At 58.0% G+C, this 69,528-nt stretch overlaps 2 protein-coding genes across 2 annotated transcripts; both read right to left on the bottom strand.

The window, feature by feature from the left end:
- Positions 1–9,237: 9,237 nt before the first annotated feature.
- CYP46A1 (cytochrome P450 family 46 subfamily A member 1) lies at positions 9,238–33,542 on the bottom strand. The gene is made up of 15 exons (XM_081103127.1): positions 33,291–33,542; positions 27,385–27,465; positions 26,755–26,836; positions 23,189–23,262; positions 22,641–22,727; positions 19,894–20,032; positions 19,070–19,180; positions 17,789–17,939; positions 17,612–17,674; positions 16,668–16,740; positions 13,381–13,465; positions 12,612–12,722; positions 10,907–10,995; positions 10,153–10,219; positions 9,238–9,986 (listed from the first exon to the last, which is right to left on the bottom strand). The coding sequence occupies exons 1-15, from the start codon at positions 33,410–33,412 to the stop codon at positions 9,816–9,818; spliced, it is 1,506 nt and encodes a 501-aa protein (XP_080959253.1). The 5' UTR covers positions 33,413–33,542; the 3' UTR covers positions 9,238–9,815.
- Positions 33,543–39,634: 6,092 nt separating this feature from the next.
- Positions 39,635–62,780, bottom strand: HHIPL1 (HHIP like 1; the record flags this gene model as incomplete). Its single annotated transcript, XM_081105481.1, has 9 exons — positions 39,635–40,284; positions 42,055–42,137; positions 44,739–44,820; positions 48,069–48,214; positions 50,557–50,683; positions 51,421–51,749; positions 54,530–54,673; positions 56,122–56,768; positions 62,505–62,780. 9 exons carry the CDS (start codon positions 62,778–62,780, stop codon positions 39,635–39,637), a joined length of 2,484 nt encoding a protein of 827 aa, XP_080961607.1.
- Positions 62,781–69,528: the final 6,748 nt, after the last annotated feature.

Below are 69,528 nucleotides of genomic sequence, written 5' to 3'. Positions count from 1 at the left end.
ACTTTGGGGTTCCCCAGGGCCTTCTGCCATTTTGGCCCCAAAAGTCCCGCCTGCATCCTGGGACCTCGGTGCCAGGCTCTTGGTCAGCCTGGGTCCCTCCCAGCTGACATTTTAAGTGAGAAAATAAAAGACAAAGCCAGAGGAAGACTGTCTCTGGAGCCCTAGAACCCCACCTTCTCCCCCACCCCCACCCCGAAATCGCCCACCTCCCCCTCAGGGCCAGGCCTGCTTCTGGGACCCCTCTTGGGGGTCGAAAAGGGGGAACCCCGCCGCTCTGTCTTGGGTGGGTGTGAGGGGAGGAAGCGGAGAAGGGGGAGCACCTGGGGCCTCCTCGCCTGCAGCGTGGGGAGGAGCCTCCCCTGCGTGCGGCTTCAGGTTTAGAGGGTTCGGGAGAGAACGCTGCTGCCCTGCTCGGGCCTCTGTGGGGGGCCAGGGAGGTGCACCCAGGGGCCCAGCAGCCGGCCCTCGCTCCTTCCCTGAAGCTGCAGCGGGTTCAGGGCGGGCGGTCAGACCTGCCTGGCTGGTGGCCCGCGGGCAGGCGGTGGGCCTCCGAGTCTGTTTCCGCACCCCCAGGGCAGGTGTGAGCAGCGCCCGCGCACCGCGCACCGGCCGTGGGCCAGGCTCAGGCAGGAGGGGCTCCCGCTGCTGCCACAGGCACGTGCGCTCCTACGGGGGCCTGCGGTCAGTCTTGGGGTGTCTCCTGCAGCCCCTGCCCTCCGTAGTGGAGCCGCTGCGGGACCAGACCCAGAAGCGTGTGGTGTCAAATGGGCCTGGGTCGAACGCCGTCTCCACCAGCCGCCACGGGGACTGGGGCGAGCCTGGCCCCAGCCTCAGTTTCTCACCTGGAAATGGGGGGTGACACCTTCGGACGCTGTGGTGAGGATGAGCACAGGGCCCAGATGCCTTGGCGGCATTCCATCTCCCAGGTCTGTCCGTCTGTCCTGACTCCCGCCCACACAGGCCCCTGTCCACCCGGCTGGAGCCAGCTTCCTGCGCGCAGGCCACGCCCTCTTCCTGTCTCTGGCCCAAGTCCCTTCCTGTTTTCTTTATTGTAGGAACGTGTGTAGGGAAAAAACAACTCGATTCCTGTGATCCTCGTCACTGCAGCACCTCTGGGCCCACTGCCTGTGTGAGCCAGTGTCAGTGTGTATGAGTGTCCACATGTGTGCATGGGGCTGGGCACGTGTGTGGGAAAGTGTGTGTGCATGTGAGAATGCATATGTGTGTGTACATGTGTGAGGATGGGTCTGTGTTTGTGCAAGTGAGCACGTGTGTATGACAATGTGTATGAGTGTGCACCCATGTGCATGGGTGTAGGGGTGTGTGTGTGTGCGCTCATCCCGTGTGCATGTGTATATGTGTGTGCAAGAGAGCATGTATGCATGTGGGAGGTGATCCCATGTGAGCAGGAGCAGGTATGTGCCTGTGGGAGCATGTGTGTACATGTGGTGGGTACACATGCCCATGTGACCTCTGGCCCCTGCCGGCTCATCCCGCAGCTTCGACTCTCCAGCTAGCCACTGGTGTCCCTGCTGTGGGCAGAGACCTGGCATCTCCACGCATCAGTGGGCATGGACATGGCAGTCCCCTGAGGCTCACAGGCTGGTGGAGTCGGTGGGGAAAGGTAGGGCAGTGACCGGGGTGAGGGGTGTTGTGCAGGCAGACACCTGGAGGGGAGCCTGGAGCCCAGGCAGGACCAGGGTCAGGTGCAGACAGGGAAGGGCCAGCGAGGGTCAGGGCTCCCTGAACGGACAGCAGTGGGAGATGCGGTGAGAGCGGCAGGCTGCCCAGGGGGCCTCGGCAGTCGGCGGGAGTTGGGGTGCCGGAAGAGCAGAGTGCACTTTACTAAACACCAGGGGACCAGCCCCACTGAGTCACAGTGGTTGGGGGAAGCTGCTGCCCCACTCCCACCGGCACCCCACCCTGAGTTCCCACACTGCGCAGCCGGCAGCACCACTCCGCGGAGAGCGTCCAGGACGGACAGGAGGGTCAGGGGAGGCCTATCAAAGTGGGAAGTGCGTCTGAGTGTGGCGGGGTCAGGGAGGAGGCCCTGCTTCCTGCTCACCCTGCATTTATACACACCCCAGCTGCGTCTCAGGGGTCCCACACCCTCACCCCCAGGAACACCCAATGCAGCTGACAGGCTCTCAGGACTCTCCTAGAGACTCATGCTGGGGACCCATGCAAATAGAGCAGGACAGCTTCAAATGGGGGCCTCGCCCGGCCTCGTGGCCAGGACTCAGAGAAGGACCGTGATGTCTACATTGGATGGACCACACCTCCTGGGGGTGTGGCCTTGGGCCGCCTAACCAGGGGTGGGCAAACTTTTTGACTCGAGGGCCACAATGGGTTCTTTTTTTTTAAAAAAAATTTTTTTAATTAAATCTTTATTGTTCAGATTATTACATTTGTTCCTCTTTTTTCCCCCCATAACTCCCCTCCTCCCAGTTCCCACCCCACCCTCCGCCCTCACTCCCCACCCACTGTCCTCATCCATAGGTGCACGATTTTTGTCCAGTCTCTTCCCGCATCTCCCACACCCCTTTTCCCCCCAAGAATAGTCAGTCCATTCCCTTTCTATGTCCCTGATTCTATTATGATCACCAGATTATTTATTCACTTGATTCTTAGATTCACTTGTTGATAGATGCATGTTTGTTGTTCATAATTTGTATCTTTACCTTTTTCTTCTTCTTCCTCTTCTTAAAGGATACCTTTCAGCATTTCATATAATCCTGGTTTGGTGGTGATGAACTCCTTTAGCTTTTCATTATCTGTGAAGCTCTTTATCTGACCTTCAATTCTGAATGATAGCTTTGCTGGATAAAGTAATCTTGGTTGTAGGTTCTTGGTATTCATCACTTTGAATATTTCTTGCCACTCCCTTCTGGCCTGCAAAGTTTCTGTTGAGAAATCAGCTGACAGTCGTATGGGTACTCCCTTGTAGGTAACTGAGTTTCTTTCTCTTGCTGCTTTTAAGATTCTCTCTTTGTCTTTTGCTCTTGGCATTTTAATTATGATGTGTCTTGGTGTGGTCCTCTTTGGATTCCTTTTGTTTGGGGTTCTCTGCGCTTCCTGGACCTGTAAGTCCATTTCTTTCACCAGGTGGGGGAAGTTTTCTGTCATTATTTCTTCAAATAGGTTTTCAATATCTTGCTCTCTCTCATCTTCTGGTACCCCTATAATTCTGATGTTGGTATGCTTGAAGCTGTCCCAGAGGCTCCTTACACTATCCTCGTATTTTCGGATTCTTTTTTCATTTTGCTTTTCTGGTTGGGTGTTTTTTTGCTTCTTCGCATTTCAAATCTTTGCCTTGATTCTTGCGCTCCTCTGGTCTGCTGTTGGGAGTCTGTATAGTATTCGTTATTTCAGTCCGTGTATGCTTAATTTCTAGTTGGTTCTTTATCATAACATCGAGGGTCTCACTACATTTCTTGAGGATCTCACTACATTTATCGGCAGCTTCTAGACAGTTCTTAAGAGACCTTAAAAGTGTGGTTCTGAACTCAATATCCTCCATTGACAGTTCTGTCCTGTTTCTTTGTCTCCGCATTTTTTATGCTTTCTTGGTGCACCCCCTAGTGGTCTTTGTGCGCAGTCTTGTTGTAGTTAAGCCTTGATTGTTGTCGGCAATACTAGGGGTGATTTGACCTCCAGGCTAACCGGATATGAGAGTCTGCTGTGTCTGGAGTGGGAGAGCTTCTGTGCTGGATCTCTAGGGCGGTGCTAATCTAGCGTTTGCCTGAGGCTATCTGGCAAATGGCTCTGCGCAGGGCTTGGGTGGGGCAGGTCCCCGGGGATCTACAGGGCGGGCTGGAGCGAGCAGTTATTGCTGCTCTCAGTCCTGTCCCTAGGGGCTCTGCCTCACAGAGTCCCAGCAACCGCTGCAAACCTCGGAGAGAAAGCTGCCTTCGAGTTCCGACCGAAGCCAGACAGTCCCTCTTCTCCTATTTGAGTCTGGGTCCCTAGAGACTCGCCCGGATCTGGAGCTCAGAGTCTGAAACTCCCTCCCGATTGAAAACAACAACCGCGCCCTCAGCCGCCAGCCTGCTCCGCGTGCACTCTGCACCTTAGTATTTCACTTCAGCACTGCGCCTCCTCTGAGTCTGGGTATGATATTCTCTTTCCTCCTAGTTGTAGAATTTCCACTCAGCCAGCCTTCCTGTGGTTCTGGATGATGTCCATTCCGTCTTTTAGTTGTTTTTTGAAGTGGTTGTTCAAGGCAGCAATCTCCTGCGTTAACCTATGTCGCCATCTTGGTTTCCTCTCCCACAATGGGTTCTTAAACTGGACCGGAGGGCCAGAACAAAAGCATGGATGGAGTGTTTGTGTGAACTAATATAAATTCAAAGTAAACATCATTACATAAAAGGGTACGGTCTTTTTTTTCAATAGTTTTATTCATTTCAAACGGGCCGGATCCGGCCCGTGGGCCGTAGTTTGCCCATAGCTGCCTCTCTGGACGTGATGCACAGCAAGGGACGGGCACCCATGGTGCACCGATGGGCCTTGTCCTGCTTCCCGGGTCCGTCCACTCCCTCACGTTAAAACTGACACCTCCTCACAGCTCGGGTCAGAGCAGATACCCAGGTACACGCAGTGCAGACACCCGACATGGACCCTGAGACCCCTACACAGCCTCATACCTGAGACAGACGCACAAGGATGGACAGAGACCACAGAAACACGAGATAGAGGACATGAGTGGACACATATACGTGGGGCTCACACACACACGGGCTTACATGTGCAAGCTCACATACACACATGCTCAGAGTGCTCACACACATGCACAAGCTCACAAACACACACACACGGGCTCGCACACATGCTGTGGCACAGCTCCGGGAGCTGGTTTCCCAAACCCAGGCCTGTCCAGCCCAGGCACCTAAGCTGGTGGCCACCTGGGTGGCCTTGGGGAGCCCCCAGTCTCCAGGCTCCCAGCCAGTAGAGAGGCGCAGAGGCCATCCAGCTGCACAGGGTGCTCTGGGTGTGAGGGCATGGGCAGCCCCTGGGTCCTTTGGGGCCAGGGTTCTGGGTTCCTGGTTCCACCCCACCTCTGGGTGGGGGCCAAAGAGCTGCTGTCCTCTGGCGAGTGAGAGGGTGGGGGTGACCCAGGGGACGTGGAGCTGGTGGCAGGCTCCTCCTCAGGCTGCTGGGCTCACAGCAGGGGGCGATCTCCAGGGACAGTGAGGCCCCACCTCTCCGGTCTTGTCCGTAGAAAGGGCTCGGCTCACAGTGACGCAGGCCCCACCCAGGCACTCCGACCTGGTTTCCTGGAGTGAGAAGGCCGTGCTGGAGACGCCGTGCTCCCCGAGGGAATTTAAGCTCCAGGCCAAGGAAGGGCCTGGGCTCCCCGGGTCCCGCCCCTCCCTGATTCAGAGTCGTGGCCCGCCTGCCAGAAATACCCCCAGCGCCTGCCCCTCCCTGGGCTGGGTTATGTTGGGACGGACGTCCAGGCGGAGATGGCGGAGGCTGTCTGGAGCCCAAGGGTGAGCTGTGGGCAGATACGTGGACTTGGGAGTTACCCACCCCAGGGCTGTGGAGACCCTCCGTGGGGTCACACACACTTTGGGTCCTGCTGGGGACACAGGATCCTCGCCCAGAGGAAGGCAGGCCCCCATACGGGGGCGGGGGGGGGGTGTGTGTGGGGGGAGACTCCGCAGGATCCCCTGGCCTGAGCCCCTCTCGCCCTGCCCCGGGACCCCCCAGTGACCATCCTGTCTCTCATAATCATCCAGGACCCCCACACACAGTTTGCGGTGGGCCCCCTGGGCTGGGCCCACCTGACCCTGGACTAGTGTAAAGGACACCACACCCCTTTGGTCAAGACAACCGGGGGGCCATACCCCATCCAGAACCTTCCCAGGTGGGCAACTAACTGTGACCCTCTGTCCACCCACACTGGCTCCACTGAGGGCCAGCAGGGCCCCCAGGTGACTCTGGAGCCTGCTTCCTGTCCCAGTCCCCAGAGCAAAGAGGGGGAACCTCTCACTGACCAGGCTGGGCTCATCTTCTCACCGCAGCCCACATAGGTCAAGGCTCCCGCGGCCTTGCAAACCTCCAGGCCCCTGGGTCCGAGGCCATGGGAGGTGGCTTCCACTCTTTGCAAAGAGCATTTTAAGCTCAGCCGGCTTGGCTCAGTGATTGAGTGTCAACCTATGAACCAGGAGGTCACAGTTCAACTCCCGGTCATGGCACATGCACGGGTTGCAGGCTTGATCCCGTGTGGGGTGTGCAGGAGGCAGCCAATCAATGATTCTCATCATTGATGTTTCCATCCCTCTCTCCTTCTCCCTTCCTCTCTCTGAAATGAATACTGTATATATATATATATATATATATATATATATATATAGAGAGAGAGAGAGAGAGAGAGAGAGAGAGAGCATTTTAAGCGTTAAAGCTGCTCAGCTCTGTGGACCACGGGGCACTCCGGCCTCCCAGGCAGCAGGAAGCAGCCTGCAGCCTCCTGGACTCTGTGCACGCTTCTCCTCCATGGGCTCTTCTTGCCAAAGTGGCCCCTTCCCAGCAGCCCCACCGCCAGACCCAGGCCCATTGCCAGGAGGGGTGAGAGCGAAGGGACGAGGGAATCACCACACCCCCATCTGCATGACAGTGCTCCTTCCACCTCCTCCAGCTGCCTCACCCTCCGGGCTGGCCTCGGTGGCCCTATCTGTGAAGTGGGGACAGTGATGACAACCTCCCTATCCTCTCCCCAGCGGTCAGTGGATACCTCATACCACCTGCGCCTGGACCAGGTGGGGTTTGCACCCTCTCGCCATGACCCAGCCTCCAGGAGACTGAGCTTGCAGAGCCTCGGGCCCTCCCTGGACCCTCCTGCGGGTGGGCAGTACCGCCCATTTGGCCTGCAGTGGACGCACAAACCGGAGCTCTGCAGCGCGGCGCCACCGTGTGGCTGTATTGGGAACTGCATGGCCTGGCCACCCAGGGAATCCTTCCTTGAAGGCGACAGGGGTACAGCTGCCACCGCAGGGCCTGAGCATTAACGCTGACAAGCTCCGTGCTAAGCACGACCCACAGAGAACGCTCTTAATTCTCCCACCCACCCTAGGATGTGGGTCCTATTATTTGGCCTCCCTTACAGATGGGGAAACTGAGGCCCCAGCCCCGTAACCAGACACAGATGGGGTAGGATTGGACCCCCGGAGGCCCAGCTGCAGGGCCTTGGTCTTTATCCCAGCCATCTTGCCTGGCCCCAGTTTGGCACCTGCCCTCTGCACATTGGAGTCTCCGGGGCGGGGGGGGGGGGGGGGGGATTGGGGGGGGAGGTTGCTTAAAAGAGAAGTTTCCAGGCCCCACTGCACAGACTAATCCAGCTGGTCCAGGTGACTATCTATGCAGCCAGGTCTGAGAACCACCTTCTGCTCACAGAAAGCCCGTTTTTTGTAAGAGGGAGTGACTCAGGAGGGTCAGGATGGGTGCCCTGACCCACAGAAAATAACAGCAGACCTGGCGGGGCGGGGGGGGCAGGGGGAGGGGCTGGGCATCGAACACACCTCACCTCCAGCCCTGGGTTTCCAACACTCAGAGGCAAGCCGTGACCCGGCTTGTCGAGCTGGTGGGAGGCCACGGGACGCAAAGGGCCAAGGGTCTGAGTCCTGTATGGCCTGGCTGTGTGCTGTGGCCTTGACTTTCTCATCTGTGAAATGGGCCAGACTCTAAAGGATTTGAAGAAACAGCGATGCAAAGGCTCAGGCTTAGCAATAGACAGATATCTTCTAAGTCAGGGGATGGTAAAGGCAATTTGACGTTTCCAGCGGAGCTGACCCCTGCAGACGTCTCCAGAAACCTCCAGGTCGTGTGCCCGGAATGCTGAGGCTGTGGCCTGTGGACGCTTTAGGTGGACAGTGCTGTCCTGTGGGGTCCAGGCCCAGCCATGGCAGGAGGCAGAGGGCATGGAGTGGGGTGGCTGGGGGCCTGTATGTGGAGGGAGTGTGGTGGGGGGCATGGAGTTTGTGGGTGGGCTGCTGGGGGACTGCTGGGGGAACTGTAGGGGCTGGTGAACGTTAGAGAGTGCCTGCAGCGGGCAGGGGTGGCGGTCACAGCAGGACAGGCTCTGGGCGCAGTGACGGGCTGAGGGCTGAGGAATGAGACAAGAGGAGGCAGCGTTCGGGTGGCCCTGAGAAGGGGCTGCTTCCAGGCAGGGCAGAGGCAAGCAAGGGCCGGGTTTGGCCATGCAGCTGGAGGCGGAGCCCAGGATACCAGTCTCAGAGCCACAGAAGGTTCTGGACTCGCAGGCAGGGAACTGGAAACAGAGAGGGTGGGGAGAAGCTTGATAAGGGCCAGCCGAGGGCCTGCTGGCACTCCAGAGGCCAGGCCCTGTGCCAGAGGCTCAGGTGAAACCACGCCAGTCCGGGTGGGGTCCCTGCTCCACCCAGTACAGGGCACCGTGCTGCACTGGGCATGTCGCTGCCTCCCTGAGCCTGTGCCCGCGTCTGCGACAGGGGAGATCCTCGGAGCTGCTGCTCAAGACTCAACAAGGACGGAGGAGCCAGGGGACAGCAAGGCCGCCCAAATCCACTCCCTGCCTCGTGTGGGGGCACCTTTCTGGGCAGGTACCCAGGCAGGGGGGGAGGGCATTTGGTTGTGTTTGCACAATGATATACTCCCAATTGTTGAAGGAGAGATGGGGCTGAAAGAGAGCCTGCTTCCTTGGCCGGTCAATTTTACTGCCCCTGGCCACCCGGGGGCCCTGGGAGGCGGGCAGCTTCTTCACCCCCCGCCATTGTGAGGGCGGCAGTCCCACCCCCTGGGGCTGGGCCGTGCCAGCCTCCTCTGACCAGGCTGAGAGGGGCAGCGTTGTGGCAGCAGGTGAAGAGGATGTCAGGGGGCTCCACCAATTCCCTGAGAGGACCGGGGGTCCAGCCTCTGAGCCAGTGGCCTGGTTGGGAGTAGACCAGACTGCACAGGCCCCGGCCCCCAGCCCCCACCCCCGGCCCTCTCACATCAAGCTCTCCAAACCCTGCCTCCAATCCCAGCCTCATGCCACACCCAGGGGCATGGCCTTGCATGTAACAAGGGCAGGTGTCTGCTAACACGGGGCCTCCCAGTAACCTGGGCAGTTTTGTCCCGAGGGCACGGTGTCTGGGCCTCTCCAGGGGCAACTTCCAGAGCAGTGCCAGCCCTTAGAGAGACGGGCCTCAACATCACCCCCACTTTACAGATGAGCAAACTGAGGGCAGAGCACCCTGGCCTGGTCTGGCCGGTCATTCATGCAGTCAACACATATTTATTGAGCATCGACTCTGTGCCAGGCCCTCGGTGGGCATGGGGGCCTCAGAGACGAATCACACACAGACCCCACGCTTGAGGCGCTCACAGCCTGGCAGGGTGGTCGGTCACTTCAAAGGGCACTCACGAAACAGTGGTCAGTGTGGTGTTAGAGGTAGCACAGGTGACCAAGGAAGCACAGAGGAGGGGCCCCTGGCCCGGCCGGGGGTGGCAGGGAGGGCTTCCTGGAGGAGGTGACACCTGAGGAGGGTTTTAGGGAGTAAGCAAGAGTTAGGGTGTCTGGCAGAGGGAGTGGCCTGTGCAGAGGTGGGAGGGGGGCGATGGCACATTTGGGAGGCAGCTGGGAGTTAGGCAGGGGCTGGTCCAGGAAGGGCAGTGGATTAGCAGCGGACAGGGAGCTCTGAGGGGCGTGAAGCAGGAGGTGGTTGGGAGAAGGCCCTCTGGGAGCCGGCGTGGAGGCCCCCCGAGGAAGAGGACAGGGAGCAGGCTGGGTGGCAGTGGGTTGCAGAGGAGGGTGGGTGCGGCCCCTGCCCAAGGAGTCCGATTCTGCCCCAGGTGCCTCAGCAGGGCGGGGGCGGGGGCGCGGGCTGCCAGCCCCGGGGCTGCAGGGTGCAGAGCACGGGGTCCAGGGGCTTGAGCGTGGCCTGTTCCTGCACCCCGAACCGCTGCCCGGGCACCAGCCGGAACTCCAGCCTCTGCAGCAGCTTGGCCATCACCACCTTCACCTCCATCTGCGCATGTGGGGGTGGGGGAGGGTGGGAGTCAGTGAGCACAAAGGCCATGGACACTGGGCCCCCGGCCCCCGGCCAGGGCAGCCCGGGCGGGCAGGGCTCCGACTGCGTCCTGGCCCAGATCAAGACCTCACCCCTGCAGTCCCGCCGCAGCCCTGGCTCCTACCTGAGCAAACTGCTGCCCGATGCAGGAGCGCGGGCCCAGCGAGAAGGGGAAGTAGGTGAACCGCGGCCTGTGGGGAGAGAGGCGTCAGGAGACGGTGCCTGCGACGGGCGGACTGGGGTTCGCACACTCTGAACACAGCAGCTGCCTCTGCTGCGCTCGCTCGGTATTTTCTCACACATCCTCCTCTGAGCCTTCTGGAGGAGCCGTCATTATCCCCACTTCACAGATGGAGGAACTGAGGCTCAGAGAGGCAGAGCAGCCCGCCCGAGGCCCCATGTCACTTATCATTGGGCCGGTTACACGTCCAGCTCTGGGGCAGCCTGGATCTGGACTCAGGGGGCTCTGTCCCTGGAGCCTGGCCCCAGCATTGCTTCAGCCCTTTTGCCTATTCACTCCCCCAGAGGGAGCCAGTGGTGTTCCCATTTCTCAGATAGGAACATCAAGGCCAAGGGAGGTGCAGTCACTTGCCCAAGGGCTTCCCAGTGTAAGGACTGGTTATAAGTATGGGCTTTAGAACCAGTCTGAGCTGGGCTCAAATCCCAGCTCTGCCACTTAGGGGCTGTGCACCCTCGGGCTAAGCTCTCTGAGCTGTGATTTCCCCCCTGTAAAAGGGGGCACGGTGGGGTGACAGCTCCCTCACGTGGATCTGGAAGGCTACATGGGCTTGGTGGGCACGGGCAGCTCAGACCAGAGGCCCCAGGACCGTCCTTGTCCCACCAGGCCTCCCTCATGGACGGCTCACAGGGAGACTTACTTGGGTGCTTTGGGGCCGAAGCGATCCGGGTTGAAGGTCAGCGGGTCCTCAAAGTACGTGTCCATCCGGCCCATGACGTAGGTGCTGAACTGCCGGGCAGAGGCTACGCTTGTCTCTGGCTCCAAGAATCAGAACCCTCGCACCTCCCCCACCTGCTGCGGCCACCCAGTGGGGTGATTTGGAGCAGAGTAGTCTCCCAAGCCCCCACTCCTGCTCTACTCCACCCATCCATCCCTCCACACACACACCATCTCCCCACCCACCCATCTGGGCCATTGTGGGACCCCACTGGCCCCTGGGGAGTCTCTAAGAGGAAGAAAGGGGGTGGCCAACATGCCCCGACCACCACCTGGTGTGCTGTTGTCCCACGCCTGGCCCACCCGTGGGAGCGTGACTCTGACCCTATTTTCACATGAGGAAACTGAGTCTCAGAGGTTCGTGATTTGCCTGAAGTCACCTGACCAGTAAACGGCCAAACTGAGACTCAAACTCAGGTCTGCTGCGAGGCCATCTCTCTCCCCATCCTGACAGCCATGCTGTTCAACACCAGGCTTGCCTGGGGGCGGGAGCTGCAGGCGCCCCAGCCTTCCACCTGCCCTCGCAGAGCCTCCTGATCACCCTGATGCTCCGTGCCCTGCCCCCAGGGGCCAGGCACGCCCCCACAACGGCCCGGGTGCCAGCCTCTGCCTCCTGACCCTGCACAGTGTCTCCCTCAGCCGCTCTGCCCTGGCTCTGTCTCGAGGATGGAGACGGGCCTGGGACTGAGCTCTGAAAAGTGAGGGGGCGCGTCAGGCAGGAAGGGGTCTCAGGTCAGCAAAGGGCGCTGACTCTGTGCCAGGGGTTTGGGCCGAACAAGTGATGTGCGTTATCCTGTCGACTCTTGTCAGTAAACTGTGGCCACCAACCCCATCTTACAAGGTGGCACTGAGGCCCGGGGATCCAGGCTCAGAGCCCAACCCTCCCGGCACCTTGCTCTCCGACTTCCAGCCTCCTGACCTGCGAGACAGTACGTTTCTGCTGTGTGAGCCCCCGGCTGTGGCCCTGTGTTATGGCAACCCCAGCTGACGAATAGGCCTCCCTCCCTCACACCGTGCACAGGGTCAAGTCCACGTAGATAAGAACCTCACTTTCCAAAGGAAAATGTAACCTTAGAAGACAGCCCTAGCGGGTTGGCTCAGTGGATAGAGCACTGGCCTGCGGACTGAAGGATCCTGCGCTCGATTCGGGTCAAGGGCACGTACGTACCTCAGCTGCCGGCTCCTCCCTGGCCCAGGCCCTGGAGGCAACCAACCAATGTATTTCTCTCACATCGATATTTCTAGCTGTCTTTCCCTCTCTCTCCCACTCTCTCTAAAAAGCACTGGAAAAATGTCCTCGGGTGAGGCTGGTAAATAAATAAAGGAACTTAGCAGGCGATGTCAGCGGGTGTGCCGAGCTCAGGATAGGGAAGGGTTTCCTTCTTACACAAGAGGAATCACCTCTCTGCGCCTCAGGGCCCTCAGCTGGGGGTGGGGCACCCCGTCCAGAACCCTCCCCTGTAATCTAAACAGGACAGAGTGAAGGGGAGAGAAAGACCTCACGGGCTTACAGTGAGACCCGGATGAGAACACACAGTGAGGAGAACGGGGCCATGGACCACCGCCCCCACCTCAGAAGGGCGCCCACATCAGCCACCGCGGGGCGGGCAGGCAGGGCCCCCACGCACCAGGAGCGGGGTGTTGCCGGGGACTCTGACCCCGTCAATCAAGGTGTCCTCCTCCAGCAGGCGAAAGGTGCCCCACGCAGGCGGGTACAGCCTCAGCGACTCTTTGAGGACCTGCAGAGCCACACGCGGAGGAAGTGAGAGGAAGGGGAGACCCCAGGGGACACAGCCCAGCCCCATCTCTGCTCCCGCTCCCGGCACTGACTGCGCCCGAGTCCAGGACTGGGTCCCGGACCGCTGCAGAGAGACCTTCACCTTTGCGTTCCACCCTCATTCGACCGAAGGAGAAACTGGGGCCCAGAAGGAGGAGGGGGTTTGGCAAAGCAATAGCAGCAGAGCCGGGACCGGGGGCCAGACCTCCCTCTGCACTGGGGTCCCTCCATCCTGAGTCCCCATGGCTCAGGCGAGGCCCCCTGCTCTGCTCTGTCTCCCAGGGGAGGGGCGCGGGGCCTGCTCCCCAGCAGAAGCTCGGGCCTGTGGGTCTCCGGCTGAGTCAGGGGTGCAAACCCAGCTCCACTCAGGGCGCGCTGTTTCCGACCTCGGCTGCATCCTGGCGTTACCTGCGAAGCCTGCCCACGCGGCTGCCCGGGGCCGCCCCCAGCGACCGTGGTGTCCTTGGTCCGGGGCAGCCTGGCGTGGGGCTGTTTTGGTCTCCCAGGGGCTCCCCTGAGCGGCGAGGTCAGAGAACCCCATTCTAATGGGTTAGGGCGGCCTAAACCCACGAGTCCCCCGCATCTGCCCCGAAGCGCCCGCCCCGCCCCGCCCCCCACACCTGGGACAGGTACTGCAGCCTCCCCAGGTCCTCGTAGTCCAGGTGCCGCTTAGAGCCGATGACCTCGTCCACCTCAGCCTGCAGCCTGTGGGGTCAAAGACAAGTTCCTCTCCAAGGACAGAGTTTTAAGAAGCGGGGTGGGGGGTGGGGGGGTGGAAGGAAGCCTTCAGAGAGAGGTTGGGGTGCCCCCGTGAACACTGCTTCCCCCAATTGTTTAAACAGAGGTTCTCAACCTGTGGGTCGCAACCCCTTTGGGGGTCAAACGACCCTTTCACAGGGGTCGCCTAAGACCATCGGAAAACACATATATAATTACGTATTGTTTTTGTGATTCATCACTATGCTTTAATTACGTTCCATTTGTAACAATGAAATTGGGGGTCACCACAACATGAGGAACTGTATTAAAGGGTCGCGGCATCAGGAAGGTTGAGAACCACTGGCTTAAGACACCCCGGAACTGCCATGTCCAAACCAAGGAGCCCAAGCCATGGGAGCCGTGTCCCAGGCTCTTTACAACATTCACCCTCTGTGTTTGCCGCCGGGAACCGGCCGCAAGAAATCAACGCGCCGGAGCGAGGGCTTTGCACACAGGCGCCCCTCAGCCCAGGGAGACCGCGGAATGCGCGGCGCAGAGACCTAGCACGAGAGCCTCGGGAGGCGCCTGTTAGGATAACGTGCGGCACTGCGAGTGGGTAGGGCCCCCTCACACCCACTGGGAGGGCTGTTGTCAACAACAGAGGAGAACAAGGTGGCAGATGTGGAAAAGCCGGAACCCTGGTGGGTGGGAAGGTAAATGGTGGAAAACGATAGGGCAGTTCCTCAAAAATTAACATGGAATTAGCATCTGACCCCGCAATCCCACCTCCGGGTGTGCTCCCAGGGCAGTGGTCGACACACCGCGGCTTGCGAGCCACATGCGGCTCTTTGGCCCCGTGGCATGGGCCACGAAGTTTCAATCTCACTGTATGTGCACGCCCGCATGTGGTATTTTGTGGAAGAGCCACACTCAAGGGGCCAGTTTGCCGACCACTGGCCCAGGGGAACTAAAAGTACAAATAAATGTCTGTACACTCATGTTTGTAGCAGCCAAAAGGCGGAGGCAACCTCACGTCCACGGATGCCTCCACAAGAATGGCCCAGCCACACAGTGGAAGAGGAGCTCAGCCGTAAGAAGGAATGGCGTCCTGACACCTGCTCCCACATGGACACACCTCACAGTACCTGGAGAACTCGGGTGCTAGGCAGACAGTAGAATGGGGGTCACCAGAGCTTGGGAAGAGGGGGTAGGAGTTCTTGTGTGATGGGGACAGAGTTTCCTTTTGGGAAGATGGGAAAGTTCTGGGGATGATGGGGGAATGGGTACGTGACAATGTGAATCCACTTAAGGCCCCTGGGCTGCACAGTTAAAGCAGTTAAAAGGGTCTATTTTATGTTATATATGTGCACTTTACCATGACATTTCTAAAAAGTGGATTTGAGAAGAGATTACAATAACATGGGGTGATGTCATGGCAAAATAAATGGTGAAATTCAGTAGTTAAACATGAACTGTCTCTGGAAGGGTGGGGCCACCATGAACAGATTTATTATTATCACTAGAGGCCTGGTACACAAAAATTCGTGCACTGGGGGTGGAGGGTGTCCCTCAGCCCGGCCTGCACCCTCTCACAGTCCAGGAGCCCTCGGGGGATGTCCACCTGCCAGCTTAGGCCCACTCCCCAGGGAATGGGGCCTAAGCTGGCAGTCAGACATCCCTCTGGCAGCCCGGGATCCCTCAGGGGATGTCTGACTGATGGCTTAGGCCTGCTCCTTAAGCCATAGTCGGACATTCTTAGCATTGCCAAGGAGGCGGAGAGGCTCCCACCACTGTTGCTGTGCTCACAGCCATCAGCCTGGCTTGTGGCTGAGTGGAGCTCCCCATGAGAGCACACTGACCACCAGGAGGCAGCTCCTGCATTGAGTGTCTGCCCCCTGGTGGTCAGTGTGTGTCATAGATACCGGTTGGATGGTCAAATGGTCGGCTGGTCGCTTAGGCTTTTATATATATATAGATTATTAATGTTGTTGCTTTAACTTTTCTGCTCTTTTCCAAATTTTTTTTTTTTTTTTAATTTTAAAATATATATTTTATTGATTTTTTACAGAGAGGAAAGGAGAGAGATAGAGAGTTAGAAACATCGATGAGAGAGAAACATCGATCAGCTGCCTCCTGCACATCTCCCACTGGGGATGTGCCCGCAACCCAGGTACACGCCCCAGACCGGAATCGAACCCGGGACCCCTCAGTCCGCAGGCCGACGCTCCATCCACTGAGCCAAACCGGTTTCGGCCCAAATTTTTTTATAAAGAGCATATTATTATGACTTCCTTTTAGAAACCCAATAAATGATCTCATGTTCTCAAGAAGCCATTCCCCCTGCCCTTTAGGCCATGATAACCACTAACTGCAGGCCTCTCCCACCGCCCCAGCGCCCTCCCTGCCGTGCTATGTGGGTGACGGCATGCTCACTGGCATCGCCTGGCATTTTTAGGGCACTCTCACATTTGGTTCAGTCTTTGGGGGAACCTGTTTGTATTTAAGAAAGCCAATGGCCCACTCAGATGCCATCTGCCTAGGCATCCCCCCTTTCCTGCCAGCTGAAGACGGGTGCCCCCTCGGCATTTTACTTAGAATTCTGTGCAGGCCTCACAGGCAGTCCCTGGCCAGGCACTAAGTGGGGAGGGAAAGCGCCACGGTCCCTGGAATCTTGGGGTTTCCAGTCCATGACTGAAAAAGACTTGAAGCAAACAGTCCCAGGAGAAAATGCATTTATGAGCTGGGAGGTGGCTAGTGGCTACTTTAGAGGTCTGAGAAGTAGGTGAAGGAGAAAGTGAGGAGGGGAGGGGAGGAAGAGGAGGAGGAGGAGGAGGGGGAGGAGGAGGAGGATGGGGGGAGGAGGAGGAGGAGGAGGAGGCGGGGGAGGAGGAGGAGGAGGAGGAGGAGGAGGAGGAGGAGGAGGAGGAGGAGAGGGGGGGAGGAGGAGGAGGAGGAGGAGGAGGAGGAGGAGGAGGAGGAGGAGGAGGAGGAGAAAGAGTTGTTGTTTTCTAGGAGGAAAGCAGGGGAAAGACCTTCCAGAGGCAGGAACAGCATGCGCAAAGGCCCTGGGGTGAAGAGCAGCAGGACACAATGCAGAGGGCTCAGCCAAGGGCAGTGGGAGCAGGTGGTCCTTGAGGAATAAGACATTGGACAAACCCCTTCACCAACATCAAGGGAAGCCCCCCACCCCCTGGCCCCCTCTCTGTACCTTGCTAAGATCTCGGGCTGGCGTGACAGCTCCATCACCGTGAATGCCAAATGATTGGCGGACGTCTCATGACCTGCAGGAAAGGAGGAGAGTGGCAGCTCCACACAGATCATAAAGTAGCTACTGTCTGGCTTCTGAGACCCCAAGCCCCTGGTGGCAGCTCAGGCCCTCACTTCTGCTCCCTAGGGTTGAGCTGGGTGTATGGATATAAAGGGACATCTGCCCACTTCCATGTCACCTGATGCCAGCCAGTGTGGTCAGATAAAGGGCGTCCAATGTTCACACTCTAAAAGCCCTTTCTCCAACCATCCCTGGGCCTGGCCTGGCCTGAGGGGGTGTCCATCCCCATTTTGCAGAAGAGAAAGCTGAGGCTGAGACCAGTGTGTCTCTCTGAGGTCACAGAGCGCATCTCGTTGATCAAATCACACCAACAAATATGGAACTTAAACTGTGAGACGTGCGGGCAGAGGAGCTCTGGGCACCATGGAGAGCTCCCGGGGGGTGGGGGGGGCTGATGTGTCTGTGTAATGACGGAGGGCTTCCCCAGGGAAGAAGCACCTGGGGGGTCCTGAAGGGTGAGGAGGAGTTTTCTAGGTTAAGATCGATGCTCAAGAAATATTTGATGAGCAATGAATGAGACTGCCCCCGCATCCCCAATTCTGAGTGAGGCGGAAACATGAATTCACCCGGCCAAGCTCTCCTGAGCCCAAAAAGGCAGCTTCACACGTCCCCAGGACTGCCAGCGCCATTCACAGGCCAGATGCCACCAAGAGGGCCCCCTGGACCCCCCTAGGCATAGAGAGGCTTCGCTCCCCTCGGCCCAGCCCCCCAGTCCCACAGCCTAACTCTGCTCAGTCAGCCAGGAAAACCTCCCAGAGTCCAGATTCCAGGGATCCATCGTTCCTGCAGAGCTCAGAGCCCCTGGTCGCGATGCAGCTACGAACCGGCAATGAAGAAGGTGACGAAGTTGTCCAGCAGAACCTCGTCGTCCTGGGCACCCTCTTCGGCTGAAAGACAAGCGGCAGCGTCTGCCACACTCACATTCCCTTTCCCAAGACCCAAAGGACAGTCGCCTTGTCAGGAGGCACCCCGGCCACCCGCCCTCGCAGAGGGCTCCCCACCTTTGAGGATCTGCGTAAGGATGTCGGCAGGGACGTCCTCGCCCCGCTTCAGGGCCTCCCGGCGGCGCTGCACCCAGTCCTTGCCCACCTGGCGCAGAAAGCGGACGCTCTCCCGGATCTCCCGGAGCTGCTTCCACTTCCCGGGCATGAACTAAACAAGAGCCCCAGCTCAGGACGGGCCACGGAATGCCCCGCTGCCCCCACTGCCCCCACCCAGCTCCCAAAGGACCATACATCCACCGGCAAGCTGGGAGGTGGGGGGAATGCGAGGACATGTTAGAAAAGATAAAGGCGCCAGGGAGACAGGTCCAGAAGGCCGGCTAGGCCCAAGCATCCATCGGCTTCCCCTTCCCGGAACCAAACCCCTAAAAACAATGGGAGAGATGCCTGAGAGCATTCAGGAAGCCCTGAAAAGGTAAGGGGTCCCTGAAGGATGGAGGCGGCTAGGACTGCAGTCAGGGAGGAAACCACAGCCAGAGGGCAGGGAGCTAGAATCAGCAGCTGAAAAAATGGGGGGCGTCAGAGGGCTGCAAACTCAGAGGCTGAGCCTCAGGGAATGGAGGGGGCCCTGGGCATCGGTCTGAGAATCAGCTCAAGCACCACTTTCTCCCTTCGTCCTCCTTCAAGCCTGGAACCAGGGGGTGACAGCTGGAGCTGCAGCAGCCATCGTATGACAATGAGGCGATGTGCTGGAGACAGTAGAGCAATAAGAAAATCCAGCCCTAGCCAGTTCGGCTCAGTGGATAGAGCTGTGGACTGTAGGGTCCCGGGTTCGATTCCAGTCAAGGGCACATGCCTGAGTTGCAGGCTGGATCCCCAGTTGGGGGCATGCAAGAGGCAGCCGATCAATGATTCTCTCTCATCATTGATGTTTGTATCTCTCTCTCCCTCTCCCTGCCTCTCTGAAATCAATAAGAATATATTAAAAGAGAAAGAAAGAAAGAAAGAAAGAAAGAAAGAAAGAAAGAAAGAAAGAAAGAAAGAAAGAAAGAAAGAAAGAAAATCCAGGAACACGTGACATTGTGGAGCCATCCTAGCCATCCCAGAGTGCCCGTTTCAGGGGGTCATTTTACATGAGAGAAAGGTCACTCCTAATTTACATAATCCACTTTCATTCCAAGCCTCCCCTTGAGGCAACGTATGCAAATCCTAACTGAGTCGAAGTCACTTCACATCTACAAACCGGAACTCAGAACTCATTCTGGAAAAACCCCTGGCGGAGGCGCCCCAGCAGAAGAGGACACCCGCGGGCGGCTAGCCGCCGGAGGGGTGCGGGCCCACCTTCGCCAGCGTGTTGCGGGACGCAGTGATGCCCTCCAAGATCAGCTTCACCTTCCCGGACAGGGGCTTCTGGGCGCCCAGCAGCATGCCAGTCTCCATGCCAAAGGCTGCCTGGGGAGAGAGCAGGCCGGGCTCAGACCTGGGGATGGGAGGACCGAAGCCCAGGGCAGAGCCGGGCACCGTTCAGCTGGAGGCTCAGACCCTGGGCCAAGGACTGGCCTGCATCGGGTCACAGACTCCCTACCATGAGCCATACTTCCAACCCCGTAGAATGTGGTGAGAATTATGTCGCAGAGAGTAACCCCTAAGTAAACCTCAACTCCTTCCTTGACAAAATGCATTGTCCCTGAGACACAGCCTCCCGTGGGCGTCCACTCTGCACCCAGCTGCCCAGGGAATGGCTGAATGACAACGATGCTTCACTCCCTGTCCCTACACCCCAGCTGCCTGGCCTGCCTTCCCCGGGGTTCGGGGCTACCTGGGCCACTGCTGGGTCTGCCGGGGTAAACAGCCAAGCCGCTACCCCACGGGGAGCTGAGGGGCAGGTGGGCTTTGGGCTGGGAGGACGGCAGACCTCAGAGCCAGTGCTGCTTCTGCCCCTGACCAGCCTGGGCCCGTGCCCACCCCCTCGGTGTCCATTTCTAGAGAATGAGCTAGCGGCTCCCGTCTCACGCTGGGTTGTTTGGAATAGTTAAGGAGACACGAAGCGCTCGGCCCAGAGAAGGGGCTGCTGGCATGGGGGAGCAGCAAGGAAGGGGAAGAGGGAGGGAAGAGGAGCCCTCTGCCCCGGGGTGGGGGAGGGGGAGGGGCCGTCCACCCCTCACCTTGGCCAGGATGTCCATGGTGGTGCAGGTCAGCATCTCCTGCATGGACACCGGGGTCTGCCCGTCCGCCTTGGCCTCCAGGATCTCCACCAGCTGCTCCGCTTTCTCGTTGAACGTCTCCATCAGGCTGACCAAGGAGCTGGGGAGAGCACACGCGTCAGCGGCCGCGGGACCGGCCCAGGGCTTCTGCGGGAGGCACAGCTCCCGGGCTTGGGTTCCCGTCATCAAACGAGCCCTGAGGTTTCGCATTCCCCTCCACTCAGATGCCGCTGCCGCTTTGCCCCTGTCCACACGGCCCCACGGGTCCTCGTTCCGCCATTGGGCCCCTCAACTCTGACCTCACGACGATGTGACAGTGTAGAAACTCCACGGGACAGTGGGAAGGAAGGGAGGCAAGGCGTCTTCGGTCTCCAGAATCCATGAGTTTCCCCACCAGCCTCTCCGCGGGCACTGCCCTGCCCCGGGCTGCCACCTGCAGCCTGGCTTTCCCGTCCCATTCCCTGCCCGTGAGCAGTCACAGCGCCAGACCACAGGGACATGAGTCCGCAACCCAGGGATCCCAACACACTGTGCCCCCTGCCCCGGGACATCTAGCCGGCTCATCGGCCAGGCCTAGAGCTTAGAAAGACGCGTGGAAGGATGCACTCCAAACTCACAAACATGGCATCCCCAAGGGGAGTGCGGGAAGGGGGACTGCCACTTGGCACATTACACATTTCTGACTTTACTAACAGAAGGTGCTGCTTTTGAAATTAAAGGCGCTTTTTAATGTTAACAATCTGGGTAAAGGATATAGGGCTGTTCTTTCTCCTATTCTTATTCCTAAAACGTATCTAGAAATGTGAAGTTTCCAAATACGACATTTTTTAAAACATGAAAAAGAAAAAAATGGGAGAAGAGAAAAAGGATCCATTTTTTAAATTAGGAACGAAAATCAGCTCTTCGCTGCCCATCCACCAGCCCTGCTCTGGCTTCCCCGCTCCCGCAAGGCCCGCATCCTCCTGCTGCTGCTGCTGCCCGGCCCCACCCCACCCCACGCTGGCTCCCGTCTTACCCTCTGTGGCCCAAGCCGGACAGAAGCACCATTCTGATGGGGTCCCTTACCTAAGCCACTTGGGAGCACCCTGTCGCTCTGAGGAGGGAGGCAAAAATCCTCACCTGGACCAGGAGGCAGACCCTGTCCCCTGCCCACTGCCACCTGCAGCATTGCCTTCCTGTTACAGTGGCCTTTTAGCTCCTCCAAAGCGCAATGTTCCTTCCCACCTCAGGGCCTTTGCACATGCTGTCCTTTCTGCCCGGAGCTCTCCTCCCTGGCTCCTTCCATCCCCACGCCCGTTACCACCTATGCCTGCCCACTCTCAGCTGGACACCCAGGTGCCACTCCCTTTGGGAACGTCTCTTGGGCCCCAGGTAGGCTGATGATGCTCCCACAGCACCCTCGGCTTCCTCATCACACTGGCACGGTTTGCCAGCGCCTATGTCTGAGCAGGATTACTTGTAGTTGCCCTTTCTCCTATTCGATCACATTCAGGCTGACTGTTTGGACAGCACGTTCCATGTCCTCATGTGATAACTATATGGTAGTCATGTGAGAGAAAGTCCTTGTGCTTAGGAAATACACACGGAAATATTTAAGGGGAGGGGTCACAGTGTCCCCAACTTACTCTCAAATGGTTTAAAAATACGCACGATATTAAATAATGTGAATCATGTGTACACACACACAGAGAACCGTCAGCATATTTACATTTACACATAGAGAAGAAACGATACACAGATGTGATTTAAAAAGTGAATCAGGGTAAAAGACACACAGGAGTTCCTTAGACTATCTTGGCAGTTTCTCTGCAAATCTGAAGTTATATCAAAATAGATGATTAACCTTCCTCAGAATGTTAAACACAGGCTTACCAGGTGGCCCAGCAGCCTCGCTTCTAGGGATACGCCCGAGAAAAACGGAAACGCACGTCCGCACAAAGACTTGCACTAATACATGAATGCTCAGAGCAGCACGATTCACAAAAGCCCCAAACCGGAAACAACCCCAGTGCCCGTCAGCTGATGAGGGCGGACGAGCCAACGCGGCCCATTGAGACAGTGGCATCGTCGCTGGCAGTAAAAAGGAACGCATTTCTGGTGCATCATGTGGCATGAATGGCCCTCATGGTGCTGCATGAAAGAAGCCAGACACAAAGGCCACACGTGTGGGATTCCGTTTATAGGGAATGTCCAGAATATGAAAATCCAGAGACAGAAAGCAGGTGAGTGGGTGCCAGGAGCTGCGGGCACAGAGGGGGGGTGGGGGGATGGGTGACGAGAATGTCCTAAAATTGACTACGGTGATGGCTGTACAAGTTTTGAATATACTCAAAACCATTAAGTTGCACCCTGTAAATGGGTGAATTACGTGGTATGTGAATTGTATCTGAATGTGAGTTACTTAAAAAATCAAATGTTACCCCAAAATGAAAACTATGATAAAATAAAAAGCCCAGAAGAGAGTGATGAGGCCTGCGCCGGGGGAGCTCCTGGGGGACAGGGACCCCCACACGTCCAGACGTCCTTGTCACAACCCTGATATCCACAAGCCGATAGGGACCTCTCTCCGCCTCGCGCCCCACTGGCCGGCCTCCTCCCTCTGTCCCTGCTGCCTGGATGAGCCCCTCCCGCTCCCCTGCTCACCAGCCCAGCAGCCCAGCACCACCCTGCCCAGCCCGGACCCACGCTGCCCGGCCGGCCACGCTCACCTGCGGCTGAAGGCCAGGTCCATGACTCTCCGCTGCTTGTGCCAGCGCTCGTAGTCACACTCGGACACCAAGCCTTGGCCAAACAGCCTGCGGGGCACAGACACTGATGAGAGAAGCAGGCTGGGGGGGCGGGGCTGACGGCCAGGTGGCCAGGGGGTCCCCTTTGGGGTGACGACAATGTTCTGGGAGTGGACAGCGCTGATGGTTGCACCACGCTGTGAATATACCACATGCACTGAATTGTACCTCCAATGTGGTTAACAGGGTGGATTTTATGTATGTGAATTTAACCTCCATAAACAATAAGTAAACAAAAAAGAAATGAGGCGATCATGTGTCCCAGTCTCAGCGACCCCGCACTCCCACCTGCCCTGGGAGAGAGGAAAAGGGAGGTGCCCATGATGAGAGCGGTGGCCACCAGGCCTGGGGCACGTGCTGTGTGCCTGGCAGCCAGGAGCTCGGCCCCTAACGCTACCCCAAGGCTCTGGGGCCCGTGAGCCCTCTCCTCCCAGCCAGAGGCCTCCCCCCGGCCCTCCCTCTCGCCTTACCTCTCACCAAACACAGTCTGGATGGCGTGGTACATCTTGGAATCCTTGTTGTACTTGGTGGACATCAGGAACTTCTAAACATCCCAAAACACCAACGTCAGCCCGGGCACCCGAGAGAGGACCTCGGCAGTTTCAATCCTGTGACTCACACCCCAGATTATCACCTGGAGCCGAGCCTGCTCCCGGGTGAGCACTCACACCGGGGCCTCGCCTAACCCTCTGGAGCAAGAGCATCCCGTTCAGGGGTGAGGAAAACGGGCCGCCGAGGGGTGAAGCAATTGTCCTGTGGCCACACAGCTGGAGAGCAATGTTGGGGGGGTTTCCTCACTCCAATGCCCACACCTTGCCACCTTCCAAAGGGGCCAGAACAAAGAAGGACATGGCTGCTCTGGACCCAGAGAGCCTGGAGGCAGAGTGTCCGGGACATAGGAGAGACACTCGGCATAGACGCAGGATTGTTGCTGCCAACCCAGCCATGGAAATCACGGGAGGCTTCCTGGAGGAGGTCAGCTTCCTCACCAAGAGCTGCATGGTGCAATAGTAAGATTAGCTAACAGCTCTTTTTTAAAAAATTCTTTATTGTTTAAAATATTACATATGATTCCCTTTTCCCCCATTGACCTCTCCCCGCTCATTCCCCCCCGCCCCCCAGGACATTCCCTCACCCCCCCCCCCACTGACTGTGTGCATGGGTTATGCTTATATGCATTGATCTCTCACCCTCCACTCCTCCCCACCCCCCGCCTTCCCCCTGAGGTTGGATGGACTGTTCGATGCTTCTACATCTCTGGATCTATTTTAGTTCATCAGTTTATGTTGATCATTATATCCCACATGTGAGTGAGATCACGTGATACCTATCTTTCTCCGACTGGCTTATTTCGCTTAATATAATGCTCCCCAGGTCCATCCATGCTGTTCAAATGGTTAAGCGTTCCCTCTTTTTCACAAGGGCAGTGTAGCCCAGCTGGGAGTGAGCGGGCTTGAATCTGACTATGGGCTCGACATCCTCACTCCTCCCTTTGCTAACAACCCGATGGCCCTGGGCAAGTTCTTCACCCCCCCTGGCCCTCAGTTCCCCCATCTTACAAGATGGGGGAGAGTGTGCCTGCCGGGTAGGTCCGCTTGAAGAATAAATTGGTTCCACATGACAGGGATGAGAATGGTGCCCGGCACCCAGCAGGTGCTCCGTCAATGCCAGGGGCACATCAGCACCTGGAGATCACTCAGTGCCCAGTCAACCCTAGGACGTGGGTGGCACTGCTGTGCTCATTTACATGGAGATGAAGGAAGCTGAGAGTTAGAACTGGCCCCAGATCACACACATGGTAAATGGTCCTAGGCTTTGGATCCAGCTGATCGGCTGCGGGGGAGGGGAGAGATGACCGTGGTCCAGGCAGGGGAAGCAGGGTTACTGGTGCATCCGCAGAGGGTGGGGACTGGGGGGGCTGGAGGGGCCTGCCCTGGGGGTGCTGAGCTTTATTCTGGGGTGCTGGGAAATGGGAGGCGACATCCCTGCTGCACATCAGCCCGGGGGGTGCTGGTTGCTGTGAGATTTGCTCCCAGGGAAAAGTGAATATCACACAGATCTGGTAAACATTGAAAAGATAATAAGTAGCCCTGGCCGGTTTGGCTCAGTGGATAGAGTGTCAGCCTGCGGACAGAAGGGTCCGGGGTGCGATTCCAGTCAAGGGCACATACCTTGGTTCCCGGCCCTGGTAGGGGTGCATGCAGGAGGCAACCAATCAATGTGTCTCTCTCACATTGCTGTTTCTGTCTGTCTGTCTCTCTCCCTTCCACTCTCTCTGAAAATCAACCGAAAAAAATATCCTCAGCTGAGAATTAACAACAACAAAAAAGGTAAATAAACATTGTGGACAACTTTATACCAATAGTTTCAACAATTTAAAAGACATAGACCAATTTCTTGAAAGACATCAAACTGAGAAAAAAATGGGAAATCTGGATGGTCATATAGCAATTAAAGAAACTGAATGTATAATTAAGACGAAATAACACTTCTCTAAAGAAGTGCCAGGCCAATGGCTTCACCAGTGAATTCTATCCAACATTAAAGGAAGAAATAACACGCTCTTTCAGAAAGAAAGTGGAAAGGGATCATTTCCTAACTCATCTTATGAGGCCGATTAAACTGATACCAAAACCAGACAAAGATCTTATAAGAAAAGAATAAAGATAGAAACAAAAATTCTTAATGAAAGATGAGCAAACTGTATCCATGTATCCAGGGGCAGATTGTATCATGACCAGGATTTCAGGGTTGGTTTAACACTTGACTGTACACCAATGTATTTCATCATATTGATCTATATCTTTCAACTTCTTTTCTCATTGAGCATCATGACGGTTTTTGTGCATGGCTTTTGGTAGCATGCTTTTAAACGTCTTAGACTATGTCTGTATTTGAAATTAAACTTTTTAAAATAAAGTTATTTTTGCCCATCCAGTGTGGCTCAGTGGCTGAACATTGACCTATGAACCAGGAGATCATGGTTCAGTTCCCGGTCAGGGCACATGTCTGGGCTGTGGGCTCGATCCCCAGCGTGGGGCGTGCAGGAGGCAGCCGACCCATGATTCTCTCTCCCTCTCCCTTCCTCTCTGAAATTAATAAAAATGTTTATTTTTATCATCTTGCTAGAGGCACTATAATAGTCCAGCTTGTCTCCCGATCTGCACCCTACATTGTTTTCGTCCCTCTCTGTGCCACCAGCCGCCCTCCATGCAGAGAATCGCCCCACACATCACCCGCGTGGACAACAGCACCATCATTGCTGGAGCAATCGCTGTGGGCCAGGCCCGGGTAGATAACTCACAGACATCGTGTCAGTCCCGTTCTCACAACCCCCGGGAGAAAGGCAGCATCCCTATGTTACAGACAAGGAAACCGAGACCCAGACCGATACAGCCACAGGTCCAGGTCCCACCGCCCCCTGGTGGCAGAGCCCCGATTTGAGCCCATTCTGCTAACTCCCAAGTAGATGGTCTGATGGCCACTCTTTCTAAAGACCTGCGGAGCAGACACCATCCTGACACATTACAGACCCCTTAAGCCCCTGTGTCCCTCTCCTCGTCGCTAAAACGGGGATTAATAAGGGTCCAGCCCTGTGAGATCTAATGGGGTAATAACTGGGAGGAGCATAGAAGAGCGCGCGGCCCATGGCAAACGCGGTTAAGTACCCTTTGACCCTTATTTGCTAATAATCGATCAATATTTAATTTGCATCACAGCCCTGAGAGAGAGGGAGGCTGGTTATCTTCTCACCTCACCAACGAGGGCACTGAGGCTGAGAGGTGAACTAACCGAACGTGTGTGCGCCAAACGGGTCCCACAGCAAAGCCCCCTCCCTGCCCGCATCACACAGCCCCGCCCTTCGGAGCCCGCCAACGGGGGTGATTAGAAAGCAGCCATTCCCTTTGGGTCCTCGGGAAACCAGCCCCCATATGTGTGCCTCTGGAACGTTCCTCCCATCGTCCCCAGGGCCGTTTCACACACCCAACCGCGGGCAGGGGAGGCCCATCCCCATGGAAGCCACTCTGTTTCCTACCTTGACCGACTCGGGGCTCGTGACGATGACGGAGGTTTTATGGAAGACATTGACCCGCACCACAGGCCCGTACTGCTTAGCCCTGGAACCAAAGCGACCCAAAGGAGGCTGTCAACACCCGGAGACGTGGGTGTCACCCGCCCAGGCCCAGCAGGAGAAACGGGGTGTCCTGGCCCAGGACGGGGCTCACCACGGGCTTGGGGCCCAGGCTCTGTCCTGGGGCTGACTCGCTACTGAGTCACCTCTCCCAGCGGGTCTCAGTTTCCACATCCATGAAATGGGGTTGCTACTCTCCTCCTTTGCCCCACAGGTTGGACTGGGAATCAAGCAAGCTCAGGTCTCTGAGATGCTCTGGGAAGTATAAAGCACCGCCCCACACAAGGACTCGTGTCCAGTCACGCCCCGCACCCAGGTTACAGATGAGGAAGCTGAGGCCGGGAGAGGTTCCGATGGCTGGTCGAAGGTCACGGGATTGCCTTTCCAACCAGCCTGCCGTGCCTCTCCACTCAGGGAGGGCCTGCTGGCGGTGGGAGTGGCCTGGGCAGGGGAGCAGGGAGTGTGTGTGCTACTGGGCTGGCCCTATGGGGCCTGGCCTGGCATCAGGGCAATGAAAGACAAGTTAGGACCCACCAGTCCAAAAACACATCCTGGAGCACGCGGCCACAAGCCTCATCCTTTTTCCAGAAGTAGGGAAGGTGTCCTAGAAGGAAACTAGAAGAAATGAGAAGCATTGTGATCACTGGACATCACCATTAAAGAGTGCCCCCTTCCCCACAGGGCCCTGCGAGGCCGGCGTTATTAGACCCACTTCGTGGATGGGAGGACTGAGGCATGGCGAGATAGGGCACTGGCTTGGAGTCACCAGGCAGGATGCAAACCTGAGTCTGACCGGCTCCAGAGGCCTCCAGAGAAATAAAACCATCTCCCGGGTGCAGGTCAGGGGCCGGCCCTCAGTAACGTTGTGTGGAATTGCCTTGAGACATCCATTGAGCACTTTCCGTATGTTGGGTGCCATGCTAAGCCTCACCCCGTCTGACCGCCCCACACCGCCTGGAGGCAGGGCAGCTGAGGCTGGAGAGGTGAGGTCACCTGCCCACAGGTGTGTGGCTGGAACCAGGGCTCCCCACGGTCCTTATCAGCAGGGGATGGAGGGGCCACACTGAGCCTGCACTGCGATCACCCAATTGCGGACAAGCCCTTTGGTGTCACCTTGAGGCATGTTCCAAGGGACTCATGGCCTCCTGTCTCCTCTAGGGCTCTTTTCCAGCCAAGCTCACTTACTACAGCAGCCAGACAACAAAACCGCAATTGGGATTTTCTGGGTCAGTGACCTCATTCTCCTGGGGGAAGACAGGAGATATGCAAACATGTAAGTAAATAGGAATTCAGAGAGTGATGGGAGAAAAATCCGTGTGGGGGGCAAGGAGAGTTGGGGCTGGATGTGGGGTGGCCATTTTATACAGGCAGGTGAGGGAACCATCCCTCTAGGAAGGTGTCGTGCGAGCTGTAAGAAGCAAGGGACTAGGCCAAGCAGGTGTCTGGGGGGAGAGCATTTGAAGCAGAGGAATGGCAGGTGCAAAGGTCCTGAGGTGGAAGTGGGTAAGTTCAAGGAAGGCAGTGTGGCTAGAGCAGGGTGCATAAGGGAACCAAGATCCAGGGTGGGGTCACCAAGGTGGGGTAGATAGGGACGGCCTTGTGGGCTCTTGTCCACGCTTTGGCTTTGCCCTTAGTGAAGGGTTTTGAGCAAAGCGAGGGCGGGATCTGGGTTTTAAATGTTTTGTGCTGAGAGTGAAGGGGGAGGCGGGCTCGGGGGTGGAGGCAGGGGCCCCAGTGAAGGGCTGTGAAAGGTGATGCAGGCTCAGGCCGGTGGAGGTGAGAAGCAATCCCATTCTGAGTGACAGTGAAGCCAGGAGCCCGGCCACCTGGGTGTGCTGAGTGACAGGTGTCAGGGAAGACCCTGGCCACTGGGAGGAGGTGGAGCTGCACTCGCTAAGGGGAGCAGCGCTGAGAGGGAGCAGCAGACCCCTCATTGCCCCTGCCGTGTGCGTGCAGGTGTGCAGGCTTCCAGAGGCCAAGCCCCGGGCTCTGGGCTCTGCCTGCAGGAGGGGCAGGCGGAAGCTCCAGCTCAGCACCCCCCAGAGCAGCCTCCGCCCACCAGGGGCCCCGTCCCTCCACCTCGGGGCAGCGCTGAAGTCCCAGGTCCCCAGGGAGGGTGCACTCGCTTTCACACCCAGAGCCCAAGGACAGGCAGCAAAGGAACAGCCTGCCAGGGAGACTGAGCAGGAGGCACAGGAGAGCCAGAGCCAAGGGCTGGGGCCTTGGAAGAGAGGCTTTAGGAGGAAGGAGGCATCCGTCTGCCCGGGCTGCTGAGGGGCCGGGCCAGATAGGGCTGCACGGACCGTGGAGGAGCTCCGTGGAGGTCGCTGGGACCTGGACCAAAGCAGGTTGGGTGAAGAGGTGGAGCCGGAGCCCCATGGGGTGGTGGGTTCAAGAGAGAACAGGAGGGAACAACGGGGCCCAAAGACAGGCAGGCTGCTCCGCAGGCCGCAGTGGGGGTGCAGAGAGGGAATGAGAGCGGGAAGAAAGGGTGGCTTTAACAGCATATTATATAAAAATGGGAGGGATGCAGAGGAGAAGGAATCTGATGGCGCAGGGAGGGGCAGTGGGGGCAGAGCTGCTGAGCTGCGAGGGCAGCTGGCCTTGGCCGGGGCCCCTGGGCCCAGCGGGAAGGGGAGGACGAGCGGCCCGCGGCAGGCAAAGGGGTGGCGGTGGCAGCAGAGCCCTGAAAAGAAGTTCTCGGCTGATCCATTTGCTCCGGGAAGTGGGAGGCAAGAAGAAAGGCTGGGAGTGCGGGTGGGGGGCGGAGGGGGCGTGCGGGGACTGCAGAGCGCCCTGGCCGGGAGGCTGGAGGCGGGCAGCAGCCGCCGGGAGGAAGGGAGGGGGGAGCTGAGCCCCACCGAAGTGAGGACTTGAACGTATCCCGCTCCACCTGCAGGAAGGTGGACCGCGGACACCACGCACCACCGGCTGTATTTCCAGAATTATCTGGTATCCATGGTCACTCCTCAGAGCTGCTCCTTTGCAGGAAAACGCCCTGTTTTGAGTGAGAACAGCCTGGAACTCCTCACCTTCCCAGGCAACTCCCAGGTCCTGCGCCCTAACCACTGGGGTCCAGGGCCCCTGGGGAGGAAGGCGAGTGACACCTTGAGAAGGACAGGGGCACAGAGAGGCCATGTCTCCACTGCCAGGCAAGAGAGGGAACTAAAGCCCGTTCCCTCCAGCTCCTGCAGGGGGCGCTGGGGAGGCACAGGCAGGGCCAGAAGATGGGTTAGAAGTGAGCAGGTAAGGGGCCACAGGATGAGGGAGGGTGGAACACTGGGGCTGGGAGGGGGCAGCAGAAGCCCACCTGGCACGCCCCGTGGGGGACTGGGAGTGGCAGGGCAGCCCAGCAGAGAGGGGAGGGCAAATCCCCCGCCTGGCTGGTCCCAGCGGTGTCGTTCCCTAAAACACTGTGGCGGGCACAGTGGGGATCCCAAGTTTCCTGTGGGCAGAGAAGCGTGGGCAGTCACTGGAGCAGAGGGCATCTGGAGAGCCCACTGTGACCACCCAGAGGGTAGCAGGATGGGCCACCCTCTAGGAGTGAGGGTGAGGGGCCGCGGTGGTGCCTGGTGCTGGAAGGATGAGGGGGTGAGTGCTCAGCTGGCACCGAAGTCCAGCAAAGGGTCTCCACCATCACTAGGAAGCTCCCGGCCACTTGTTGAACAGCCCCCACCCCCAGCAACTTGGCAAGTAGCAGTGGGAGGAGAGAACCAACATCGCCGGGGAGTCAAACCTGAAGAACTTATTGCAAAAGAAATAAAACACTGGGAGAGTGAGACTTTTCATTGTCAAGTTCACGCCCCCTCTCCCCACGCCCCCTACACCACCAGGAGAGTGGGGGCTGATGAGGAGTTTAGAGCATGACAGAAACCGAGCTAAAAGTGTTTGTGTGGGACCTGAACACCGAGTCCGAGTTTTCAGCCGCTACGTGGATCGGTGTGCAGCAGGGTATTGTTTGTAATAAGAACACAGAAGAGGGGCAATCAGGGAGGGCAACCTGGAGGAGAGGGCATCTTGGCGACTCCGGCAGAATAAGGAGGAGAAAGGGTCGGCGTGCAGGAGCCCAGCGGCTGCCTCTTTGCAGGGCAGAGGCGTCCTTGCCCGAAAGCTGGCAAAACTCTGAGGCATCGAGGGGCAAATGCCACCCCTGGAGACTCAATACACTGATTTCTTGCCAACCATGGGATTGCCGGTCACGGGCTTTGGATGCCAAAGCACCTGATTTGTGCTGGAAGCGGTTTCAGAACTTTCATTTGGTGCCGTTTTATGTTTGATCACCAACCAACTTTGCATCCAAAGTCTTTTGCCGGTGCCCTATTCGGTTCACCTCCTGAGAACAAAGCGCCCAACCATAATTACATTCAGCCTCCTCCCTCTCCTCTCCCCTCCCCCCCCCCCCACACAACTGTAAGGTTTTGGGGGAGAATTCAGATCTAAAAAGGAAAGATATGGGGACACAGGCTACTCCACGGGTGACCCTGAAAACATGCTAAGTGCAAGAAGCCAGACACCAAAGGCCACATATTGTATGATTGCATTTATATGCAACGCCCAGAACAGGCAAACCTGTAAAGACGGAAAGCAGATGAGTGGCTGCCTGGAGCCGGGGGTCGGGATGGGATGAAGGACAGCTCATTGGTATGGGGTTTCTTTTAGGGCCGAGGAAACGCGAGTGCTGGTGGTACAGTTTAAAAGGGCAAGTTATATGGCATGCAGAATTTTATTTTTAAAATGCAATGACGGGGGTGCGGGGGGAGGGAGAGAGATGCGGGGAGAGGAGCAGAGAGAGGCTTGACTCAAGAGGTTGACCGGGTCTGCTATGCTGGAAGCACTTGGGTTCCAGAGAAAGACAGCCATAATGCGATCTACCAGAACAAATGATCTGAAAACTGGCCAGGTGATCGTGCCCCTCACAGAACGCTCAGGGGATTCCCACCTTGAATCGGTGGTTTACCGCGTGCCTACTATGCGAATACCAGACACGGCTGCACTAGGTGAGGGGCACACAGCGGAGAACGGGACAGACACAGGCCCATGGGAGAGCCGGACACTTAACATAATTAATTACCCAATTGCCATTAGGGACCCTTAGCGTTTATAAAATGAATAGAATATATTTAAGCATGCAAGCAGGTAAGACCTCCCTGAGGAGTTAGTATTTAAGTCAAGTCTGGAAAGCTGGGAAGAAACATGGCATGAAAGACAGAGCTGCTCCAAAAGGGGGAAAGGGTCAGGAAGACCCCAGGGCGGGAGAGGGCGCCTGGGAGGACGGAACCAGCGGGGAGAAGCACCAGCCACAGAGATCTTCCCCAAACCCACCAAACAGGAATCCAGGCTTCTAACACCAGGATCTGGCTTGTGCTGGAAGCGGGTGCCTTCCAGCATGTTCAGGTCCTGAGGTTTTAAAAAGTGTGTCTAATACTGTTGTTTATTCATTCATTCAACACATATTTATTGAGCATCCTCCATGTGCCCGGCGCTGGGTGGGGATACACCAGCACCGCGGCATCCCTGCCCTCCCGGGCTCACATTCTAGGGGGGAAGACAGTCAACAGGTGAGCGGACAGTCAACAGGTGAACAGCAGGTAACTTCACGGGGGGATGGCCCCATCAGGAGCCTGGGGCTAGTGGACTTTAAACAGAGTGGATGGGGAACTAGCAAGAAGGGAATCAGCTGGGGGATGGGGGTGCAGGCTGCCCGGGGCAGCAGTGATTAAGCGAGGGGGAAGAGAACCTCAGGGCAGGTTCTGACAGCCCAGCAGGGGCCTTGCTGGCCAGGGACTGGGCTGCATTTAGAATTAGATTTAGTTCTAAGCGATGGGAAGCCTTTGGAGCCGAGAAATGACACCTGTGATTTAAGCTTCGGAAAGGTACCTTCTTGTGGGGGGAGGGGAGTTGAGGGGATGGGGGCCAAGGATGGAATGGAAGTACCAAGGAAGAAGGCGAACAGGACCTACCAGGACAGAAATACGAAAGCGCATGGGACCGAAGTACAGTGTGTTCCAACCCTGGTTGAGTGACCCCGGCCGAGTCACCAAAGTTAAGAGCGCTCACTTTAGAGCCAGGCTGATCTGGGCTTCCATCTAGGCTTAAGCTCATCCATGGTGTGACCTTGGGCAGGTGACTTTGCCTCCGCGCGCCTCAGTCTCCTGGTCTGACCGATGGGGTAACAATAGCGCCTACCTAACTGGGTTGTCGCTGCCATCACGTTTGTGGGGCCCAGCCGAGCGCGGTGGTCGCCAAGCAGCTGCGGCGACTGTGAGTAATTCGTTACTAAGAATAGTTAGCGCCCCTCTCCCCGCCGCAGTATCCAAGCCGCCGCCGCGCGCTAAGGCGAGGCTGACCCCTGGCCTCGACTCCGACTCCGGCCTGGATGCGGTCCCCCGACCCCCTATTCGAGCGCCCCTTCCAGGCCCCCGCCCCCACCTCCCGCTCACCTGGGCCGCGGCGGCCCGGGGATGTGCTCGTAGCGGCTGCGAGCGCGGTGCACGAAGGTGCAGCAGAGGCCGAAGGCGACCAGGACGGCGCTGCCGAGCAGCAGCAGCAGCCCGGGGCTCATGGCTCCCGGGCAGGCCAGACCAGGGTCAAGGCCGGGCACGGAGGGGGCGGGAGGCCGCGAGCCGACTCAGCTGTCAGCGCCGAGCGCCGCCTCGGCCCCAGGCCCCGCGCGACCTAGCACCGCCCCCGCCGCTCGGCGCCGCCCCCGCCGGCTCCGACCCCGCCCAGGGCGCTCGGTCCCCGCCAACCACTTCTCCGACTCCAGCTCCACGCTCCGGGTCCGCCCCCGTTCTGCCCCGCCCCTCCCTAAGCTCCGCCCCAACCTCAATAAAAGCCCAGCCTAGGCCCCGCCCATAACATGTGGTCTCTGCCAATCACAACTCCGCTTCTGGCTCAGACCTCAAGCCCCGCCCCTCCCCGCCTCTCCAGGCCCCGCCCTCAGCCCTCAAGCTCTACTCCAAGAGAAGCTCCGCCCAGAACGCGTTGTCCCTGGCAACCTGGTTCCTCGGAGCTAGCGATCTGGCGGGGCTCTAACTCCTGCTGGCTGGTTCCGCCTTCTTTGGCGCCTCCAACTAGCATTTCTCCGCGTGCGCGGTCCTAGGTCCCTTCATTTCCCCCTAAAACCTTCCTGGAAACCCCAGCCCAGTCTCCAAATTTCTGTACTACACCAACTGTTCCCAACCCTCTCCCTGGACACCCCCCACCCCCAAAGCTGGTTTCCCCTGCCCGGCCTGTCCACATCGAGCGACCTCGGTCTCCCAGCCGGGTTCATAGGACAAGTGGCCAGCACCCCCGGGGACACGGGGAGGCCTGTGTCTGCTAATGAAGAGCGCACGAGGCTGCTCTCCAGGAATCTCGGGCGCTTCTGGAACCTCCCAGATCCAAGGAAGCCGCGTCGGAGGCGGTGACACCGGTCCCAAGGAGCTGGAGTCGGAGTGGCTGAAAATCTGGGTACGGAAGGTCGGCGTGGCCAAAGGGTATTCTTGAACCGTAATGACCAAGACTTCCCTCCCTTTTCTAACCTGCTTCTCCGTAACCATATGTCCGGATGTGACAGAAGAGGCCAGCTCTGGGCTTGTTCCCAATTCTACACGCAGGGCCCCCAGAATGAACGCAATGGGTGGGAAGGGCCAGGTGTGCCTGTTGTGGAGTGCGAGCAACAGAATGACCACTGGAGTCCAAACCAATGAAAATTTAGGAGCCTTTATTACTGGCCAGTGACTGCTCACCCTTTCTCCACGCAGGGAGTCCAGAGAGCAGCCCTGACCTCGGGTGCAGAACAGCTTTTAAGCACTAAAACCACATCCTAGTTGGCAAGCTAAATGGAACAACAGCAAACTTACATAACGCAGGTTTTCAGCTATCCTGGGGGCAAACTGCAAAGGTGATAAAACCACATCTTAGGGGGTTGAGCTAGCAGCATGCTGTTTTATAATTTGTAGCTGGGGTCTGTAGCCAGTACAGCAGAGCTGAAAATGTCCCACTCTACCACAGTGCCCACTCCTAGTCCAGATTAAGATCCTCCGGGTTGGCGAGGGGGCGCCCAAAGGCAAATGCTGCTGGGTTTCTGAAGAGAGGGCATGTCCCTTGCCCACTCGTGGGCCAGTCCAGGGGAGGTTAGGGGACAGGAAAACGGAAAAGGTACAGCCAAGGACGGTCCCCATTAGGAACATGACTGTCAGGGGAGTAGGGGCTGCGGGGTGACAGACAGCGCCAAGCTTTAGATCTGGGCCCAGCTCAGAAGAGACAGGATTTCTGCCCCTGGGATGACAGCCAGGGCGTCCTTTCTGGACCGGGGACCAGGAACGACCTCCCCGAAGGGCCAGTAGATGGCGCGCCCCCGTGTGGCGGCGAGAAGCAGCCGCAGGCACATACAGGAGACTTCTGGCTGCCCTGGCTGCGGGGCCAAGGGAGGCGGAGAGGTCTCAGCCCTTTCTGGGCTGTGAAAGCTCCAGGGGTTGGAGGCAGTTTGAAGGGAGGACCCCGAACAATTGTCCTTTGAGGGCAAGGGGGGCAGGGCCAGGTCCTGAACTGTTGAGGCCACAGTCTGGGTCCCCCATGAGGCAGGCCTGGAGCAGCCCCAGGATGCAAGTGGGAGTGGGAGCCTATCCAGCCTACTAGACCTAATGAGATGAGTGGGTGTTCATTAATAGTCTCTGCTGCACAGGTCAACACCAGAGACTTCTGGATCAATGTGACCATGGCTCAACCTGGCATTTCTGTCAACAGGGCGCGCCTGTCCCTGCTGGGGCGTCAACAGTGTCCCCTCCCCTCCCCGAAGCCGGCTCATCCGATCCTCTCAGCGCTCCGGTGATCGGTGATCGGGTGGGGAATAATGAGCCTGGCTGGCAGCACAGCCCGCTACCAGCAGAGGGCGCCGCTGGGAAGCACCTGGCCAATCACCTGGCTCTCCTCTGCCCCCACCCCGCCCCGCCTAGAGGGGTGGGGAACCTCTGGCTCGCCAGGAAATCATTTGGTCACATGTGGCTGTCACGCACTTGCAGCTTAATTAGTCCAAAGTGAGACGGGCTGTGTGTGTAGACACACACCGGATCCCATCACTTTAATACAAAAGGAATGTCAATCTCATTGCTATTTTTATATTGATTTCCTGCTAAAATGATAATTTCTGAATATGTTGGGTGAAATGAAATTCTTATTAAAATTCATGTCGCCTGTTTCTTTTCACTTTTATAACAGGGCTACCAGAAAATCTGAAATGACCTATGTGGCTCACATTACATTTCTGTTGGACAGCAGTGCCTTAGGCAATGGTTCTCAAAGTGTGGCCCCTAGGCACGCACATCAGCATCACCCAGTGTCACAATGCAAATTCTCAGGCCCACCAACACTTAGGAGTCAAAAACTCTGATAGGACTCGGCAACTTGTGTTTTAACCAGCCCTGCAGGTGATTCTGCTTAAATTTGACCCAATGACCCCACTTCTAGGAATACTGTATTCCAATGGCATAAATGTACCTCAGCTTTCTTAGCCACTCATCTCCTGATGGGCATTCGGGCTGTTTCCAGATCTTAGCTACTGTAAATTGTGCTGCTATGAACGTAGGGGTGCATACATTCTTTCTGATGGGTGTTTTGGGGTTCTTAGGATATACAGGCAGTCCTAGGGTTACGTTGGACTCGACGTACATCGTTGCGTGGTTACGTCGCCATCTCCCATTTATTTATAAAAAAAAAAAAAGTTCCGTCATTTTGATGTATGTACATATATGCTTTATGTTTTTTATTATTTATTTACCACAAGTAAAGGTCAGGAATTGTTATCTTTAAAACTTTTTTTTTTTTTTTTACTGTTTCACTTCGTTACTGCTGTGTCTGTGCTCCACGTGAGTGACGTAGGTGCTTATGTAGGTGGGTTCCGACTTAGGGCGAAAATCGTGTTACTTCGCAGCATAGGGACGGATCTCCGACGTAACCAGAGGACCTACTGTATATCGTTTTATTAACCAATGTCACCCTAATAAATTCAACACAAAATGTTAAAATTTGTATTAAGAAAAAGATGAGGATTAAATGAGTGAATAATAGGAGCAGCGCCTAGCAGGTAGTAAGTGCTCAACAAACGTCAGCCGTCCACCCTGACCACGGATGGCCTTGGCCCTGGCTCGGGCCAGGCCTGTGGAGTGTGCACTATTCAGGAGCAGCGATTCTGTTGTCAACTTCCTTCCCAGGAGTCCGCAGCCCGAGCCTTGTTTGGAGCCTGGGGGAGGGGAGCGCCCTGCCCAGAGGACTGGCAGGCTGAGGCCAGCGCTGTCCAGAGGCGTGGAGAAGCCTGGACTCCCCCGGTTACCCCAGCAACAGCAGTGATGCCCAGGGCCTCAGCTGAGGGCTGGACCACTCCTCTCCACCCCCTGGGAAGGTGCCAAGGAGCCCACCTGGTAACCCAGACTGTCAGTGCCGAGATGCTCCCCATCACTTCTGCCCTGCCCCCAGGCCCCACCTTGTGGCCTCCCAGCCTCCAGGCTGTGAAATGAAGAGGGGAGCTGGGCAGCACGGGGAGGGGCACGGAGGAGCCCAGGAAGAGGAGGCAGAGGCTGCTGCAACCTACCCCCTGACGCTGGGTCAGAGGGACCAAGAGCTCTGTCCCTCTGAAGGGCAGGCCAGGGTGCTGCCTGCTCTGAGAGCCTGGAGGGCCACCCCACCTTCCAGGGTTCTGGTCTCGGCTCGGCCTTCACAGCCACAGGCCCTCACAGCCTTCAGGACTGCGCTCCCCTCTGCACAGTGAGGAGTTTGGCTGGATGGAGGGTGGGAAGGCACCAAGCCACACCTTTCTGGGCACAGCGGCGCGTTCTTGGGAGTGCGGTGGCGAGGGTGCCGGCAGGCCCGGGGGCTAGGCTGCTTGGGTTCAAGTTTGGTTTCTTCCCTCCCTGCCGGGTGCCCCCATTTAAGATGTTTAGCCTCTGTGCACCTTCGCTGCTGTGCGGTCTCGCAGCGGTGACCAGCACAGGTGACACGCTGTGGCGGGGCTAATGGAGGTTTCCACCAGGGGCTCAACGGGGCCCGACACGCTGCGAGGGCCGGGGCCCAGGACACCCAGCTCAGGGCAGAGGTAGGAGTCGGAGAGGTGGCCCTGCAGCCCGGACTCTACACTCGGAGCCGGTTCCTTGGCCGCCACACGGCCCCTAGTGCCCACTCCGCTCTCACTGCCCAGTGACCATCTGCTTATGTCCCTGACGCCCCTCCACAGGCCTGGCACGAGCCAGGGCCAAGGCCATCCGTGGTCACAGAGACTCAGAGAGAGGCTGCAGGCTCGGCCCCCACCCCAACTCCCAGGCAGGCAGGGGGCCGAGAAAGAGGCAGGAAGGGGTTGTAAACAGTCACATGTCAGCACAGCCCCTGGAGACAAAGCATCAGTAGTCTCACTGGGCCCCAGCCCCGGTCGCCCCTCGTGGGGCTGGCGGGAAGGGAGGGTTCACTGAGCAGGGCTGGGTTTGGAGGTCACACAGGTGGCCCACAGGCTGGGATGCAGCCCTGAAGGTGAGTGGAGAAGGCTGGAGTCTCCCGCTCACCTGGGACCTGGGACTTGGGACCTGGGACTTGGGACCTGGGAACTAGGAGTGGCTGGTGGCTTGTCCTGAGGAGCAGGGCAGAGTCAGCCTTAGGGATGGGTGTCCCAGTACACACAACCCTCCCCACCCCAAAGCATCCACAGGGGCCCAATGTCATGATGAGGTCCCAGGCGACCAGGAGGCTTCCCCCAGGGCAGTGGTTGGCAAACCGCGGCTCGCGAGCCACATGTGGCTCTTTGGCCCCTTGAGTGTGGCTCTTCCACAAAATACCACGTGCGGGCTCGCATGTACAGTGAGGTTGAAACTTGGTGGCCCATGCACAGAAGTCAGTTTTCGGCCTGGGCGAGACTATTTCGAAGAGGTGGCGTTAGAAGAAGTGGGGGGTGTGGGTCAGTCGGGCAAAGGGAGATGGGGCGCGGGCGGGCCCCGGGATACGCAGCGAGGGGGAGGGGCTCGCGATTCATGCACGAGTTGAGGACAGGAGAGTTGGAAGGGGTCGACCTCAGCGAACGTACCTCAATCAGATTGAGGACATTTTTTAGCAAAGGCCAGCTTAGGAGAACCCTAATTAAGTTAATAACAATGTACCTACCTATATAGTTTAAGTTTAAAAAATTTGGCTCTCAAAAGGAATTTCAATCGTTGTACTGTTGATATTGGGCTCTGTTGACTAATGAGTTTGCCGACCACGGCCCCAGGGTCACCCAGTCCCCCCAGCCAGCCCGCCCTCCGGAGGCACTGCTTCCTCCCAGGCAGCCTGACCCTCACGGGGGCAGCCACGGTGCCTTCCCGCTCTCTGCAGCGCCTCTGACTGCGGGGCCACACTCCTCAGCCACATTCCTCGGCTGCTCTGGGGCCTTCTGCTCCAGCCCTGGCCGGGCAGGCCTGGTCCCCTCCCCGGTCCGCCAGCTGGGCCTCTGTTAACACAGCCAGGGGCCACGTCTGTCCTTAAAGGGTGGCTGCCTTCAGTGCTCAGGTCCCCAGGCCTGACGGTGTTCATGCCGCTGCTCGGAGGCCAGAAAAGACCAGGACCAACCCTGCAGGGCCCCGGCCCCGCACACACGGGACGCGTGAGCAGGGACGCACGGAGAACCCGTGCACCGTGCACAGCTCAGTGAGGGCCGCACTCAGATGCGCCACCCTCTACACCACCCCCATGGCCGCCTCCACCTCCCTCCGGCGCATGCCCCAGGCACACAGGGGCGGAGGGCCCTGCCAGGCTCCGACCCGAGGCGGGACAGCCGGCCGGACCCCTACCCTCGCCCACGGTCGGGGTCCTCATGGCTGCATATGACGCCCGCGTCCTCCTCGTGCCGGCAGTTGTGCGTGCCCAGGCCCCTGTGCCTGCACTCCAGCAGGGTCCTCTCGTCGCCCGCGCAGCGCACGTCGTCCAGCAGGATGGGCAGCGCGCGGCCCTCCCCGAACTCCGCGCCCTTGGTGGCCCGCACGGCATGGGCAAAGCCCAGCTGGCGGCACACCACGGCGGTGGCCTTTATGTCCCAGCCGTCGTCGCACACCGTGCCCCAACGCCCGCCTGCAAACACCTCCACACGCCCGCGGCCGGGGCTCAGGCCCGCAGGCCGCACCAGGCGCACGGCCCCATTCAAGGGCGCGGAGTTCTCCGTGCCAGGCTGGCCCCGCCGCCGGCCGCTGACCCTCCGGCCGCCAGGCCGCCGAGTGGGCCTTGCTGGGCGCGGGGTGGGCCTTGCTGGGCGTGGGGTGGGCCTTGCTGGGCGTGGGGTGGGCCTCGCTGGGCGCAAGGTGGGCCTTGCTGGGCGCGGGGTGGGCCTCGCTGGGCGCAGGGTGGGCCCGGGGGGAGGGGCTGTGGGGCGGCGGCGGCTGGGCACCTTCGTGGGCACGGGCGCTGTGGGCGGCGGGGTGCTCTCGGCCCTCCGGATGAACTCTGCAGGAGGGAAGAGCCTGCGGTCAGAGCGGCCCTGGCTCCCCAGCTCTCCGTCCAGGAGCGCAGACCCCAGGGAAAGATGTCCTTATTCTACCCTCCACTCAGACACCGCGGCTGCGTGCCTCTCTGGTCGCCCTGCCTCCTGGGAGTCCCCGTCCCTCACTCTGTAAACTCGGGGCTTCTCAGAGCAAGTGACCCTTTCCGGTTCCAGTGGTTGGTTTAAGGGGGAAGCTGAGGCCCTCTGATGGGAGGAGGGGGACACGGCAGACGGGCTGGATGAGAACCAGCCTACCCAGGACCTGCTGCTCAGGGTGCAGCCTCCTGCCAGGCCCCTGGCTGCCGGCTTCTCCCACTTGGCCTCTTGCTGCTCCCTCTGCCTACACTTCTCTCCCCCCCCCCCCCCCGACCCGCCATGGTGCACCCTTCCTCTCCCTTCCAGGCTCAGCCCTCAGCCTCTGCTCCGAGACCTCCATGCCCGCATCCTGCACTGCCCTGGGTCCCCATGGCACCAGCACACACGCTGTCACTGGGCCCGGGACGCTAAATGACATGTCTGTGTGTCCCGGCCTGACCTGAGGCGGGTCCCTCCAAGAGTGCCGGAAACTGCGGAATGAGTGGCTGCAAAACTGTCCCAGGCCCGAAGCCACCTGAGGCTGGACTTACTCCCCCCAAACCCCGAGCTCCTCTCTCCCCCAGCTTCCTCCACCCAGGGTCCCCTTCCTCGGGGCCAGGCACCCCGCCCGCCCAGGGGCCTAGCCTTGCCCTCCTTCTACAGCTCCCACACCCAGTCTGCCAACTGGTGACCTGCTGGGTACACTCGCCCTCCTGAAGTAGCTCCTTTGGGCCACAGGGTGGTTTTTTAAAGCCAACATTTTCAAATGAGGAGACGTGTAGGTAACAGCTCGGAAAGGCAGACACCACATCCATCTGGCTCAGCGTGACATCCCCAAAATGAAGTGCACGGAAGGGCTGTGAATGAACTGAATAATGAACGGACGGGTTTCCTGCTTCTCTTAAGAATGGAAAGGTCTGGCCCGACCAGTGCAGTACAGTGGTTGAGCGCTGACCTATGAACCAGGAGGTCACGGTTCGAGGCATAGGCCGGAGTTGGGGGCTCCATCCCCAGCGTGGGGCATGCAGGAGGCAACCAATCAATGATTCTCTCTCATCATTGATATTTCTATCTCTCCCTCTCCCTTCCTCTCTGAAATCAATAAAACTATTTAAAAAAAAAAAATGGACCGGGCCTCGCTCCCCCCGAGCCTGGCCCCATAGAACAGCCCCCTCCACAGGGCAAGCCTCCCCAGGTGGCCCCTGATCCCGGGGGCAGTCAGTGGCGGCCTTGCCCGGCCCCTCAGGTCCTGAAGCTTGGCACCCCTCCCTCCCTCCGCACCAACCTTGTCAAAGTGGAAGCATCCTGTGGCCGGCCCAGCCCCAATGCCCCCTCCCCTAGGGACCCTGCACCCAGGATAACGGTCCAGTATCCTTTGCTCACACATGGTACACCCTCTTCCTCTGTGCCTCTCGTGGACTCTGAGGGTGCTTCCCTGGAAACAGCTATTTCTCCCTTCGCATGCCCCCTCTGAGACCTGCAGCCCCTTTGTGCCACCCACCCATGGCCTGGGACTGGCACACATTGCCCACTTTAACTGAGCGTCTAATGTGTGCCCAGCACAGGGCCCGGCAGAGGGTCCAGCTGGGAGGGCCCACGCTGGGTGTGGGCTGTAGGAGCGTCCCTCCCCCTCTGGGTCCCTGGTGGTGGACACTTACTTTCTTTGGGCACAAAGCGGATGAGGCGGCTCCTCACCGTCACCTGGGCGGGCTGGATCTGACACTTGCCGGGGGGTGCCCGTCTGCCAACACACAGAAGGTCATGAGCCCGCCTGGGAGCCCGCCCTGAGCATGTCCTCTGACATCGCACCCCCCCCCCCCAACCGCCCCCATGGCCAGGCAGGGAGGGGGAGGGCCCGTGTGCTTCCAGGCCTGGGCAGGTGACACCGGTGGCCATTTATGGAGCACCTACTGTGTGGCCCAGTGTCCCCACGTGCTCCTTGCCCCGGGATCTACAGGAGTCCAGTCCAGTCCCAGGACAGGAATCCCTCCTCCCACTTCTGCATGAGGCCGGTGGCTCACCTGAGCCACTTCTAACTCCAAGCGTGGCCTGTCCTCTGAACCTGGTCGGATGTCACTCCTCCTCCTCCTCCCACAGCCTGCCAGTCCGACTCCTGTCACTGTAACCGACCCTGGCCCCAGCCCACAGCCTTTGAGGAGCGTCCCTGCCCCCCTGGTTCCTGGGTTTCTGGTGATGCAGAAACAGAGGCTCCTCTGCCAGCAGGAACCAGGGAGAGATTCAGTCCATTTAAAGGAAAAAGGCAGAGAGAGAGTGTGTCTCCGGGTTGGCAGCAGAGCTGGGGGACCCAGGGGCTTGGGGAGTGGGGGGTGGGGGGAGGCGCGTAGAGAGTTGGAAGAGAAAAGAGCCAGAAAAGGTTGCCAGGACTATGAATTGGGCTCTTCTGGCATCTTCAAGGGGCACCAGGAAGGAATGGAATTTCGTTTTAATTAGTTTTTGGCTCTCGATCTGTGAGTCTTTGAATGGGATCCGCCGATTCTGGGCTGACCACGTGGGTACAGACTTCAATAGGTTCCACCAGCTCAGGGGAAAGCCCAAGGGGTGAAGCAGCCACATGACACGAGGGGCCTCCAGACGGGCCTGGCCAGAGAGGGAAGCCGCAGAGCGAAACTGTGGGCCTGTCCTCCCCCGCCCTCCCCCCGCCCCCGCCCCCAGGCTGAAGAAGCAGGCAGCACTTGTCAGAGCCGGAGACGGTGGGTTTTCTGGTGGGTTTTCTGGTGGCCCCGAACCCAAATACTATCCACACGCCCCACACAGGCCCAGCAGGGGTTTGTTACTGAAGGAAATGATGAAAAACATTTTTGTTGTGCAAAAGGTGGCGATACACCCAAAGCTGCCACATGAATGCGGTTATGTTTGGGCGGTAATGAATAGCCCCGCCCACCCCGCCACTCCTCATGCCTTCGTGTTCCAAAGGTTCTGTAATGGGGCCTCGTGCAACATGCTGCCGGGCAAAGAAACACGTTTATTCCAACAGAGAAAAATGAGAGGGATGAGGAGGGTCAGGGAGGGAGGGAGGGCGGGCGTCTGGCCGGTGTCTGCCTCGTCCCACACACGAGACCGTGAGCAGAAGCGACCTCTGCCCTCCCGCCGGATAAGCCAAGATAAGGCAGCGACGGTCCGAGGCGCATCCTGCGAATTAGGTGCTCCGTGCATGTGACATTTCCTTAGAGAAGCATCTGCTCTAAACGCTGGAAACGGCCAGGAACGGGCAAGATAGCTAGGGCTCGATGACTCATCAGAAAATCATGCAGCCATTAAAACCGGTCCTTTTGGGGGGGGGGTGCAACGTGGAAATGTTTATGCAGAACGGGGGAAGGAACGAGGGGAATGCAAAGCTGGCAGGTGCCCTTCCACACGGAGGTAATCCTGGCGCTGCCCACGTAAAGAGGGGCAGGGTCTTCTTGAGAAATATGTGAATAATGAACAGGCCCTAGCCGATGTGGCTCAGTGGATAGAGCATCGGCCTGCAGACCCACAGGTCCCGGGTTCGATTCCAGTCTAGGGCACGGACCTCAGTTGTAGGCTCGATCCCCGGCCCTGGCTGTGTGCGGGAGGCAACCAATGGATGCCTCTCTCTCCTCGATGTCTTTCTCTCTGTCTCTCCCCCCGCCCCCTTCCACTCTCTCTAAAAATCAATGGGAAAAATATCCTCAGGCGAGGATTAACAACAACAAAAAATAACAGTAATAATGAACAGACCTGTGCTTTAAGGGAAAAATGCGGTAGGCAGGGATGCCTGCAAAGCTGTCACAGACCAGAGGAAGCTAAGGAGATGTGATGACTAATGTAATTCTGGAACAGCAAAAAGAATCTGAGAGAAAAACTAGAGAAATTCTTTTTAAAAAGAAGTACGGAGTTTAATGAATAGTAATGTGCCAATATTGCTCATTAATTGTGACAAAGATGCTGTAATAATGTAAGACATGTAAATAATAGAGGAAAATAAATAAATAAATAAGAAGGGTGAGGGGCATATGGGGAAAACTCTGTATTATCTTTGCAACTTATTTGTAAACCTAAAACTATTCTAAATTCTAAGGGCTTTCAGTTTTTTAAAAATGTGATGCTGGGGCTTGTGCTTAGGAGCCCCCATCAGTGTGTCTGACTCCCTCCTGGCGTGGATAGAGGCGGACTGTGAAGTCCGGGTTTGAATCCTGGGTCTGCCGCTCACCCGCAGGCTGGGCTTGTCTAGTCACTTCCCTCTTTGGGCCTCAATTTTCTCATCTGGAAAATGGGGACGTGAATAATCTCCGCCTGAGGGAGTGCCAGACAGGGAAACTGAGGTAACGGAGGTGCGGGCAGCGCCGGGGGTGTGGCTCACCTGGAGGGGTCGATGATCTTGTAGATGACCCCACGAGCTGCTGTGGCACTCGGCACACCCGTGGACATGAAGTACAGCTCCCCTTGGACAAGAAACAAGGCAGGGAGTGAGCACCCTGCCTGGAGGCTGTCCCAGCGGCCCCACACCCCCACCTCGGGCTCTGAGACCAATCCCGAGCTCAGGAGGCGAGCCCTGAGGGCTCCAGGCCCACGCAGCTCACCAGCGCCCAGAACTGAGACAGCCCCAGAACGGCCGCTGACGTGCCCCAGGGCCTCTGTAGCTCTCCAGGGCAGTGGCTATTCTGCCGGCTCGACCCTCTGAAGTCCCTGGTCACCTGCCTGGGTTTCACGCCCAGCATCACACACCTCTGGGCGCAATGAGGGTCCATGTCCCAGCTCCTTACTAACTGCCTGTTGGGTAATTCGGGCACACCTGGCTCTCGGAGCCTCAGCTTCCTCATCCCAAAATGAAATGCCTCATAGGACTGTCATTTGGATCTATTTTTATTGACTTCAGAGAGAAGTCAATAAAGAGAGAGTAAGAGAGAGAGACATCAAGGATAGAGAGAATCATTGATTGGCTGCCTCCTGCACGCCCTCTACCGGAGACTGAGCCCACAACCCGGGCATGTGCCCTGACTAGGAATTGAACCGTGACCAGGGTGACCTCCTGGTTCATAGGTCGATGCTCAACCACTGAGCCACACTGGCCGGGCAGGACTGTCATTTAGATTAAAAGGGCACACGGTCAGTGCAGTCAGCACCAGCTGTTACTGCTGATGTCAGTCACCGGGATCTGGGCCGGCCAAGTCCTGGAGGCTAGCGTCTGTCTCCACTCACTGACTAGCAGGCAGAACCCTAGCTCGGGGAGTTTCTTGTGTGAATGCCAGTCCCTGCACTCAGCCCCGTGTGAGCACCCGCGGCTCCGGGACCCCCCACTCTGGGCGTCAGTTTCCCCACCTCTCGGGACGGGAGTGGAAATGCAGTGAGTGGGATCACAAGCACCTGGCACCATGGGCGCTCGGGAATGTGAGTCCTCGCTCTCTGCCCCCGGCCCTTGCCACCAGAGGCACCTATGTCCCGGAAACAGGCTTCATCATTCCCATCTTACAGGTGAGAGAACAGCTCAGAGAGGCCAAGCGACCTGTCCAGCATCACACAGCTGGGGAGTGCAAGCGAGGCCCCTATCTCAGCACCGTCTCTGCCCCCAAGCTCACACGGATGTAGGACTCATGGTGGCCATGAGGCCACGACACAGGCACTCTTCCGGAGAGAGGCCCTGGAAGCCACTGTCCCCCTCCTGGCGGTGTGGCCCTCCCATCTACACTCCAGCCCCCTGAAGGGCCTGGGGGCTCTTCGCACACTCCACTTCCTCAGCCTGGAATGCCTTTCTCCCCTGTCTCCCTCCAACTGACCAAGTTCAAGCGTACGGCCCTCTGGGAGGCCTCCAGGCACCAGCTGGGTCCAACATTCCCCTCCCCAGGGCTGAGCAGAATAGTCAACCTCAGTTTCCCGACCTGTAAAGTGATGGGTTTGGACCAGGCACACTCCACGCTCCCTCCGGCCTTGATCTGCTGGGAGCCGAGGCCCTAGCCCGGGGGTGGGCAAACTTTTTGACTCGAGGGCCACAGTGGGTTCTTAAACTGGACCGGAGGGCCGGAGCAAAAGCATGGATGGAGTGTTTGTGTGAACTAATATAAATTCAAAGTAAACATCATTACATAAAAGGGTACGGTCTTTTTCTTTTTTAGTTTTATTCATTTCAAGCAGGCCGGATCCGGCCCGCGGGCCGTAGTTTGCCCACGGCTGCCCTAGCCCCATGCACAGGCAGGGAGCCCCACCAGCAACGATGGACCTGCCCGGGGCCAGGCTGCCCTCCTGGTCTCTGCCATGTGGACGGTCCCGGGAGGACGCCGGGCCAGCAGACGCCCTTGTTTCACAATTTACAAGTCTTAGAGCAGCGGTTCTCAACCTGTGGGTCGCGACCCCTTTGGCGGTCGAACGACCCTTTCTGCATAAGACCATCCTGCATATCAGATATTTACATGATGATTCATAACAGTAGCAACATGACAGTGATGAAGTAGCGATGAAAATAATTTTATGGTTGGGGGTCACCACAGCATGAGGAACTGTATTTAAAGGGTCGCGGCAATAGGAAGGTTGAGAACCGCTGTCTTAGAGGAATAGCTAGAGAGATGGAGGCTGGAGCCTGGAGCTGGGAGAGGGTTGTTTGCACTGGGGCCGCGGCCCAAGTTTGCCACAGGCTGTCCCTGGGCCGTCCGTCTTCGAGGGGCCTCCGCCTGGCTGTCACCTCACTCGGTGCCACTCAGAGAGCTGAGGAAGGGCCCTGGGAAATGCATCTTCCAGGCCCTGCCTTTCTTGGGGGGTGGGAGGGATTAAGGGGGCCGAGGAGAGAGAGAGCATCTCTCCTTCCAAACGTGTTAACCCCCTATTGGCCAAAAGAAAGGGTTTTCAGGAGCCCACTGGGCTTGGGGAGGGCAGTGGGGGCTGCGGCTGCCCTTTGGAAAATTTAGATTCTGATGGGTGTCGGCTCAACAAAGGTTTCCCACACTCAGGCCTGGGGTCTCTGGGCACTGGGCTCTGCAAGGGGATACCCCTCCAAAGGCCCCCTGGTGAGTGTTGCCCAGCAACCAGGCCAAGCATCCCCTAGGCCCCACCGTGGGCCCCTAGTGTTTTGTCCAGGGACAATCCAGGGCCAAGGACAAAGGCAGGAGGCTGGAGTGGGACCCAGCCCCCACGGCCCCTCTTCCTCCCCCCTCCCCACTGTTCCTTACATTGAAAATGCAAGTGCCTGAACGGAGACCCACTAACAGGCAAGGGGGCGGTGGTACCCACGTTCTGAAGCCCGCATGGCTTCATTTTCTAGGCCCAATACACTTGCCATCAGGAACCCGGGGCAGTGGAGGTCTTGGGAGGCACTCCCCACACCCACCCCTGCCCCCCACCCCTGCCCCCGCCTGCATTTCCACCAGTATTTCCTGGTCCCTAACTTTCCTGGACCTCTAACTGCCCTGAACTCTTCCCCAAGTCACCGAGCTGAACCTCCCAGCAACCTCACCCAGGGCGGAGGTGGGGGGAGGGGGAGGGGAAGCTGGTGAGGATGATGCGCAAGCAAGGTCTCCAGCCTCACCCTCCCGCCAACACATCACTCTTCATCCTGCAGTGGTTTCAGGCCTGAGACCCACCCCATTCCTTAAACCTCAGGCCTGAGACCTCATCCCTCGAACCCCAAGCCAGAAGGACCCAGGGGATGGGGGGACCAGCCAGGCATGGGCAGCGGGGACGGAGCGTCCTCGGGAGTGCTCACCGGCCTCGTCCTCCGCGAAGGAGATAATGTGTGGGTAGTAGTTGTTGATGAGGCCTGGGAACTCGCAGGTCTGGCCCCGGCCCATGCAGAGCTCGCTGTACTGCCACTGGCCCGGCCCCGGGCTCTCTCGGAGGGACATCAGGCGCCTGCAAAGGAGAATGAGCTGTGGGGTCACGCCTGGCCTGGTGCGCAGGGGAACCCCACCCACCCACCCATCCACCCACTCATCTGCTACCCATGCAACTGTGGTGGGCAGTTAGCCAGACATGAGCAGAGCAAGGATGATGGGCCGGGTACAGAAGGTCACCAGGGCGGAAAGCCTGGGTGCCTAGCAACGGACAAGTGTAGGGTTGGACCGCACCCCCAGGGTGACCTCCCCTCCCTAGCATATTGCTGCTCCTGCGTTTGGACCCCTGACTTTTCCTCCCTCGAGATACTAGGCTCAGCTGTATTTCAGCTCCAGGCCCAGAAAAGCAGCAAAACCAGACAAGCAACACCACAGTGGACCCCAGGACCAGCTGCACTGAATAATGACCCCTGGCTCCGACCAGTCAATCAGTGGAGGCCTGAAAGGACGCTCCTGGGAAGCTGATGAATATTCTATTGAGATCTTCCCCTGGGACCGCCCCTAAAGCCTCCACCCTTAACACCCTTAGGACCGAGGACCCAGCGGGCTCTCCCTCCTGGGAGCAGCCCTGCCTTTCCCTCCCCCCAGGAGCCTCAGCTGTACCTGCCTCACTTCTAAACCCCTAGGGCCCTTCCTTTGCCTCTGTAACTTGTTCCTAAGTCCATGTCTTCTACAAATTTCTTCTACCGCGGTGATTTTCCAAACGAGTGTTCTCTTATAGTTTGCGTCTTGGCTCTGAATTCTTTCCTAGCTAGAGGCTGCTGAACCCAGGCGGGTCTGACCCCGCTGGTCTAACACCTGGAGCCGTTCTTGCCGCCCCCAACACAACCGGGACCACACACAACTGGAGGGTCCGGTGCAAACAGAGCGTGCAGGGCCCCTTGTTCTAAAAGGGGTAAGAATGTCAAGACAGTGAGACAGCAGAGCATGAAGCCACGTGCGGGCCCTTCTCAGCATGGGGCCCTTCACATCCACGGAGCCTGCCCTGCATGAAGTCTTTACTGAGCACCTACTGTGTACCAGAGAAGCATGAGGAGGGGGGCACACAGAGACCAAAGACCAGCTCGGTTCCTGCCCTCTCAGGCCACCCCCCCGCCCAGTGACCACCAGGAGGCAGTCAGGAGCTGGCTTGGGTGGCAGAGCTCTGCCAGGCTGGTGCCAGGAGTGAGCACACACTTTGGAGCTGCCTCCACTTCGGAGCTCAAGAAGGAACCTGGGCACCTTCAGAATATGCTGATTGGGCCCCTTACTCCCTTCCCCGCCTGTCAATTACCTACTGATACTCCCAGGCCCTGGTCGCTGCCCCCTCCTCCGGGAAGCCCTCCTGAATGCCTCCACCTTGGGCTTCTCCAGCACTCTGAGGCAGACTGGAGTGGACCGAGTGTCTGTCTCCCTGACTTGGGTGTCAGGTACTCTTCAACTCTGTTGTTCTCTCTGGCCCTGGCACAAAGCCTGGCCCAGCAGATGGGCTTGGGAAAGGGAGGCAAAATTAGTTAAATGTCTGCGGTCAGGTGACTTAGGAGATAGGAGAATTGGGGTAAAAGCTGAGGCTTCATTTAGACCCACTTTCCAGGTGGGATAATTGAGTCCCAGAGGCAGACCCCAAGGAAGGGGCGGAGCTGATAAGAGGATCCAGCATCCAGAGGCTCTCTCTCAGCTCCAGCTGCAGACACGCCCAGGTCAGCAGCCTGCAGAGGTGAGCATTCTCCAGCCTCAGGCTCCTTCACGCCTCACCCTCCTGAGCAGCAGCTGCCCTCAGGCACCGGCTCCAGTGGGATAAGCAACAGCTACCAGAGGCGGAGCTACTCGATGCTAAGTGCTGTGCATGGACTAATGGACTCAGTCCTCAGACGACCTTGGAGGCAGCTGCTATCACCATCTCCATTTTGCAGATGAGGAAACTGAAGCTGAGAGAAGGCAGTCACATGGCTAATAGGGGGGCAGGATGGGACCCAGGCCACCTCAGCTGCGCTTCCAGGCATCGTGCCAGGTGCATCCCTGCCCTGGGCCTCGCTGGGCCTCTGTACAATGGGAGAGCGAGGTGGTCATGAGGCCCCAAAGCTCCTCTGGGGAAGGAGTCTGACCCACAGCAGGTATGGGGGTATGCTCTGCCCCCCAGGGAGGCGTCTGGCAGAAGAGTGTGGGAGTCGGGGAACAAGGCTCCAGGGGCCCCCATGGTCAGGCCTGGGCTGGAGCCCCAGCTCCCCTCTCCCCAGCAGGACGGCCGCTCTGGCCTCTCCTGGACCAATGCACCCGGGGCCCTGGCCAGCTGGTGCAGTGACAGGTCCTGGCCCCCCAGGTAAGTTGTTAGGTCCCTCCTTTGCCCTCCCTGCCTCCTAGAATGGCTGTCAGGCCACTCACCCGCTCATGAAATCGCCGAAAATATAGAGGCCATTCAGGTTGGGGTACTCGCAGCCCCGGTACACGTAACCGCCGGTGACCGACTTGCCCAGCTTGTGTGGGTAGGCGAATATGGGCAGCACATCATCTGCAGGGCGGGGGAAGCCGGGGTGAGTGGAAGGGATCAGCACCCCCCTCCCCCAAACAAATCGTGCGGGTGCTTACAGCTTCTAGGTGCGGAGAAGAGCAAGGAGCATCCCAGGAGAATGGGGGAGGGGGAGAGTGGGAAGAGGCTAGGTCAGGTCCTGGGTCGGGTGTGGGGGACCAGGGGAGAGGCATTGGCGCACATCCCTTGGGGTGGATCTGGGATCAGGGTGTCCCCCAAGGGCAGTCTCCTTGAGCCTGGGGCAGACACAGGAAGGGGAGTCAGGGGATGGAGGAGATCCGGGAGGTGGGTCCTGAGCGCAGAGGGAGGGAGGCGTTGGCACATAGCCTTGGGGAGGGGAGTGGGAGGATGGGGGATGGGGGAGATCTGGGAGGTGGGTCCAGAGCGCAGAGGGAGGGAGGCGTTGGCGCACAGCCTTGGGGAGGGGAGTGGGGGGTGGGGGAGATCCGGGAGGCGGGTCGGGGCGCAGAGGGAGGGAGGCGGTCACCCAGGGAAGCGTTGGCGCACAGCCTTGGGGAGGGGATGGGGGATGGGGGATGGGGGATGGGGGGTGGGGGAGATCCGGGAGGCGGGTCCGGGGCGCAGAGGGAGGGAGGCGGTCACCCAGGGAAGCGTTGGCGCACAGCCTTGGGGAGGGGATGGGGGATGGGGGATGGGGGATGGGGGGTGGGGGAGATCCGGGAGGCGGGTCCGGGGCGCAGAGGGAGGGAGGCAGTCACCCAGGGAGGCGTTGGCGCACAGCTTGAGGTCGTAGCACTCGAAGCCCTCGCGCGCGCGCCAGCCGTAGTTGCGGCCGCGCTCCACCAGGTCCACCTCCTCGAACTTGTTCTGACCCACGTCGCCGCAGAAGAGGCGCCCGCGGCCCGCGCCCGACTCCGGGTCGCCGCGGTCGAAGGAGCAGCGCCACATGTTGCGCACCCCCAGGGCGTAGACCTCGGGCCGCGCCGCGGGGTCGCCCACGAACGGGTTGTCGGGCGGGATGCGGTAGGGCGGGCCGCGCTCGGTGCCGTCCACGTGGATGCGCAGCACCTTGCCCAGCAGCGCCGACCTGCGGGCACGGACAGGGCAGGTGGGGAGGGCGCGGCTTGAGGTGACTGCGCCGGGGCGCTCGGGCACCACCCGGGGCCAATGGCTGAGCCAGGGCCAAGGTGAGCCTGGCTGTGGGGCCAGAGACCCCGCCGGGTCAGGTCCTTCTCAGCGACTTGCCAGCTGGGTCACCTCTTTCATTCATTCCGCAGCGCCCGGCACCTGACTCTGGGCCAAGCCCTGGACTTACAGCACCTACAGCCTCGCTTCGGCCTCACCACACAGCTTCCGGCAGGTGGTGTTGCTGTGACCCCCTTTACAGATGGGGACCTGAGCTCAGGAAGGTCACATGAATGCCCACGTGCCACGCCCACGGTGAACGGTGGGGCTGAGGTCTAGTCCTGGCGGCTGGCCGCAAAACCCACACTCTTTTTAAAAATATATATTTTTATGGATTTCAGAGAGGAAGGGAGAGAGGGGGAGAGAGAGAAACACAAGGACGAGAGAGAATCATTGATCGGCTGCCTCCTGCACGCCCCCTACTGGGGACCAGGCCCACAACCTGAACATGTGCCCTTGATCAGAATCGAAGCTAGGACCCTTCAGTCCGCAGGTCGAGGCTCTATCCACTGAGCCACACCAGCCAGGGCCAAAATCCCATGCTCTCTACCACAACACTGACCTCCCCCGACCTGTGTCTTCCACCGTCACTTGAGGTGGTCCTGCCTCCTTGCCCTCTTAAAGGATTGTGCTCCAGGGTGAACAGAAATGCTGCGAGGAAAATGAGTCCTGTAGTGTTCTTCGTGCCCAGCACAGTGCCTGGCACATAATAGGTGCTCCTTACGTTTGCTAAAGTGAATGAGTGAGTGACCGGAGGCAGTCAAGTGCACCATACGGAGTACAGGTTGGGCTGGGAGAGCGGGGAGAAGACACTGCTATCTTAGCCGGAAACGGGGCTGAATTCTTGCTTTCTCTCTCACACTCCCAGGGCTGTCTCGGGTAGAACCACGGCACCACAGAGTGCAGACAGGACTCGGTGTGGTCCAGTTCACCCACGCTCTCCACCTTCCACCCCTACCTCAAAGATGAGGCAACCCGGGGGACCCCTTGCCAGATCCCCCAGACAGCTCTGGACTCCACGGAGGCACGCAACGTCACCTCTGGGGCCCTCCAGAACCACGTAGAATTGGGGTGCAGCCCTAACCTCCACACAGCTCCCAGGAGTGAGTGGCTTGTGGGTTTCATTCGTCACAGGACAAAAGTGACCCCTGACCCTAACCAGTTTGGGGATAGAGCTCAGTGGATAGAGCGTCGGCCTGTGAACTGAAAGGTCCCGGGTTCGATTCCGGTCAAGGGCGTGTACCGTGGTTGCGGGCACATCCCCAGTGGGGGGTGTGCAGGAGGCGGCTGATCGATGTTTCTCTCTCATCGATGTTTCTGACTCTCTGTCTCTCTCCCTTCCTCTCTGTAAAAAATCAATAAAATATATTAAAAAGTGCCTTGCAACTGTGTGCCTGTCATTCTCACAGCATCAGCACCCTCCTTGGACGCATCTCACCATGTCCTCTCAGGTGAGAAAACCCTCCCACCCAATAGAGGCCCCACAGTTAACCCCCTACCGCCCAAGGGCTCCTATTGCCCGCCCCAGCCTGCTCACCACCAAGCTGCAGACCACAGTCCAGGCTTCCGTGTATGAGGGGGCCAAGCTCATAGCAGCAAAAGAATGTTTTAAGTTCTGACCAGTTATCCACAAATCCTTCCTTTCTATTTTCTGAACTTCGCCCCAAACATGAGAAAGTGCGATGCCTCTTACACAGCCCCAGGTGAAAGCACGAGTCGCAAGTTGTGAGCACTTTCACCGCTGTGATCAGCATCAGGCTCGCTATTTTTACTTTCTGGGCCGAAAAGGTGTCGTCACTGTTGGCTGAGAGAGTGGAGGAGGCTGCCCTGAGACTGCGGGATGGCCTCGTCTAGACTCACAAGACCTGTGTGTGTGTGTGTGTGCGTGTGTGTGTCTAGGAGTGGGATGACGGCAGGCCATCTGCTCAAGCCAAGAAGTGACTGACTGCCCTGGCCTGCTTGGCGCAGCGGATAGAGCATGGCCTGTGGACTGAAGGTGTTCCATTCCGGTCCAGGGCACATACCTCGGTTGCGGGCCCAATCCCTGTCCCAGGACAGGGCCCGTGCGGAGGCAACCAATCAATGTATCTCTCTCTGTCTCTCCCCATCCCTTCCACTCTCTCTAAAAATCAATGGAAAAAATATCCTCAGCTGAGGAATAACAAAAATAAAAAATAAAGTACTTAAAAAAAAGTGACTAACAGAACAAAACTATGCTTCAATGTCTGGGCCATCGTGGGGGAGCCTTGGGCAGAACACCCACGTGCCATGCAGCCCTGCTCCAACCAGCTCGCGCTCCCCACGTGGTCTGAGAAGCATCCCTTTCCTTCCTCTGTTTCCAGCAGAGCTGAGCTGACTTCAGAAAAAATCCCATCTTCCCAGATGCCCTCTAACACAGCTTCTCAGGTGCCTGTGGCCAGTGGGCACTGTGCCTGGCCCTCCACAAACACGACCGCTCTCACTCCTCACGACAAGCCTTCCCATGCAATAGTGCGGTTCTCCTCCGGCTGATGAGTGGCAGTGCCCTGCCTGGGTCTCCGGGTGGCCAGCTGCAGGCTGAGCTGGGACCCAGGCCCTGCCTGCTGCCCTGCGCTGTGTGGCTGAGGAGGGAATTCCCTTCCAGAACAGCATGTGATCCAGGGCATGTGAACAGCCCACCAGCCAGCCGAAAGCAGGACATACTTGTTTTGGGCATTTCCAAACTTCCCAAAGGGGTCTCCGGCCATCCCGCCATCTCCGGTGAAGATGTAGAGGTACCCATCGTCCCCAAAGAGCAGCTGGCCCCCGTTGTGGTTCGCCGCTGGTTCTTCAATCTCCAGGATTATCCTAAAAGAAGATAAATGTCCCCACCCCCGGCCCCCAAAATATCCTCAGCCAAAATACAAAACAAGATCACAGCTACAAGTCCTCCTCTCCCCTGGATGCCACTGCACAGTGGCAAAGGCTCTGCGTGTCCTTCATAGCACGTGGTTTTTACAAAGGTCTGGAGGGCTGGGCATGGCTAATTCACTCTGTTGTGCTAATGAGAACTTGGATGCTCAGAGGGGTTGACAAACTTGCCCAAGGGCACACAGCAGAGCTGGAACTAGAACTCAGGTCTGCTAGTTCTGGTCTAACGCTTCTTCCACTGCTCCTCACTGCTAGCCCCTGCCCTGTGATGATCACGCAGAACGGTGGGCCCAGGCATAGCTGGTTGTTCTATCAGCCATGGCTACCCACACGTAAGCGGAACACTTCTACACTCCCTCCTCGGCAGGAGATTGGAGGCAAGGAGGAAGGGAGCAGCCAGGGTATTTCTCTCTCTCTCTCTCTCTCTCTCTCTCTCTCTCTCTCTCTCTCTCGGCTGCGTCTTGCCAATAGCTTATCTCCTCCCTAGATGCAACTCCTGCTGCCCGGGCCCACCACGGCTCCAGCTTCCGCTGAGTGGCCCCAGCTCGGGGCTCCAGTGCCCCCACCTCCTCACTTTGTGCTCCAGCCAAGGAGGTGAGGCAGCTCCCTTCACCTGTTAAACTCAGAGCTGCCGCACGTCCTCCCCACGTTGCTCTGTCGTCATTCCTCACACCCCAGTAACTCCCATGCCAAGCTCTGCCTATGGAACGACCTGGCACAGGCTTTTTCCCTATGGGACTCACACTGGTGCGTGTGCCCTCCACACAAGGTCAGGACAAGCCCGTCTCAGAAACAGCCGGGCGTAAATAGTACCCAGAGAGCAGGATCAGTGTTGATGGGGGCAGAGGCCTGGAGGCAAGGAATGGCTAAACCAGCTGGGGCGGGGCGGGGGGGTTGGTGGGGGGAGTGGGGAAGGTCCAGGTGAGGAGAAGTGGAAGGCAGGGCGCAGGGCTCAGTCACCTGGGGCTGTGGGGATGGGGTCGGGTCGGGGTGAGAGGAGCAGTGGGACGGGCTTGCAAGACGGACAGGCCAGAGTGCTAGCTCTGAGATTCCTGGCTCTGCGACCTAGCAGGTCACGTCACCTCTGAAGCCTCCACTTCCTCATCTGTGAAATGGGACAGTAACACTGACCTGGCTGGGCTTTACGAGAACCCAGTGAAACAAACCACCTGAAATGCCTGATCTGGGGCTCTGGATCCTGTGCTGTCTGTCTGGCAGCTGTCCCTCCCCTGACCCCAGAGCATAGGGGTCAGCCCCCCCCAGCCCCCCCTGCCGGGGCGGCACTGAAACCATTGAACCACCCGTGCAACACGCGGCATGTATGGGCTGGGTCCGACTGGCCCAGGTTCAGCCCTGCCCCGCCCAGCCTGGCTCCCAGAGGCCACCTCTCAGAGCTGTGGTCCACGGCGTTCGTGTCGTTCTCCGCGACCCTGAACTCGCTGATGCGGATCCACTCGTGGAAGTCGACCCCCACCGAGTAGTAGACGTAGAGCCTGCCGTTGTGCCGGAAGCGGGGGTGGAAGGCCAAGCCCAGGAAGCCCCGCTCGTCGCCCTCCCAGGGCGAGGTGAGCACCGCCCGGCTGATGTTCAGGAAGGGTTTCTCCACCCGGGAGCGGTCAGGCAGGTAGGCCCACACCAGCCCCACCTGCTCGGCCACGAAGAAGCGGTGGGTGCCGTCCTGGGCGTGGACCATGGCCACGGGGTTGCGCAGCCCGTTGGCCACCTCCTCCAGGCACAGCTGCAGGCAGCCCTTGGCGTCGGCCACCACGCGGCCCAGGTTCGAGTTGAGGTTCTCGTTGACCAGCAGGCGAGGGAAGCAGTAGTCTGTGTCGTCCAGGGACAGGTAGCGGCAGAACTTGGCGCGGTCGCCCTCCAGGGCCCAGAGCTTGCGGTCGGGCGACAGGTGGCGGAACAGGCCCCGGCAGGTCTGCCACATGTCCAGGCAGTAGTCCTCGCAGAGCCCAGGCAGGGTGCGCAGGGGCGTGGACGGGTCCTCGGCGTCATAGAGGTGGGCTGCGTAGGGCGAGCATTCCTGCAGGGACAGGGTCAGGGACAGGGACAGCTCGGGATGCTCTGTGGTGGCACGTACCAGCTGTGTGGCCTTGGAGAGGTCACCCCGCCTCCTAGAACCCCAGGCTGCTAATCTGTAAAATGGGGACAATCCCATCCGTTACCAGGATTAGTCTCAACTACGCAGGTCTCCGATCTCCTCGCCTTCATGCTTCTGTGAGAACCACTAACCACAACTATTACTACCGCTACTAACAACAGCATCAGCAGCTACCCCTGAGGACCTACTGTGTGCCAGGAGGGTCTGAGTTCTTTTATATACTTTCTCTTCTAATCCCATTGATGCCGCCGCCCTTTATCCGCATAATGTTCTCCTTTGCTTCGCTCCTGACTCAAGGGCCCCTGGTGCCGTCCTCCCCTCCAGCGGCTGCCAGAGCAGTTTCTCTATGAGACAAAGGAGTCGGACCCGCTGGGCCTCACTGGCCCCTTTTCAGCTCTGCTGGCCTCTAACTCCGTGGGACAAAAGTCAACGGCCCAGGCTCCCCCTCCTCCCCCCAGGGCCTCCATTGGTGAGACTCTGTGGATCCCATTCAGTGGCCCCGTGAACATGATTGGGAGGTAGGGGAGTTCATGCCTCGGGGGGCAAACCTTTGCTCCGTGGGAGAAAGGTGCTGGTGGCTGAATTGTCCTGCCTTCCTCCCGGCCCTGCCACCGGCAGTCCTGCCACCCAGCTCCTTGGAAAGGTGGTCCCACCGGCTGAAGCATCAGCCACATTTAGCAGCATCCTGGACTGGGCTCTCTCTCTGCCCCCCGTCACTCCCACGGAATAAGGAAATAGCCCACACATTTTGCCCCAGGTTCTGCTTTTGGGAACCCAGACGGAGGCAACACACCTGCTCAGACCTCTCCCAGTGTCCAGCCTGCAGCACCCACCCCGTGAGAGCTAAGAGCCCACTCCACCTCCCCCAGCCTGAGAGCCAAGACACAGGTACCAGGCCCTTGCCGATCCCTATACTCTGACCACAGCTTCCCCACAGCTCTGCCATCAGCTCTTGTCCCCACTGCTCCTGCTTCCTGCCCACCTTCCATTTCCCGACACTTTCACCTCTGAGCCTCAGCAAGCGCTGTTCCCTTTGCAGGCATGCCCTTCCCTGACAGGCAGAATCCTATTCCGTCTGAAAGAATAACCATGGCCATGGAGAAATAGCAGTTAACAGTAAGAGCTCCTGGGTATTGGGGCAGACTGTGGGCGAGGGAACAGGCTGGGTACGCCAGTGAATCTGAATTTCCTCCTGACGCAGCTGCAGGCAGGAGGCTGGCTCCTGTCCCCATGGCACAGATGGGGAAGGGGAGCCTCGGAGAAGGGAGCCACTGACTAAGGTCATGTGCCAGAGTGGCCAGAATGGGCGGGCAGAGAAATGGAATATATCCCAGCTCCACTGGCTGGCCAACTGCCAACCTCCAAGGCCTAGTGAAGTGCCCCCCGCACCTCGGCGCCTCCTCTGCACCCCACCTTCCCAGAACAGAGGCCTCGCCTCCCCTGCTCTTCAAGGACCTCCCTCGATTAGAGTCCCTGACGTGAGCAGATATAATTACTTATATCTGAGTCTGACACGAACCCTCCCCGACCATGGGCTCATCAGGCCAAGGTCTGCTCTGACTCAACTGTGGGCCCAGGAGGCCTCAGGGGCAGCTACTCCCATGGAAAGGAGGCACTGACAGCCGCATGTCCCCCTCATCGGCTGGGCCAGGCTGGGTTCCAGCAGGAGGCCTCCAGGGGAAGCGGGTGACTGGCTGCCCTCTTGGCTGCGTGCTTAGGCTCCGGGCCAGGGTCTGCTCCCTCCCGTTACATGCTTGTGCTTTTGGTCACACCACAGCCTGTGTCCCTGGACCCTCCGCTGCTACTGTGGAGCTGAGGGCACCTTGATGACGTGTGCGTAGAGCCTGGTCAGTCCCTGTCTCAGCTCAGACAGGGACCGCACATTTCACACGCTCCACTCTGCTGACAAGTGGGGCAGATGGCCAGGCTTGGCTCTGGGAAGTGTCACCTCCCCACCCCCAATGTCCCCCGTAGCCTCCTGAGTCCAGCCAGTGGCTGTGGGAGGACCAGGAGGGTCTGTACACACATGTCACCTAATCTTCACGAGGCATGGCCATTGTGACCCCTGTTGTACAGAGGAGGAACTGACGCTTCCAGAAAGGCACCCGTCAAGAAGTGTCCAAGCTGGGGCCTCGTGACATCCAGACTCCACCAGGTCACAAGCCCCACTCCTACTCAGGGAACACCACCTCCAGACACCATCGCCACCTCCTTCCATGCCAGGCCTCATCATCCCTCTGACAGACAGCAAGGATCTCAGCTCCGAAGGAAAACTTTGCCCCTCTTCAGCAGGAAGCAGTTACAGAAGAGACCCTGTGTCCCTTTTCTCTGAAAGAATTCAGAGCAGCGGTTCTCAAACTGTGGATCACGACCCCTTTGGCGGTGGAACGACCCTTTCACAGGGGTCGCCTAAGACCATCCTGCCTATCAGATATTTACATGACGATTTATAACAGTAGCAACATTACAGTTATGAAGTAGCAACGAAAATAATTTTATGGTTGGGTCACAACATGAGGAACTATATTTAAAGGGCCAGAAGGTTGAGAACCACTGATTCAGAGCCAAGATTCTTGAGGCGGGGATGTGGCAGGCAGTTACGTGCACATGAGCAGAGCAAGGACGGTGGGCCAGGTACAGAAGGTCACCAGGATGGAAAGCCCTGGGTGCCTAACAAAGGGCAAGTGTAGGGTGGGACCTCATCCCCAGGGCGACCTTTCCTCCCTAGCATATCACTGCTCCTGCGGTTTGGACCCCTGACCTTTCCTTCCTAGAGATACTAGACTCAGTGATATTTCAGCTCCAGGCCCAGAAAAGCAGCAAAACCAGACAAGCAACACCACTGCTGACCTCAGGACCAGCTGCATTGAATAATGACCCCCTGCCCTGGCTCAGGCCAATCAGTGGAGGCCCAGACCCTAAAAGGACAACCCCAGAAAGCTGATGAATATTCTATTGAGATATCCCCCTAGGACCTCCCCTAAAATCTCCACCCTTAACACCCTTAGGATGGAGGACCAGGGTGCTCTCCCTCCAATCCGGGACCCCTCGGGGGATGTCCGACTGCCAGTAAGCTGGACATCTCTCTCACAATCCGGGACTGCTGGCTCCTAACTGCTCACCTGCCTGCCTGCCTGATCGCCCCTAACTGCTCCCCTGCTGGCCTGATCACCCCTCACCACCTCTGCCTTGGCCCCCTCCACCGTGGCTTTGTCCGGAAGGATGACCGGAAGATGTCCAGTTGACCTGGTCTAATTAGCATATTACCCTTTTATTAGTATAGATGTATGTGTGTGTTTATTGATTTTTAGAGAGAGAAGGGAGAGGGAAAGAGAGAGAGAAAGAAACATTGATGAGAGAGAAATATCTATCAGCTGCCTCCTGCACACCCTCTACTGGGGATTGAGCCTGCAACCCAGCATGTGCATAGAATGACACTCAACCACTGAGCCACACCGGCCAGGGAGTGAGTCCTGAAGGCTTTTTAGGTCCACCAGCCGTTCTTTAGGAAGACCAGGTCTCTGCACGCAGTGCTCGTGTAGGATGGTCCCTCCTTGCCCCCTTCTGCATCTGGAAGACATGACTTGGGGCCCAACTGAAAAGTCCCCACTGACTCCTCCACCCTCCCAGGGCCCTGGCTCTCCCTGGCCAGTGGGGGAAGGCTGCAGAAAACTCATGGAAAAGTGACTCACGTGTGTGTGTGTGTGTGTGTGTGTGTGCGCACGTGTGTGTGTTTATTTTCATGGATGCTCCCACAGCCCTCGGTTCATATTGCAGATGCAGCATTCACCAAATTGTACTTCTGTGGCTCGTGGAGTGAGCTCTCTACTTCTGCTCTCACATTGCAACTGCCAGAAACGGCTCAGCCGCTCTGCTTAGCTAGGACTTAATCATCTCTGAGCATGTCTGTCCCCCCCACAGACTATGGGACCCTCCAGGGCAGGGAACCCGGGACTCAGCCCACAATGGGGCTTCAAGAAGGCAGGCAATATGGCAAAGTGATCAAGAGAAGGATTTTGGAGCCAGAGCACACTGGAGATTGAGTCTACCATTCCCTGTGTACCCTTGGGCAAGTTCCTTAACCTCTCTGTGCCCAACAAAAGAGGAAAGGCATTCCAACCTCACAGAGTTGTTGGAAGGAATAAATTGAGATGATGCATGTGTTTGTTCAGCAAATGCTCCAACAACCTAGGTACGCAACTCAAGGTTCCCTCCTTCAGAAAGCCTTCCCTAACTTTCCAGGGAAAGTGTGGCCTTTCCCAGAAAGGATCTGAAAAGGGCCAGGAGGGACAATCGCCCTCTAGCTAAGGAGCCATGGTGGGGGGGGGGGGGGGCCTCTGGAGGAGATGTGGGTGCCAGACGGGCAGGTTCTGGAGGGGACCCTGGGGGTGGGCGTGTTTTCAGGGCCTCCCTCCTCTGGAGCCCATCTCCCCAAGGCAGAGGTGAATGCTTAAGGAATGGTTACCATCACTGACTAACACTTGCAAATAAGGCACTGGGCCACCGCCCCCAGGGGTGGAAATCAGGAGGCGCTGAATAATCCAGATGCAGCCTGGCTCACCCAGCACAGTCCTCCAACTGGTCCTCTCCCACCCTCCACCAGGCCCGGCAGGGAAGCCCCAGCCAGCCTCGCTGCCCTTTGGGCTCACTCCAGATGTGACGTCACTCCCAGAGACGCTTGGGGTGAGGTGCTAGCAACCACTCCACCCTGGCTGCTCAAGGCCAGCCCGAGCTGGGAAGATTCCCAAGGAAAGAGGGGGCCTCCTCTTAGGGAAAGAGGACGGTCCACCTTAGTATTTGCCCTGCTGAGCCTGCCACACCGTAAGTGCTCGACCAACAAACCTGGAGCGAATGCACCAGCCCTGCTATGTGGCAGGGTGGGAAAGCCATGGGACCTGGGCCTGTGGAGCCCCAGAAGCAGACGGACCCTTGACCAGACCGTCTGGCTCCCGAGATGCACAGCAGGGGCTGGACAGAGCCCACCAAAGGCAAGCACCCCCTGTGCATTCTGGAGCTCCCCAGGGCCCCATCGGCCCCGTCCCCTCTTATTTCCCACCCACGCGGCCACTCACATTGGCAATGAGTGAGGGCCCAGTGCCCACCATGGCCACCACTGGGCTGTGTGACCACCCAGCAAGTCCCTGGCTCTCTAGGCCCTCGCTGAACCGGCCTCTGGGCCTGGCTCCGTTCCCACCCAGGGCTGGGCAGCCAGTGGCGGCCGGTGGGGGCCAAGAAGGCAGGCACTAGAGAAATCCAACTGGAAATGTCCACTGAGCCCCTAATACGTCTCACTTAGTCTGCGAGGCAATCCTGGGGCAGGTAGGATTGCCCCCACCTGACAGGGAAGGAGGAGCTGTGACGTGCAGGGTCCAGCACCAGGGAGTGGCCGAGCCAGGATCAAACCCCAGAGGAGCCACAAACGCCCGGGGAGTGAGGACACCATTGGTCCATCCCTCCTGCCTCCGGAGGGGAAATGAGGTCCAGAGAAAGCCCGGGTCACAAAGCCAGCGAAGGGCAAAGCCCTCGGGGGCCATCCCAGGATGCCCATCTCCCCGCCCCGGCCCCCGGGACTCCCACTGGGGCCCCAAAGCCCGCCGCCCTCGGGTGGTTCCCGTCCAGGGGGGCTGCCCGCCACCCTCCGCCGCCGCGCCCGCTCACCTGGCACAGCAGGTCGAGCGCGTAGCCCGCGCACTCGGCCCACACGCCCGCGTCCACGCGCGCCGCCAGGGCCCAGAAGCGGCGGCCCAGCGCGGCGTCCCGCTCGGGCGCGCAGCAGCCGAAGGCCGAGTACTGCGCGCAGAAGCTCAGCGGCTGCGGCGGCCGGAAGGGCGGCCTGAAGTCCAGGCACTGCGGGTGCGCCGCCGCCCCGAGCGCCCGCAAGGCCAGCAGCGCCAGCAGCGCTCCGGCTCCGGGCCCGGCCCGCCGTCCCGCCATGCCGCCGCCGCCCCGCTCCGCCCCGGCCCGGCCCGGCCCCCTGGAGCCGGGGGCCCCTGAGCTCCCGCCTCCCTTCTCGCCAGCATCCTCCCTGGGCGCTCGCCCTGCGGGCCCTCGCGTTTGGCCACCTCCCCAGCAAGGAGGTCCCCTCCGGTCCAGGACACCTCGGCGCCTGCAGGAAGGGAGGCGCCTGCAGAACTTGGAACCTCGCACAGCCTCTGTTCCCGCTACAGCCCGTGCCTCCTGGACGGCAGCCTTTCCAAGTACAGCGGCATTGCCTGGCCTCCTGGGGCCCGGTGTGGGCTGGGTGTCGCGGGTCCGGTTCTGCCAGGGGCTCAGCATCCGCCCTTGGGCGCTATTTGCTCCTGGAGGTTCCGGAGCCCTGGCCAGAGGCCCTGGGTCCTGGGTTTCCGTCCCCCACTGTTAGGAGGGTCTCCAGCTCTGGGCAGGTCTAAGTGCTGTCACTCCATGGAATGCTTGTAAATGCTCAAATGGAGCTTAGTATTTTGCAGATGCTGCTGTAAACAGTGACCTTGACAGGAACCCAAAGGGTAAGTGTAGCCAACCGCCAAGAAGGCGTCAACAGGTAACCGACCTTCCGGGAGACAGAGCTTTGGATACCGGTCCTGCGTCCTGGACTTGATGCAAGTAAATAAAACTACCTGCGACAACCATGTCCGGTTACTGAACAGAACACCCCAAGCGGCTCAGTGGGTGAGCATCGACCTACGAACCAGGAGGTCATGGTTGGATTCTGATCAGATTCCCCATCAGGGCACATGCCCAGGTTGCAGGCTCGGTCCCCAGTAGGGGGTGTGCAGAAGGCAGCCAATTGATGATTCTGTCTCATCAGTGATGGTTCTCTCTCCCTCTCTCTCTCTCTCTCTCTCTCTCCCTCCCTCACTCTCCCCCTCTCTTTTCCTCTCTGAAATCAATAAAAATATATATATTTTAAAATTCTATAACACCACCTCTGACGGGGCCAGGGTAGGGATGCAATGGAGCCAGTGGCTGGGAATTCATACAGAATCACTTGAAAATGGGGAAGCCGTGGTGCAAAGTACAGGCGTTGTTGCCCCGGGAATCACAGGTAGAAGTGAAACCTAGGCTGGGGGTGGGGAGCGGGGAGGGGGTGGCCTCCAGAGTCCCCCCGTGGTCCCCACCCCAGGCTTCCTCCTCTCTCCCCTCTTGAGCCAGCAGATTCCCCTACAGCCTGGGCCGGCTGGGGCTGCTCCCTTCCACGGCTGCAAACCTCCTGGGTGGGCTTCCAGCTTCCATCCTGCAGCCCTGGCCGGGCTCCTGCCCTGTATCAAATCACACCTCTGGGTCATGGTCCCATCACACAGCCGAGGGGACACAGGTGGGGGGTCGGGAGCCTGCCCGGCTCACATGGCAACGCTGGTGCACAAGGGCCCAAGCAGCTCCGTTTCTGCTCTGACAGGTAAGGAGCTCGGAAGTCGTCACTCCGTCCTGCCAGGAGGAAGAAAGCTAACAAACTGAAAACCAATACCTTTTCTTAGACCCGTCTGAGAACTGGGTTCTGAGGTCGACACCCCCCGAAAACCTGAAGACGAGCAAATCCAGTCTCAGCCACGATCTGTTCACCAGGAGAAGGTGCTGGAGCCGTAAACGGGCAGAATGGCTTACACCGAAATGCGGGTGAACGGCCGGGGCGAAGTGCGCACGAGTATGAAACTGAGAAACCCCGGGGGGGCCGGGGGGGGGGGTCACAGGCTAAAGGGAGGGAGCACAGTTTTGTGATTTTACCTCCAGGAACCTCCCAAACTTCCTCGGAGCTCTTGCAGGGCGAGTGGGAAAGTTGTCGTTGTGAAATACACTCATATCGTTCTCCTCAGCGAAGGCCCACTCTCCAGGGAACATGATTTTACCAGAACCTGTCCACCCTGGAGGAAGGCACTCCCCCATCACCAGCCCCTCTAGCCTTCCCGTGTTACCTAAGGGGGTGCGGGGAGAGAGCTGAGAGGCACTAATGACTATCACAGCCCAGGGACATAGGATGATAGAACATTTCTCCTCCCACCCCCTTACTGGCTCCTCAATAGGCCTCCAGTATAACAGGGCCACATGACAAGAGCTCCCAGACACACTCTATCTAAGGAGGAGTTCTTAGGGAACCGCAAAAAAAAAAAAAAAAGACGAGAGAAACAAGGCCAGAGGAATCTGCCGCCGCTGGCTCCTGCAGCTACCGCAGAGATGAAACACTGCCAGCCCTCGCCAGGTTAACAGAAATCCTCGCACAAACTGCCCGTCTGTCTCAGTTCCTGTTTCCCAGCACATCATGTCTGGCTTTCAGAAAAGGTTGCCCGGCCGGCATGCCACATAATAAGAAGAGATGCCGACCGGAGAGGAATGGCATCAGAACCAGACCGAGGGCAGACACGGAATTTGGAATTGTCAGACGGGGAGTTTAAAATAACTATGATTAATATGTTAAGGGCTCTAATGGAAAAAGTTACCAAGATGGGCAGTGTCAGCAGAGAGATGGAAACTTTAAGAAAAACATTTAAGAGAAATGGTAGAAATCAAGAACACCCACAGAAAGGAAGAATGCCTTGCTCTGGCCAGTGTGGCTCAGTGAGGCTTCGTCCCATGCACTGAACGGTTGTTGGTTCGCTCCTGGTCAGGGCACACGCCCAGGTTGCTGGCTCGATCCCTAGTTGGGGGACATGCAGGAGGCAGCCCATTGATGTTTTGCTCTCACATCGATGTTTCTCTCTCTTCCTCTCCCTTCCTTGCTCTCTAAAAATCAATAAAAAAATATTTTTTTTAAAAAAAAGGGAAGAAAAAATGACTTTGATGAGGCCATCAGTGGACTGCCAGGGGAAAAATCAGTGAGCTGGGGGAGATGTCAGTAGAAATATCCCAAACTAATATACAGAGAGGGGAAAAATGTTCTGAAAAATCAAACAGATCAGAACATCCAGGAATTGTAAGACAATTTCAAAAGGTATAATATATGTATGGTGGGAAAACCAGAAAGAGAGAGAGAGATGCAGCAGAAGAAACATTTGAAGTATAAATGGCCAAGAATTTTCTAAAATTAATGACAAACACCAAAAGCAACAGATAAGGAATCTAAGAACATCTAAAGCAGGATAAATACCCCAAAAATCCACAGCTGAGCAGATCATACTCAAAGTGCAAAAACCAAAGACAGAGTGAAGATCTTGAAAGAAGCCAGAGGGGAAGAACACCTGACCCACAGAGGCACAGGACAGAAATGGCAGCGAACGTCTCCTTAGAAGCCAGGCAGGAAGAGCGTGCAGCCAAGTATTTAAAGTGGTGAAAGTGGGGAAAAGGCCATCAACATAGTGAAGGAGAAATAAAGAATTTCTCAGAAAAACTGAAACAGGGCATGCAGCAGCCGCAGAGCTGCCCCACAAAAAAATGTTCAAAGTTCTTCAAAGCCGGGCTGGTGTGGCTCAGTTGGTTGAGGTCACTGGTTCAATATCCGTTTGGGGCACATGCCTGGGTTTGGGGCTCAATCTCCAGTAGGGCGTGTACAGGAGGCAGCCGATCCATGATTCTCTCTCATCATTGATGTTTCTGCCTCTCTCTCCCTCTCCCCTCCTCTCTGAAATCAATTTTTTTTTAAAAAAGGAACAGGGCTCTACTGTAGGTTGTCTACAAGAAACCCACTTTAAATATAAAGATTCAGGTAGGTAAAAATGGAGGGATGGAGGAAGACATACCACCGTACCACGAATCAAAAGCAACAGGAGTAGCTACACTAACTTCAGAAAAGATCACACTTCAGTAATAGAAGTCGGGACAGGGTCTTCTAGTCCCTCCCAGAGGGCAGGGCTCCAGCTGTTGAACCCCCAGGGTAGGGTGCTGGCACATGCCAGACATTCTACTGTTTAAAGGACGAATGAGTGAGTGAGTGAGTGAGTGAATGAAATGCTCTAGCTTTGCTATATCCATGAGGCCCGACCTCCTGCCGTAGCCGGTAGGCACAGGCTAGGTGACCTGGGCAATTTCACCAAATGCCTTTTGGAGCCGGGGCTGTTCATGGGGAGCTGGGGAGGATGCGCCTGGCACCAGGAGCATAGCTGGCCCTTGGAGCCCATTGCCCTCAAGCCCTGTCTGATGGGAACAGCCTGGGCAGCTGTGACTGAGAAAACCTCAGATTTTCTTCCCCAAACATTGGCTTAGTGATGTCAGCCGATGAGTCAGGGCCCACAAAGCTGCCTTCTCGCCCATTCAGGCTCCGCCTGGCACGAGGGGGACACCCAGCCCTGCTGCAGTCTCCCCTCTGTGGCCCCACGCAGAACCCTACTCCTTCCTCAGCCCCAGTTTCCCCACCTCTTGAGTATGGGAGGAGGGGGAGGGCAAGGAGGGAGGGAGACTGGGCCTGGCTGCTCTGGGTGCCAGCCCATTGGTCCTGAGGGTTGCATGAGGGTCCAGGAGCACTGCCCACATTTCCAGGAGCCCAGTGGGCCAGCGCTGCCAGAACCAGGACACCCAGGCCAGCAACCAGCCAAAACCTCTTCCAACCAGACCAGGTCAGTGCGGGCAGCCATGCATCGGCCGCTGCAGACCTGACCTCTGCCAGCTACATGGGCGTTAGTTCCTTCTCCGGAACGACGGAAGGAAGGCCATGGGCAGCCTGTTTGTCCCCTGGGCCACCCGCCCTCCCTGCCTTGAGGGGAGCAGCCCAGGTTGCGGTTAATCCCTTCTCCCCGGGCTCAGGCCTCCTCCGGCCGCTCAGCCCCCGCAGGACAACGTGCTGGGAAGATCTCATGGACACGGAGCAGTGAGCTGGTTATCGCTCTGCCACGCTGGCTGCCTGCCTACCTGTGCGATGTGGCTCATGGTGAGGCAGGGGCCTGGGGCCAGCAGAGGGCTTTTGTGAACACTTCACACCTGCAGAGAATTACACGGAAGAGAGGGAAGAACACCCAGGAACATGCCACCAGACGTTACCCATGTGACTAATTGAGCACGTTTGCTTCAGATTTCTTAAATTGTTCTTAAAACATGAGCAACTGTGAGCCACAGGTGATGTGGGTGAGTACTCAAGAGCACTGGGTTTGAGTTAGGGCTCTGCAACTTACTGTGTGACCTTGGACGGGACGCGTAACCTCTCTGTGCCTCGGTTTAGGCACCTGTTAAGGGGCGATAGTAAGTGAGGCCATTGAAGAGTGCCTGGCCTGTAGTATGTGCTCGATAAATGCAGCTGTGGCAGGGGCAGCTGATGCCCCGTGGCCTTTCCTCTGCTCCTGACAGAAATTCTCCTAAAAGGTGAGCCCATGCAGGTGGACGGGCTATCACAATGCAGAGAAGGTCACCTACTGTGTTATTATTTTTCTTTATTTTTTTAAAAATATATTTTATTGATTTTTTACAGAGAGGAAGGTGGAGGGATAGAAAGTTAGAAACATCGATGAGAGAGAAACATCGATCAGCTCCCTCCTGCACACCTCCTACTGGGGATGTGCCTGCAACCAAGGTACATGCCCTTGACTGGAATCGAACCTGAGACCTTTCAGTCCACAGGCCGATGCTCTACCCACGGAGCCAAACCGGTTAGAGCTATTTTTCTTTATTGATTAAGGTATTACATGTGTCCTTATCCTCCCATTGCCCCCCCATTCCCCCACTCATGCCCTCAACCCCCCACTCCCCCACTCATGCCCTCAACCCCCCACTCCCCCATTCATGCCCTCACCCCCCAATTGTCTGCGTCCATTGGTTAGGCCTATATGCATGCAGACAAGTCCTTTGGTTGATCTCTTCCCTCACCCCCACCCTCCCCTACCTTCCCTCTGAGGTTTGACGGTCTGATCATTGCTTCTCTGTCTCTGGATCTGTTTTTGTTCATCAGTTTATGTTGTTCATTATATTCCACAAATGAGTGAGATCATGTGATATTTATCTTTCTCTGACTGGCTTATTTCGCTTAGCATCATGCTCTCCAGTCTACTGTGTGCTTAAGCTCTATAGATGGTCTCTTGTTGCAAACTTTTCCTTTCGTGACTTCTCTTTCCCCACAACCCCGTGTTTGGGATTCTTCCATGCTCATATGGTAGATAGTCCTTCCATTTACCTGCTGTCCAGAACGCCACCCTCAGCCGCTGTCGCAAACCACCACCGGCAGCGACGATCACCCCAGGGGACCCGCCTGCCTGCCAACCGGATGGTCGCTTTCACAACATCTATTTTTAAGTTTAAACTTGGAAAAAAGAAAGAAGAAAGCAGGAGACAAATAGCGTTTATTGAACACCCGCTGCCGTGCCTGTGTCACCTCAGGCAGGCCTCACACCAGCGAGATGGCACACGGGAGGCATCAGGCCTCAGCCCTCAGTTGCCAGCGGGCACCAGGAACTAGATCATTCTTCCCCCAGACGCTGCCCCCACTGCCCCCAGGACCCCGAGTCTTCCCAGTTATTCTCAGGGTCTCCTCGGGTCTCACATGAACACAAGGGCAAGTTGATACTCTTTTTTCAAAATAGTTTTTTTTTTTTATTAAGTTCAGGGAGGAAGAGAGAGGGAGAGAGATAGAAACATCAATGATGAGAATCATCGATCAGCTGCCTCTTGCAGGCCCCCTACTGGGGATTGAGCCCACAACCCAGACCTGTGCCCTGACTGGGAATCGAACCGTGACCTCTTGGTTTGTAGGTGGATGCTCAACCACTGAGCCACGCCAGCCGGGCAGTTTGCTGATGTTCTGCAGCCAAGACCTCCCTCCCCACCTGCCTGCACCAGCCTGAGTTTCTATTGC

Source organism: Myotis nattereri (assembly GCF_964212035.1).
Source record: "Myotis nattereri genome assembly, chromosome: 1".
NCBI lineage: Eukaryota > Metazoa > Chordata > Mammalia > Chiroptera > Vespertilionidae > Myotis > Myotis nattereri.
The sequence above is the reverse complement of the archived record's forward strand: the minus strand, read 5'-3'. Positions and strand labels throughout refer to the sequence as shown.

Bases quoted from the DNA above. Each gene is read 5' to 3' on its own strand.
- CYP46A1 (XM_081103127.1), bottom strand. From the start codon at position 33,412: ATGAGCCCCGGGCTGCTGCTGCTGCTCGGCAGCGCCGTCCTGGTCGCC. The intron at 22,728-23,188 runs GTAAGGCGAGAG...TGTGCCCCGCAG, and splicing joins CAGACTGTGTTTGGTGAGAG to GCTGTTTGGCCAAGGCTTGG. The intron at 17,675-17,788 runs GTGGGGAGCCCT...CTTGTCTTTCAG, and splicing joins CCTTACGCAGATCCTCAAAG to CCGAAGAGGGTGCCCAGGAC.